General features: G+C 40.1%; 3 protein-coding genes across 3 annotated transcripts; all 3 read right to left on the minus strand.

The window, feature by feature from the left end:
* Positions 1-15,483: 15,483 nt before the first annotated feature.
* LOC311291137 (cilia- and flagella-associated protein 45-like) lies at positions 15,484-26,853 on the minus strand (the record flags this gene model as incomplete). Its single annotated transcript, XM_084410010.1, has 12 exons — positions 15,484-15,535; positions 18,002-18,226; positions 19,203-19,396; positions 19,531-19,644; positions 20,902-21,048; positions 21,144-21,273; positions 21,355-21,533; positions 21,616-21,786; positions 23,363-23,507; positions 24,566-24,699; positions 24,781-24,882; positions 26,701-26,853. The coding sequence occupies 12 exons, from the start codon at positions 26,851-26,853 to the stop codon at positions 15,484-15,486; spliced, it is 1,746 nt and encodes a 581-aa protein (XP_084266136.1).
* A 2,986-nt stretch (positions 26,854-29,839) lies between these two features.
* LOC311290637 (transforming growth factor beta regulator 1-like) lies at positions 29,840-52,566 on the minus strand. Its single transcript, XM_084409241.1, has 9 exons — positions 52,411-52,566; positions 52,142-52,296; positions 50,494-50,750; positions 50,280-50,419; positions 32,844-32,990; positions 32,654-32,751; positions 31,568-31,678; positions 31,259-31,422; positions 29,840-30,671 (listed from the first exon to the last, which is right to left on the minus strand). Exons 2-9 carry the CDS (start codon positions 52,264-52,266, stop codon positions 30,583-30,585), a joined length of 1,131 nt encoding a protein of 376 aa, XP_084265367.1. The 5' UTR covers positions 52,267-52,296; positions 52,411-52,566; the 3' UTR covers positions 29,840-30,582.
* Positions 38,606-45,361, minus strand: LOC311290804 (uncharacterized protein; the record flags this gene model as incomplete). The annotated part of the gene is made up of 3 exons (XM_084409517.1): positions 38,606-40,870; positions 44,288-44,525; positions 45,357-45,361. The coding sequence occupies 3 exons, from the start codon at positions 45,359-45,361 to the stop codon at positions 40,628-40,630; spliced, it is 486 nt and encodes a 161-aa protein (XP_084265643.1). The 3' UTR covers positions 38,606-40,627.
* Positions 52,567-72,089: the final 19,523 nt, after the last annotated feature.

Below are 72,089 nucleotides of genomic sequence, written 5' to 3' on the forward strand. Positions count from 1 at the left end.
TCCCGCAGTGGGAACATGACTCTTTCACGAGCGCTGCCTCAGTGTGCGCGAGGCCCAAACACGAGAGGCAGCGATCGTGACCATCAACCGTTGGCAGATATTGACCACATCCAGAAACACACGGGTGAAACGTCATCCTGAAAAGGACGCAATCTTCACTCGTGTTACTCTTTCAGAGAACGCTCTCTTAGTGTGCTGAAGCACGCAGGGATCAACGCGGCAACACAGCGGGGAAACTGCAAGCCTGAAAGAAACTCTCTGAAAGAAGCAGATTGCGTGAAGTGACAGTTGATATCCGGGAGCTCACGAAGATCACTGCCGCGCCGTAACACCAACACAGAGAGGTCTCGAAACAGCAGACTCATTGAGCTTAGGGAAAACACTATCCAAACGCTCATTCACACCGGTCGGCTCCGAAGCGATTTGTGTATGCTCTCGCTTCCGCCTTTATACCCGCACTGGCAGGCGGGGCGCGGAATGCAAGTCTTGCATGCCAATGTTCATTGGCTCGTTTTAGTTTCACTCGAAGGCAATTGGTCTCCCTAGCGTGATCCCAATTCGTTGGTAACTCCTACCGACGTGATGTAGGAGTGACCGAACGAAAGGGAACTAATGCCATGCTTCCTAATGATATCTCCTAAGGGTAGCATGTACAGAGTGAAAAGCAACGGTCCTAGTACTGAGCCTTGTAGTACGCCATACTGAACTTGTGATCGATAAGACATCTCTTCATTTACTGCTACAAACTGATAACGGTCAGATAAGTATGATTTAAATCATGCTAATGCAATTCCACTAATGCCAACATAATTTTCGAGTCTATTTAAAAGAATGTTGTGGTCAATAGTATCAAATGCAGCACTGAGATCGAGTAACACTAATAGCGAGATACAACCACGATCAGATGATAGGAGCAAATCATTTGTGACTCTAATGAGAGCTGTCTCCATACTATGGTACGGTCTAAATCCTGACTGAAAATCCTTGCAGATACAATTTCTTTCTAAAAAGGAACATAGTTGTGAGGATACTGCCTTTTCTAGTATATTTGACAGAAAAGGTAGATTCGAGATCGGCCTGTAATTGAATAATTCTATAGGATCAAGTTGTGTTTTTTTAACAAGCGGTTTAATCATAGCCAGCTTAAAGTTTTCGGTGCATATCCTAGTGACAAAGATAAATTAATGATATTAAGTAGAGGATCTGTGACCTCTGGAAGCATCTCTTTCAGTAGCTTAGTCGGTATAGGGTCTAACATACATGTTGTCGATTTAGATGATTTAACGAGTTTAGTAAATTCTTCCTCTCCTATAGCAATGAATGAATAAAAATGTTCTTCAAGGAGACTACAATGCACTGCCTGATGTGATACTGTAGTAGACGGTTGCATAGTTTTTAGCATAATTTTCTCCCTGATATTATCAATCTTGTTAGTAAAGAAGTTCATAAAGTCATTACTGCTGTGCTGCTTGGAAACGTCTGGGGTTGAGGATTTATTTTTCGTTAGTTTAGCTACTATTTCAAATAAATACCTAGGGTTTTGTTTATTTTCTTCTAATAGGGTTGAAAAATAAGCAGATCTAGCAGCTTTTAAGGCCTCTCTGTATGCAATCGAGCTCTCTTTCCATGAAAAGCAAATACCTCTAGTTTTGTTTTCTTCCAGTTGCGCTCCATTTTTCTGGCTGCTCTCTTAAGGGCCTGAGTGTGCTCATTGTACCACGGCGTTAGACTATTTTCTTTAACCTTCTTTAAGCGCAAAGGAGCAACTGTGTCTAAAGTGCTGGAAAAGAGAGAGTTAAAAGTTTCTGTCGCAATATCGAGTTCTTCTAAGCTATCTGGGATGCTGAGATGATGAAGCTGATCAGGAAGATTATTAATAAAGCAATCTTTAGTGGCAGAAGTGATAGGTCTAACATATTTGTAACACAGAGTCGACTTTGCAGCCAGGCTAAATTAAGTTTACACGAGACTAGATAATGATCTGAGATGTCATCGCTCTGCTGCAGAATTTCAAAGGCATCAGCATTGATTCCATGTGATAATATTAGTAATATCTTCAGAATTACTGAGAAGTCTTGTTTTAAATATAATTCTTTTGAAGTGTTGTTGCTAAATGTAACGCTATCTAGTGTAAATTATAAATCACGTTTAACATTTGTGCTGGCTACTGTATACAGGCCACCAGGGCACCATAAAGACTTTATCAAAGAATTTGCTGATTTTCTATCAGAGTTAGTACTGGCTGCAGATAAAGTCCTAATTGTTGGTGATTTTAATATACATGTAGATAACGAAAAAGATGCATTAGGATTGGCATTTAAAGATATTCTGAACTCTACTGGAGTTAGACAACACGTGGCAGGACCTACTCATTCTCGTAATCATACTCTAGATCTATAAATTACAGCAACTCCTCCCCCTTTGCCTTTGAGACAAGGTCCATGTTTATAACAATAATCTTGCAGGGTGGACTCATTTAAAGTAATATAATTGTGTGGTTTTAGCCAGGTTTCTGTCAAACACAGCCCATCTAGGTTATAATCTGTAATAATATAATTAACAATGAGTGCTTTTGAAGTAAGGGATCGAATATTCAGCAACCCAAGCTTTATCATTTGTTCTGTTGTTATATCTGTTTTTTATTTATTTATTTTTAGGTACAGCTTAAGGTGTAACTTAAAAATGACGTAGCGTTAAGAAGGTTTCGGGAAACGCAGCCCTGCTCTAGACGTGCTTGCAGAAATTGGTTCTGGTCTATCTGCTTGATTATTTCGGGCTCTAACTGATTCGGTTATACCAATGCCATTATTAACTGTGTGTTTACATTTGCTTTAGAAGCCTTGGAGTTTCCAATTATGGGAAGTGCATTGAGGATTTTGGCCAATCACAATGCACTGGGTCAGCTGGCCAGTCAGAGCAATCTGTGCTTCAGACAGACTGGGAATAGAGGCTATGCAATAATATACAGTATGTAAACAAAATGCTGTGTTTTTTTAACATAAAAGCAAGTTAACCTATTCTATTACACCCAATAAACAAAATAATGAACTTTTAAAATAGAATCATATGACCTCTTTAAAATGTACAAATGTAGATCGGGGGGATGCGTCATGGTTGGGTCCAGGTGCAGGTCAACCATCTAATCTGGATACGGCCGGGGTCCACCTCACTTCAGTAAACGGAAAGACTGGTTGACACTTCAGGTACTGGGTTGTCGTCGCGTCCAGGCGCAGGTCCTTCATCAGATCTGGATACGGCCTGGATCCGGCGGACTGCGGTAAACCTCGGTACAAACAGAGAGACTAATATTAGCGTAGACGCCATTCTTCTTATGATGTAACGAGTACATCAGGATTTATGGGAAGTGTTCCCGGTTCCGGCTGGCCTGATCTATGCAGCCTAATATGGAATTATAGAAGTCTATAATGTGTTATGTGTATGCTAGGTCAAAGAGATGTGTTTTTAGTCTGGCTTTGAACTGACAGAGTGTGTCTGCTTCCCGGACAATGTTAGGAAGACTGTTCCAAAGTTTTGGTGCTAAATAGGAGAAGGATCTACCGCCAGCAGTCGATTTTTATATTCTAGGTATTATCAACTTTGTTATTATACGGAATTTTGAGATCGCAATAGACGTGAAGGACTATAATGCGTTAAGAGCTCGCTCAAGTACTGCGGAGCAAAACCATTTAGTGCTTTGTAAGTAATCAGCAATATTTTAAAATTTATACAATGTTTAATAGGGAGCCAGTGCAGTGTTGACAGAACTGGGCTAATATGGTCATACTTCCTGGTTCTGGTAAGAACTCGAACTGCTGCGTTTTGGACCAGCTGTAATTTGTTTATTAAGCGTGCAGGGCAATCACCCAATAGAGCATTACAATAATCTAGCCTTGATGTCATGAACGCATGAACTAATTGTTCCGCTTTTGTCAATGAGAGCATATGACGTAATTCAGATATATTTTTAAGATGGAAAAATGCGGTTTTACAGATACTATACACATGACTTTCAAATGAAAGATTGGTATCAAAGAGCACACCCAGGTTCCTAGCCGACGACGAAAACTTAACAGAGCAGCCATCAAGTGTTAGACAGTATTCTAGATTATTACGTGAGGAAGTTTTTTGTCCAATAATTATAATCTCTGTTTTTTCAATGTTAAGTATTAGGAAATTACTAGTCAGCCAATTTTTTATATCAGCTATGCATTCTGTTAATTTTGTGAACTAGTGCAAAATGCCCGTGCAAAATCAGTTTTTAAGTGTGTTTTTAGTACAGTAATTGTTGGTTTGGTGTGTTTGAGTGCACATCTATCTATCTATAAATTACAGAAACGTCTGTCTGTCTGTCTGTCTGTGTGTGTGTGTGTATGTCTGTTCTTCGCATATCTCTCGAACCGTTAGTCCGATTGATTTCAAACTCGACAGGTGTCTCGCTACGGGCACGAGTAAGTGCAGTGCCAAGTTTGACGTTGTTTGGATGAGAAATGCTAAAGATATCGTTAAAAATATCAGTAAAAGAAGCACTTAGAAGGTTGTGGTTTAAAAATAAACATTCTGACATTAGAGGGTTGTATCATTCAAAGAAGCTCCAAGAAGGTTGTGGTTTAAAAATAAACATTCTGATATAAACACGATGAAAACCATATTTTCTGTTTCAAACTTTCACATAGCATCTTTAGGTTATAATAACATAAACAATTAAAATCCAGATTTTGATTTTCAAAGATTTTTTATAAAAACTGATTATTTTTTGGGCGTTTGGATAGTGTTTTCCCTAAGCTCAACGAGTCTGCTGTTTCGAGACCTCTCTGTGTTGGTGTTACGGCGCGGCAGTGATCTTCGCGAGCTCCCGGATATCAACTGTCATTGATATGCGATCTGCTTCTTTCAAAGAGCTGTTGTCACAGCTGGTATCTGGTTGAGTGCACACAGTGGGCTTGCAGTTTCCCCGCTGTATTGCCGCGTTGATCCCTGCGTGCTTCAGCACACTAAGAGAGCGTTCTCTGAAAGAGTAACACGAGTGAAGATCGCGTCCTTTTCAGGATGACGTTTTACCTGTGTGTTTCTGGATGTGGTCAATATCTGCCAACGGTTGATGGTCACGATCGCTGCCTCTCGTGTTTGGGCCTCGCGCACACTGAGGCAGCGCTCGTGAAAGAGTCATGTTCCCACTGCGGGAACATGACCATCACGACGTTGAGATTGAGACTGAGAACCCTCAGACGAGGGGGAGTCCCTTTGGAGATTCCCCGATCTAGTTCTTCTTCTGGTTCAGTTCAGAAGAAGGCTACTTCGGCTAATCCCATGGGTGGTCTGAGAATTACAGTGAGGAATAACCCGCCGGGTGAAAGACCCCCACGGGCTCCTCACTCCATGCTGCCATCAGAGTCTTCGATGGAGACAGCCGGGCCATCTTGTGTGGCTCCGGTTGTTTCCTTCGGAGCTCCGCCGGAGGACCAGATGTCGATCGCTGCATCGGAGAGAGAGCGGTCATCTTCTGGGGTTGACAACTTGGCTGCGTTGCCCCCTTCGGGTGTGGTAGCGTTGTCCGAGCCGGACCCGGAAATGGCCGATATGCTTGCCCGGGCGGCCGCGAGTGTTGGGCTCGTGTGGAATCCTCCACCGTGTCCCGTACCCTCGTGGCTTGACGATTGGTATCTCGGGGCGAGCCGTGCTGGTTCTCAGCGCGCCGCCCCAGTGCCATTCTTTCCGGAGGTGCATGACAAGGTGACGAGATCGTGGACGGGCGGCCCGACACAGGTTGACTCCCTCCTCCACCCTCACCACTCTCGATGGCGGGGCAGTGAAGGGATACGAGGGCATCCCCCCAGTGGAACGGTCGGTGGCGATGCAACTGTGTCCCAAGACTGCGTCCACCTGGCGGGGTAACCCCACACTCCCCTCCAGCGCCTGTAGGTTCTCTTCCAGTCTGACTGGAAAGGCTTATAGTGCGTGTGGAGAAGCTGCTTCTGCCCTGCATGCCATGGCGCTTCTCCAGGTCCACCAGGCCAAAGCGCTCAGTGACATGCAGGAGGGTGGTACCTACCCAGGGGTGCTGCAAGAGCTGCGTACGGCGACGGACCTCGCCCTCCGGGCGACGAAAGAGTCACTTACAAGAGTAAGTTCCTGAACTCCCCCATATCCCAGGGTGGACTCTTCGGCGACGCGGTGGGATATGGGGGAGTTCAGGTACTTACTCTTGTCCGACTCCTTCACATCAGCCAGGGTGAGGCACAGGTGTTGCTCCTGGACCACGAGAGTGGACATCGCCCGGCCCAGGGAACGTGCAGTGACTTTCGTCGCCCGGAGGGCGAGGTCCGTCGCCGTACGCAGCTCTTGCAGCACCCCTGGGGCGGTACCACCCTCCTGCATGTCACTGAGCGCTTTGGCCTGGTGGACCTGGAGAAGCGCCATGGCATGCAGGGCAGAAGCAGCTTCTCCACACGCACTATAAGCCTTTCCAGTCAGACTGGAAGAGAACCTACAGGCGCTGGAGGGGAGTGTGGGGTTACCCCGCCAGGTGGACGCAGTCTTGGGACACAGTTGCATCGCCAACAGTTGCAGATACCAATCGTCGAGCCGCGAGGGTTCGGGACACGGTGGAGGATTCCACACGAGCCCAACACTCGCGGCCGCCCGGGCAAGCATACCGGCCATTTCCGGGTCCGGCTCGGACAACGCTACCACACCCGAAGGGGGCAACGCAGCCGAGTTGTCATCCCCAGAAGATGACCGCTCTCTCTCCGATGCAGCGATCGACATCTGGTCCTCCGGCGGAGCTCCGAAGGAAACAACAGGAGCCACACAAGATGGCCCGGCTGTCTCCATCGAAGACTCTGATGGCAGCATGGAGTGAGGAGCCCGTGGGGGTCTTTCACCCGGCGGGTTATTCCTCACTGTAATTCTCAGACCACCCATGGGATTAGCCGAAGTAGCCTTCTTCTGAACTGAACCAGAAGAAGAACTAGATCGGGGAATCTCCAAAGGGACTCCCCCTCGTCTGAGGGTTCTCAGTCTCAATCTCAACGTCGTGATGGTCATGTTCCCGCAGTGGGAACATGACTCTTTCACGAGCGCTGCCTCAGTGTGCGCGAGGCCCAAACACGAGAGGCAGCGATCGTGACCATCAACCGTTGGCAGATATTGACCACATCCAGAAACACACGGGTGAAACGTCATCCTGAAAAGGACGCGATCTTCACTCGTGTTACTCTTTCAGAGAACCCTCTCTTAGTGTGCTGAAGCACGCAGGGATCAACGCGGCAACACAGCGGGGAAACTGCAAGCCCACTGTGTGCACTCAACCAGATACCAGCTGTGACAACAGCTCTCTGAAAGAAGCAGATCGCGTGAAGTGACAGTTGATATCCGGGAGCTCGCGAAGATCACTGCCGCGCCGTAACACCAACACAGAGAGGTCTCGAAACAGCAGACTCATTGAGCTTAGGGAAAACACTATCCAAACGCTCATTCACACCGGTCGGCTCCGAAGCGATTTGTGTATGCTCTCGCTTCCGCCTTTATACCCGCACTGGCAGGCGGGGCGCGGAATGCAAGTCTTGCATGCCAATGTTCATTGGCTCGTTTTAGTTTCACTCGAAGGCAATTGGTCTCCCTAGTGGGATCCCAATTCGTTGGTAACTCCTACTGACGTGATGTAGGAGTGACCGAACGAAAGGGAACTAATGCCATGCTTCCTAATGATATCTCCTAAGGGTAGCATGTACAGAGTGAAAAGCAACGGTCCTAGTACTGAGCCTTGTAGTACGCCATACTGAACTTGTGATCGATAAGACATCTCTTCATTTACTGCTACAAACTGATAACGGTCAGATAAGTATGATTTAAATCATGCTAATGCAATTCCACTAATGCCAACATAATTTTCGAGTCTATTTAAAAGAATGTTGTGGTCAATAGTATCAAATGCAGCACTGAGATCGAGTAACACTAATAGCGAGATACAACCACGATCAGATGATAGGAGCAAATCATTTGTGACTCTAATGAGAGCTGTCTCCATACTATGGTACGGTCTAAATCCTGACTGAAAATCCTTGCAGATATAATTTCTTTCTAAAAAGGAACATAGTTGTGAGGATACTGCCTTTTCTAGTATATTTAACAGAAAAGGTAGATTCGAGATCGGCCTGTAATTGAATAATTCTATAGGATCAAGTTGTGTTTTTTTAACAAGCGGTTTAATCATAGCCAGCTTAAAGTTTTCGGTGCATATCCTAGTGACAAAGATGAATTAATGATATTAAGTAGAGGATCTGTGACCTCTGGAAGCATCTCTTTCAGTAGCTTAGTCGGTATAGGGTCTAACATACATGTTGTCGATTTAGATGATTTAACGAGTTTAGTAAATTCTTCCTCTCCTATAGCAATGAATGAATAAAAATGTTCTTCAAGGAGACTACAATGCACTGCCTGATGCGATACTGTAGTAGACGGTTGCATAGTTTTTAGCATAATTTTCTCCCTGATATTATCAATCTTGTTAGTAAAGAAGTTCATAAAGTCATTACTGCTGTGCTGCTTGGAAACATCTGGGGTTGAGGATTTATTTTTCGTTAGTTTAGCTACTATTTCAAATAAATACCTAGGGTTTTGTTTATTTTCTTCTAATAGGGTTGAAAAATAAGCAGATCTAGCAGCTTTTAAGGCCTCTCTGTATGCAATCGAGCTCTCTTTCCATGAAAAGCAAATACCTCTAGTTTTGTTTTCTTCCAGTTGCGCTCCATTTTTCTGGCTGCTCTCTTAAGGGCCTGAGTGTGCTCATTGTACCACGGCGTTAGACTATTTTCTTTAACCTTCTTTAAGCGCAAAGGAGCAACTGTGTCTAAAGTGCTGGAAAAGAGAGAGTTAAAAGTTTCTGTCGCAATATCGAGTTCTTCTAAGCTATCTGGAATGCTGAGATGATGAAGCTGATCAGGAAGATTATTAATAAAGCAATCTTTAGTGGCAGAAGTGATAGGTCTAACATATTTGTAACACAGAGTCGACTTTGCAGCCAGGCTAAATTAAGTTTACACGAGACTAGATAATGATCTGAGATGTCATCGCTCTGCTGCAGAATTTCAAAGGCATCAACATTGATTCCATGTGATAATATTAGTAATATCTTCAGAATTACTGAGAAGTCTTGTTTTAAATATAATTCTTTTGAAGTGTTGTTGCTAAATGTAACGCTATCTAGTGTAAATGATAAATCACGTTTAACATTTGTGCTGGCTACTGTATACAGGCCACCAGGGCACCATAAAGACTTTATCAAAGAATTTGCTGATTTTCTATCAGAGTTAGTACTGGCTGCAGATAAAGTCCTAATTGTTGGTGATTTTAATATACATGTAGATAACGAAAAAGATGCATTAGGATTGGCATTTGAAGATATTCTGAACTCTACTGGAGTTAGACAACACGTGGCAGGACCTACTCATTCTCGTAATCATACTCTAGATCTATAAATTACAGCAACTCCTCCCCCTTTGCCTTTGAGACAAGGTCCATGTTTATAACAATAATCTTGCGGGGTGGACTCATTTAAAGTAATATAATTGTGTGGTTTGAGCCAGGTTTCTGTCAAACACAGCCCATCTAGGTTATAATCTGAAGTAAGGGATCGAATATTCAGCAACCCGAGCTTTATCATTTGTTCTGTTGTTATATCTGTTTTTTATTAATTTATTTTTAGGTACAGCTTAAGGTGTAACTTAAGGTACAGCTTAAGGTGTAACTTAAAAATGACGTAGCGTTAAGAAGGTTTCGGGAAACGCAGCCCTGCTCTAGACGTGCTTGCAGAAATTGGTTCTGGTCTATCTGCTTGATTATTTCGGGCTCTAACTGATTCGGTTATACCAATGCCATTATTAACTGTGTGTTTACATTTGCTTTAGAAGCCTTGGAGTTTCCAATTATGGGAAGTGCATTGAGGATTTTGGCCAATCACAATGCACTGGGTCAGCTGGCCAGTCAGAGCAATCTGTGCTTCAGACAGACTGGGAATAGAGGCTATGCAATAATATACAGTATGTAAACAAAATGCTGTGTTTTTTTAACATAAAAGCAAGTTAACCTATTCTATTACACCCAATAAACAAAATAATGAACTTTTAAAATAGAATCATATGACCTCTTTAAAATGTACAAATGTAGATCGGGGGGATGCGTCATGGTTGGGTCCAGGTGCAGGTCCACCATCTAATCTGGATACGGCCTGGATCCGGCGGACTGCGGTAAACCTCGGTACAAACAGAGAGACTAATATTAGCGTAGACGCCATTCTTCTTATGATGTAACGAGTACATCAGGATTTATGGGAAGTGTTCCCGGTTCCGGCTGGCCTGATCTATGCAGCCTAATATGGAATTATAGAAGTCTATAATGTGTTATGTGTATGCTAGGTCAAAGAGATGTGTTTTTAGTCTGGCTTTGAACTGACAGAGTGTGTCTGCTTCCCGGACAATGTTAGGAAGACTGTTCCAAAGTTTTGGTGCTAAATAGGAGAAGGATCTACCGCCAGCAGTCTATTTTTATATTCTAGGTATTATCAACTTTGTTATTATATGGAATTTTGAGATCGCAATAGACGTGAAGGACTATAATGCGTTAAGAGCTCGCTCAAGTACTGCGGAGCAAAACCATTTAGTGCTTTGTAAGTAATCAGCAATATTTTAAAATTTATACAATGTTTAATAGGGAGCCAGTGCAGTGTTGACAGAACTGGGCTAATATGGTCATACTTCCTGGTTCTGGTAAGAATTCGAGCTGCTGCGTTTTGGACCAGTTGTAATTTGTTTATTAAGCGTGCAGGGCAATCACCCAATAGAGCATTACAATAATCTAGCCTTGATGTCATGAACGCATGAACTAATTGTTCCGCATTTGTCAATGAAAGCATATGATGTAATTCAGATATATTTTTAAGATGGAAAAATGCGGTTTTACAGATACTATACACGTGACTTTCAAATGAAAGATTGGTATCAAAGAGCACACCCAGGTTCCTAACTGACGACGAAAACTTAACAGAGCAACCATCAAGTGTTAGACAGTATTCTAATTTATTACGTGAGGAAGTTTTTTGTCCAATAATTAGAATCTCTGTTTTTTCAGAGTTAAGTATTAGGAAATTACTAGTCATCCAATTTTTTATATCAGCTATGCATTCCGTTAATTTTGTGAATTGGTAAGTTTCGTCTGGGCGTGAAGAAATATAGAGCTGAGTATCATCAGCATTACAGTGAAAACGTCTCGGTTACGTATGGTAACCCTCGTTCCCTGAGTGAGGGAGCGGAGACGTCACGTCGGTAGGAGTTACCAACGAATTGGGATCACGCTAGGGAGACCAATTGCCTTCGAGTGAAACTAAAACGAGCCAATGAACATTGGCATGCAAGACTTGCATTCCGCGCCCCGCCTGCCAGTGCGGGTATAAAAGGAGGAAGCGAGAGCATATACAAATCGCTTTTTGCTTCGGAGCCGACCAGTTGTGTCCTCTGAGTGAATGAGCGTTTGGATAGTGTTTTAGTTTTAGTTTCACTCGAAGGCAATTGGTCTCCCTAGTGGGATCCCAATTCGTTAGTAACTCCTACCGACGTGATGTAGGAGTGACCGAACGAAAGAGAATTAATGCCATGCTTCCTAATGATATCTCCTAAGGGTAGCATGTACAGAGTGAAAAGCAACATTCCTAGTACTGAGCCTTGTGGTACGCCATACTGAACTTGTGATCGATAAGACATCTCTTCATTTACTGCTACAAACTGATAACGGTCAGATAAGTATGATTTAAATCATGCTAATGCAATTCCACTAATGCCAACATAATTTTCGAGTCTATTTAAAAGAATGTTGTGGTCAATAGTATCAAATGCAGCACTGAGATCGAGTAACACTAATAGCGAGATACAACCACGATCAGATGATAGGAGCAAATCATTTGTGACTCTAATGAGAGCTGTCTCCGTACTATGGTACGGTCTAAATCCTGACTGAAAATCCTCGCAGATATAATTTCTTTCTAAAAAGGAACATAGTTGTGAGGATACTGCCTTTTCTAGTATCTTTGACAGAAAAGGTAGATTCGAGATCGGCCTGTAATTGAATAATTCTGTAGGATCAAGTTGTGTTTTTTTAACAAGCGGTTTAATCATAGCCAGCTTAAAAGTTTTCGGTGCATATCCTAGTGACAAAGATGAATTAATGATATTAAGTAGAGGATCTGTGACCTCTGGAAGCATCTCTTTCAGTAGCTTAGTCGGTATAGGGTCTAACATACATGTTGTCAATTTAGATGATTTAACGAGTTTAGTAAATTCTTCCTCTCCTATAGCAATGAATGAATAAAAATGTTCTTCAAGGAGACTACAATGCACTGCCTGATGCGATACTGTAGTAGACGGTTGCATAATTATAATTTTCTCCCTGATATTATCAATCTTGTTAGTAAAGAAGTTCATAAAGTCATTACTGCTGTGCTGCTTGGAAACGTCTGGGGTTGAGGATTTATTTTTCGTTAGTTTAGCCACTATCGTCTGGGCGTGAAGAAATATAGAGCTGAGTATCATCAGCATTACAGTGAAAACGTCTCGGTTACGTATGGTAACCCTCGTTCCCTGAGTGAGGGAGCGGAGACGTCACGTCGGTAGGAGTTACCAACGAATTGGGATCACGCTAGGGAGACCAATTGCCTTCGAGTGAAACTAAAACGAGCCAATGAACATTGGCATGCAAGACTTGCATTCCGCGCCCCGCCTGCCAGTGCGGGTATAAAAGGAGGAAGCGAGAGCATACACAAATCGCTTTTTGCTTCGGAGCCGACCAGTTGTGTCCTCTGAGTGAATGAGCGTTTGGATAGTGTTTTAGTTTTAGTTTCACTCGAAGGCAATTGGTCTCCCTAGTGGGATCCCAATTCGTTAGTAACTCCTACCGACGTGATGTAGGAGTGACCGAACGAAAGAGAATTAATGCCATGCTTCCTAATGATATCTCCTAAGGGTAGCATGTACAGAGTGAAAAGCAACGTTCCTAGTACTGAGCCTTGTGGTACGCCATACTGAACTTGTGATCGATAAGACATCTCTTCATTTACTGCTACAAACTGATAACGGTCAGATAAGTATGATTTAAATCATGCTAATGCAATTCCACTAATGCCAACATAATTTTCGAGTCTATTTAAAAGAATGTTGTGGTCAATAGTATCAAATGCAGCACTAAGATCGAGTAACACTAATAGCGAGATACAACCACGATCAGATGATAGGAGCAAATCATTTGTGACTCTAATGAGAGCTGTCTCCGTACTATGGTACGGTCTAAATCCTGACTGAAAATCCTCGCAGATATAATTTCTTTCTAAAAAGGAACATAGTTGTGAGGATACTGCCTTTTCTAGTATCTTTGACAGAAAAGGTAGATTCGAGATCGGCCTGTAATTGAATAATTCTGTAGGATCAAGTTGTGTTTTTTTAACAAGCGGTTTAATCATAGCCAGCTTAAAAGTTTTCGGTGCATATCCTAGTGACAAAGATGAATTAATGATATTAAGTAGAGGATCTGTGACCTCTGGAAGCATCTCTTTCAGTAGCTTAGTCGGTATAGGGTCTAACATACATGTTGTCAATTTAGATGATTTAACGAGTTTAGTAAATTCTTCCTCTCCTATAGCAATGAATGAATAAAAATGTTCTTCAAGGAGACTACAATGCACTGCCTGATGCGATACTGTAGTAGACGGTTGCATAATTATAATTTTCTCCCTGATATTATCAATCTTGTTAGTAAAGAAGTTCATAAAGTCATTACTGCTGTGCTGCTTGGAAACGTCTGGGGTTGAGGATTTATTTTTTCATTAGTTTAGCCACTATTTAAAATAAATACCTTGGGTTTTGTTTATTTTCTTCTAATAGGGTTGAAAAATAAACAGATCTAGCAGCTTTTAAGGCCTCTCTGTATGCAATCGAGCTCTCTTTCCATGAAAAGCAAATACCTCTAGTTTTGTTTTCTTCCAGTTGCGCTCCATTTTTCTGGCTGCTCTCTTAAGGGCCTGAGTGTGCTCATTGTACCACGGCGTTAGACTATTTTCTTTAATCTTCTTTAAGCGCAAAGGAGCAACTGTGTCTAAAGTGCTGGAAAAGAGAGAGTTAAAAGATCCTGTTACATGCTCTAATTGCTGTACACGATAAGAAATAATAATTTTTCAGTGACCCTGAAAGATACATTTTTCCTGGAATAAATGAATAATCGAAGAGTTCATTGGAACTGATTAATTGATTGTAATATTAATTTGGCTTACCTCAAAGTTAATCTAATTAACTGACCCAAATATTAATAATTAATCATAATTGGTAATTATGGATTATTATTAATATTACCCCTTTGAGCTAATATTGTTACAACGGCGTTAGACTATTTTCTTTAACCTTCTTTAAGCGCAAAGGAGCAACTGTGTCTAAAGTGCTGGAAAAGAGAGAGTTAAAAGTTTCTGTCGCAATATCGAGTTCTTCTAAGCTATCTGGGATGCTGAGATGATGAAGCTGATCAGGAAGATTATTAATAAAGCAATCTTTAGTGGCAGAAGTGATAGGTCTAACATATTTGTAACACGGAGTCGACTTTGCAGCCAGGCTAAATTAAGTTTACACGAGACTAGATAATGATCTGAGATGTCATCGCTCTGCTGCAGAATTTCAACGGCATCAACATTGATTCCATGTGATAATATTAGTAATATCTTCAGAATTACTGAGAAGTCTTGTTTTAAATATAATTCTTTTGAAGTGTTGTTGCTAAATATAACACTATCTAGTGTAAATGACAAATCACGTTTAACATTTGTGCTGGCTACTGTATACAGGCCACCATAAAGACTTTATCAAAGAATTTGCTGATTTTCTATCAGAGTTAGTACTGGCTGCAGATAAAGTCCTAATTGTTGGTGATTTTAATTACAGCAACTCCTCCCCCTTTGCCTTTGAGACAAGGTCCATGTTTATAACAATAATCTTAAGGGGTGGACTCATTTAAAGTCATATAATTGTTTGGTTTTAGCCAGGTTTCTGTCAAACACAGCCCATCTAGGTTATAATCTGTAATAATATCATTAACAATGAGTGCTTTTGAAGTCAGGGATCGAATATTCAGCAACCCGAGCTTTATCATTTGTTCTGTTGTTATATCTGTGTTTTATTTGTTGAACATCAATTAAATTTTTACCCTTGAATGGGTTTAGGAGTTTTTTCTATGTCCTAATTCGGGGAACAGACACAGTCTCTATATGATGATATCTAGGTGAAAGAGGCTCTATGTGATGGGATTTATCTGACCTTGGTGACGTGAGACAGCTGGCAGACGGTCAGTTTAGCCAGTCTGGGAGGGATGAATACTATCTCTTTTCAACAGGTCAGGTCTGCCCCATTTTGACGTAGCCTCCATTTCTCTTGCTCCTCGGTTTGAAAAAGATGGAAGAGCTTAAACTTTGCGCTCCACTTCCTTGCAGTACTTTTCTGAGAGCCCAGCTGCCCTGTGGTCAGAAGAGGAAATATGTGATTGTCTGTCTAAATCATTGCAAGATGTGTGTGACCATGACATATAGAGCCCAACATATAATCTCTGCAAAGTAAGAAGATTGGAACTCTCTTTTTCTTTCCCACAACCTCTATATCTGGACACTTACGCTACACTTAAATGAATGTCATGGCATTACATCATAAACCTAAATGGCAGAAATACAGTGCAAACACGCTTCTCAAGAAAGGTGGCGGGGATACAAAAATGTGGAAGTAGAATCTGCAGTTTTCACAAAAGTCTCGGAGAGTTTTGTGTCATCTGGCAGACTTTTGCTGACAAATGGAAGCAATTTCTAACACTGGAAATATTGTAGAAATTAAGAATTTCATGTTTTTTCCCTAGCTCTCCTAGTGCCTTTTTCTTTTGTTTTGATTAACTGAAGTTCAGTTTACACAAAGATCCTCAACTCTCCTCCTTCCTAACCTAACTGTGAAATATAGTCAATAACACAGCAGCTCTTTCACATTTTAGATTTTTGTCATTCACTGCGGTTTCACCCACTGAGTGGCTGCGTTAGTGTTAGCTTAATACTAATGCAGCCACTCAGTGGGTGAACCCGCAATGTCTTACTTTGACGTCATGTGCATACTCTCTATAATGCTTTTCCCTTTCATTCTTGTATAGCAAGCAGATTTCTCTCTATCTTCCTTTTTTTTTGGAGTGGTAGAAATGATTAAAATACTAAAATTACTTGCTTCATACAAAGTTATGTTTCAAATATTTTTTTACACATTTTTTACATAAAAAAACACTGAATTTATGACAATCTTTTGGGCCTTAGACTTGTTCCCAATAAAAACCCTGAATGCCACTATGGGCCCTATTTTAACGATCTGAAACGCAAGTATCAAACGCGAAATGCAAGTAACTTTGTGGGCGGATCTAAGGCGCTGTTGCTATTATACCGACGGGATAAATGACTCTTGCGCCCGACGCAAATTTAAAATGGGTTGGTCTGAAGTAGCTTCATTACTCATAGGTGTGGTTTGGGCGTAACGTGCCATAAACCAATCAGAGCGTCATCTCACATTCCCTTTAAGAGCAGGCGCGCTTGCTCCATGGCGGATTGCTATTATAATGGCGGATTTGCCAGGAGCAGTTCACAGCCAAAGAGACCGACGTTCTCGTCAGGGCCATAAAAGACAGAGAAGTGACATTGTTCGGTTAAACAGGCGTATAATAATTTTGGTAAATGTGTAAGCTAGATTTATGCCTATTTTGGCACATCTTCATGGACACCACAATGATTTCCCTGATGTGGAATATTTTTCCTTGTAATTATGTATGGTTTGCAAAAATGGCAACTGCTGTGTGCAGATGAGAGAAGCAAAGTGTATGTGCGTTGTGCACACGCTACATTACGTTTGGGAACCAGGGACCAGCACCAGGGAACGTTTGCGCCGGAACACGCCTCCTCTTTTCGCTGAACCACCCCGAGAGCGCAAGTTCATTCCCTAATTTACCGACGTGCGTCTGTGGAGGGAAAAGTCCGCTGTGTGTCGGGTACAAAATAGGAATGATACATGCGTCGGTGTACAAAGTCAATTGCGCTGGGTGCAAGATAGGGCCCTTGGTGTGATATTTTGTAGTTAATGCAATTAGTGCAAAATGCCCGTGCAAAATCAGTTTTTGTGTGTGTTTTTAGTAATTGTTGGTTTGGTGCCCGTGAAAGAGACTGTGAACGCATTGAATTCAGGGAGCAGGCTAGGTTACTACAAATGATGGCCATGAATAAAATAATTCAGAAGTAAACAGTGTAGCTGACAGAGTGTTTATGTCAGAATGTTTATTTTTAAACCACATCCTTCTTGGGGCTTCTTTGACCGATACAACCCCTCTAATGTCAGAATGTTTATTTTTAAACCACAACCTTCTAAAAATGATCTTTAGCATTTATCATCCAAACAACGTCAAACTTGGCACTGCACTTACTCATGCCCGTAGCAAGACACCTGTCGAGTTTGAAAGCCATCGGACTAACGGTTTGAGAGATATGTGGTTAACAGACATACACACACACACACACACACAGACAGACAGACGTTTCTGTAATTTATAGATAGATGAAATTCATAAATTTTTAATTGTGCCGTAAGTGTCCAAACACTTTTTGAGGCCACTGTGTCTTCTTTCCTGTATGCAATCCATCATTCCTTATTTCATTGCTCATTCATAACTCATATTTTCATTACAGTCTTATGTAATTTTTAGAACTGCCCTGACTAAAGATTTTTTCTGGTTGACTAGTAGTTGTTCATTTAAGCCATTAGTCGACTAGTCGCACGTTTATGACATTAATTGAATTACTTTTAATCATTTATTGATAAACTAGTGTTTATGAGTCAATGTCGGTGGCAAAGAGAATAGTGTATATATAGAGAAAATGCATTTTGCTGTCTACTTTACTCTAAGGACATACCTGAGTTCCCTTAGTTTCTTATCTTTAATCTCGTCCAGTCGGGCTCTGCGACTGCGCGCCTCCTCCTCCAGTCGTTCCCCCTCTCGACACAGCTCTCGGCGCTGGCTGACGGCCTGCACTTCTCTCTCCCGTATCTGCTGCCTCACAGCCTCAGCATGCCTCTGGATCTGTTGATGCCGCTGCTCCTCTTTATCTTGTTCTTTCTCAATTAAATCCTGCTGTGCCCTGGAAAAGGAGTATACAGCATACAATCTTCAATGTTATCTTTGTCCATTCTCCCCTCTAAATTGCATTTATTAGGACTCATGGGATAATATAAAAAATAATCCAAACTATAATAGCCTATAATAGCCTAGCCTACATATTTTAAAATTGTATCATATATTGCTGCCATGATAACCATTTCACATTTTTAAGTGCTTTCTTCTCTTTCCCATTTTTTGTTCGCTGAGGCAGATCTGCGATGAAATATTGTTCTTGTAAATACTTTCCAGCATTTCAGTAATAAAAGTGTACATCTTACGTACGGTGCTCTGCAGTGATCAAAAAGGATTTAAACAGTGAATTTTGAATCTCTTCTTGTAAACTCAGAGATGTGGATGATTCAGACGGCAATTAAATTAACACACGACCTGTTTGCCAAAAAACAGTACGTACTAATTTGGCCAGGGATTTTTACGCAGGTTGGGTGAGAAAAAACACTGATATTATGGATTCGGACGGCACTAAAATCGCCGACTTACTCCTGTAAATGTTTAAAATACGAGCCCATGAGAATAGGCCTAGGACTTAACTGACAGTAGCCTATGCTTTCACTGGCCTTTAAAAGCGCTCTTTAATTTAATTAATAATATAATATATATAATAATATAATAAAAATCTAACAACAATCAGTATAATGACAATTTTATTCTTTGTATGAAAACACCTCAATTAGCCTAATTGAACACTGTCTGGGTGTATTAAAACTTCAGAGTTATATTCGTATAGACCTGCAACAGTGATAAGGTAAAGCTAAGAGTGGTCCAGACCAACCTTCCGATGACTTACAGAAGGTATACTTAACTAAGAACATTTCGGGAAACACGTATTATCGATAAGTCGATAAATGTTAGCAAGCTTAGTTTTTGTACCTCTATATTTCTAAAACCTTGTGTACGGCCATGCTAATAGTACTTGATACATGTGATGGTGTTTGTACCTCAGGACCCTCTCAAACTCTGCTCTCTCTCGTCTGGCTTCAATGGAAAGCAAGTGATTCTTATGAGTCATTTGCTCTAAACGAGCAGCCTTTAGCTTCTCTTCCTCTTCCTGCTTTTTCATAGTCTGCTCTTTCTCTTTTCTTCTCCATTCCCTCGCAGCCGCTTCCTGGTTCCTCCGTGCCCTGATCTCATCCTCACAGTTCAGAGAAAAACTAATTTATTTGAAATCCAGAATCCAGCATGCAAAATGTATTACGCCATCATGGGTATACATCTCATACAAAGGAATTTAGTACTTTTTTATAAAGACATACTGTAACATTTTACCTGCTCGGCTTTATGGTCTCTGTCCCGTTCTTGAAGAGCTCTCATTCGCGCCACTTCCTTCTCTTTTTCTTTTTTTATTTGTACCTGCTCAGCTTCATACTCTGCCTCTCGTTCCTAGAGTTAATTAAACACATCTGGGATTGATGTGGCTATTCAATGTGGCTTGGTGGGAAAGCCAACTGCAGCTGCTGATGTCGCCAGGCCCTTTAAGTTTTTTGTTTAGCTTGTCTCAACATTTTCCTATGATTAATCTACCATTATATGATCCTTCCTTTGATCACAGTACAGTAGGTCAGACTTAAAAAGATGTTTTTTCACTTGTGGTCCACTTCTAATATTGTGCAAAATCAATGGACAGACAAATGACAGACTGGAAATAATTAATTTCCAATGAAGAATATTACGGTCCAGTTGCATGGAGGTCTGACTTGTATGCATAAATGTTCTGATTCAATTTGAACTTTTGCAACTAGACCATAATATGGTCCATATATATTATGTGACCACACGGCCAGATCTTAATGAAAACAATGAGCACAAGAATAACCAGCATTTTTGCAAAAAATGGGTGGTTATAATTATGTATGTATATATGTATGTATTTGAGGAGCGGAGAAGAGCGTCTTCGTCTAGCATGTGTTGTCGAGTCATAGCCAATCCTGTACAAGCCCAATTGCCTGTGCAAACCACTTCACAGTTTATTACTTGAGATTTTGGCCAAATGACAGAAAAACTGACCAATCGAGTCTCTTCAGAAAATTTGGACTAAACCACTCAGTTCCTTTTACGAACTCTTTATGAGAAAGTGGTCAAAGTGTTAGTTGCGAAGACTGTCGATGGAGGGACAGAAAGCTTTCAGATTTCAGCAAAAAGATCTTCATTTCTGTTTTGAAGATGAACAAACGTTTTACGGATTTGGAACGACATGAGGGTGAGTAAATGAGGACAGAATTTTCATTTTTGGGTGAGCTATCCCTTTAAAGTAATCTGTAGTACTTAATACAAAAAGGGATCAGGGAAAATTTTATCTCACATTATAAGGCCAATTCACACTGCGCAGACAGACAGCAACAAGACAGTTCGTCTGGTGTTTGCATGGGCTTATAGGGCTTTTTATGCTGAATCATGTTTGTCGGCTTGTGGAATGTCTGAGAAGTGACATACTGTAATCTGGTGTTTGTCCACGTTGGTCGCTGTCTGTCGATGCAGTGTGAATTGGCCTATATGAATGCTTAATTGATCTTATTTATTGTATTTGATTAACAAGTTAAGAACTGCAAAAACAGTCTGCCCCTGATTTTAAAGTTTAAGATTACAGTGGTGGTGGATGTCAAGAGAGGCGATTAAACCCATTAAAAAGACTTTTCTTACCAACTTCTTGGTTGTATACTCTACAGCACGCAAATCTGCTAATCTCTCTTCTTCCTTTTTCTGCTTTTTAGCAAGCAGGTTCTCCTCATTTATCCTGTAAATATCCTGAAGCAATTTCCTCTGCTCCTCCTTCTTCCTTTCAATGACCTGAGATAACATTACACAAAGAGTGAGTTTGAAAACTACCGGTACTTTTGATTCAAATTAATCTGGAGATAAAATTTTCTGGATATTGCATGTACTTTGAGCTCCTCCATCTGCATCTTTTCCATGTTTTCCAGCAACTGCTGACCCTCCTGGTCCTTCATCTCATCCTGAAGCATTTTCTCCTCCAGACGCATCTGGATCTGGTCGAGGATGCACAGCTTCCCCCTTTAATAACACCCACCCATTAACCAGGGAGCAATACATTGTATGTAGAGTATATGGAATACAGAGTGTAAACATCCTTACTGAATCATCTGCTCTTTGCGTAGTTGTTCGATTTTTTCCTGAGTTTCTACGGCTCGGCAACGCTCCGCCTCCATGATGGCATCCAGCCTTTTCTCCTCCTCCAGCCACTTTGCGCGGTTCTGTTTCTTCTCCTTAATCTGCGCATCCCAGACAACATGGCACTGCGCTTTCCGAATCAACTGCAGGAGTACAAAGACAACATTTGCATGTAGGAAATAACCAGTGCGTCATGGTTTTGCTTGTTAGTGTGGTCCTATCTACCTCATTGAGCTTCTTGACTTCATCTTCTTGTTCCATTCTCATGGCGTTGGCTCGTTCCAACAGGTACTGAGCGCGGTCCCTCGCCTCTATCTCGAGCTCACTGAGTTTCTGGTTCTTCTGCCGAGAGAGGTCCGCCTGACGCATCTGTGCTTTTCTCTGCTCTGCAGAATCCTGACATGACAACAACCAGATCAGGGGCGTTTCCTCAGAGGAGGCAAGGGAGGCAGTGCCGCCTCAAAAAATTGGATCAAATATTCCAAAATGTTAACAGACCCCCTAAAGTGTGCGGTGGGTTTAGTGGGGGGTAATTAAGAATGAATGGGGGAAAGTCATGTGAGAGGAGGTACTGCCTCCTTCTATCGCGCTATGATTGGTTCGTGTGATAAATCCCGCCGAATTAAAAAGTCATTAAACAGCTCTGCAACTTGGATAACACCGCTTTATGTCACTTCAAAATTCAAACTTGAAATGGCCTGAAAACATGATGACACTGGTTTAGTGAGCAATCTGCTCAGTGAAATTAAAGGTACATCTTCATGTCTGTGACCAGTGTTTACCGAGCTTGATGACTGATGACCCGAAAATAAGTTGACTATTAAAAAGAACAGCTGAACATCAGGTCACAAAAAATATATTGTTTAAATAGTTTACAGCCTTTAGTTATTATTTTGAAATAAATGTAAAAATTCTTAACCTATGAGATTTATATTTGGTTGTAATAAATAGAACAACAATTACATTGTTAAAATACTAAATGGATTTGTATTTGGTTTCTTTTTTGATGTAATGTAGAGTAATGTGACAACATTAAGTGTAACTGGGACATGAATTTACAATTGATTTATTAAAAGAAATAAACTGTAAGGACTTTGCCTCCTTATTTCAGAGCACTGAACTAGATTTACAATTCCTGAAGCATACAGCAGTGCTTGGAAGACAACCAAAGAATATTGTGGAGGCCATTCATACAGAACACATTTTTGCACTGAAAAATGCGAGATGTGGGCAGGGGAATGGGAATGGGGGGAATGGTCACACACACACACACACACACACACACACACACACACACACACACACACACACACAAACAAGAATCTTGCCAAACAAGAATAAGTTCAGGAATCAAAGTCTTTACACAAATTAAATATTATGAAAATGATTGAGCTGCCGATGCTTACTCTATAAAGCACGAACATTTCATGAAGACCCAGCAGCATATTACATTTTTGAGTCAGCTTCTGGCTGTCACAAATGCTAGTTCATTTATTTCTAAATGATGGCACTTATAATTAAGTCGTGCATTAATTAATTAAGCTGATGTGGTTTCATTATTTTATTCTATTGATATTAGATTAGCATTGTTGTTTCATTGAGTTTAATACATTCTTAAATTCCATTCATACAGAATTGTTTGTTTAATTCATTCTTGTAAAAATGTGCATTCATGAACAAAGAATAAACGTTGTTGTGGTCTTTTTAAAATAATTTCTCACGATGTAGCGATTCAAAGGAAATGACTGAATGAGTAAATATTTTGTTATTGACACTGGAGCACTGCTAGTAAAAAGCAATACAGGAAACATTTATATTTTATACTGGGATAATTCTGGGTGGCTTATGTTCTGGGAATGCTTTTTCTTAGGGTGGCCCACCCCATGCAACCCCAGTAGATCCGCTCCTGCATGTGTGTGATCAAAAAGTATTTAAGACAAATTGCAGATTGAGTTTGATATGGTTGACTCACCAGGGCTTCCTTGCGGGCTTGGCGTTGGGCCTCCAGCACAGCTGCCTTCTCCTCTTCACTAGGAACATGAGACTCCACCATGATCTGCCTGAACTGATCCGAGGACAGGATTAAAGACTGTTCAGGTGGGTCCTCTCTTCGGATTCTGGTTAAAAAAAAAACAAGAGCAAAGAGCAGGCTTAAAGGGGTTATGAACGCAGACTGCTATAATTGGCTTACATATTAGATAAGTATTATACGTGGAACTCTCTCGAAAACTTTAACTACATTTTTACTATTACAGCTGTCGAGATAAACTAATTGTGAAAAGTGTTGATTATAGCATTATATTTAGATCTACTCCCGTCGCATGAAAGGTTGCAGCGATGAGCTTGTAGCCGATGACACACATGAATGCGGTGATCTTGTCAATGCAACTCGATTTCTGCACTCTCACGAATGCTTTCATCATAACTAACAGTGCAAACACAATGTGAATAAGAGATTCATTGTGCAGTGAAGACAGCGTCATTGATTATAATGGACTCTGATAAACTTGCGCTGTTTGATTGGCAGCTCCAGCGATTATAAAGGGAGCATTCTTTGATCGCTGTCAGTATATAATTTAATCACAGTTTAAATAACAGATTGCTACTAAGAGAAACGATGTGAAGTTGACTGTTTAGTCACTGTTTATTGCCGTTTATGCATCAGTAAATCAATCCAATGAACGTCTTACATGAATCATTACATATCAGAAATCACTGATCACAGATTAAGCATTAAAATGAACACGGTTACTTGCATGTTGTTGCATTACTGTCGGGTTCATATCTTGCAGTAAAAGTCTGTTTGCAAAGCCTGTGCCGAAATTGCGACTGATTTACCAAAGAATTCACAGTGAAATTTCCCGAACAAACAAATAATGCACTTTCCTAGCATGGAAGGTAATGTTACTTTTAGTCCAGTGATTCTGTATCTCTCTTTTCTTATAATCTCACTAACATGCCAGTGGGCAGGGCCAAAGATGCAACGATGTAGAAGACGGTCTTTCGTCGCACTATTGCGTCATAATATGACAAAATCCGAAACTAGATGTCTTCAGAGCTTGGTTTCAATAAAAGCTGTTTTTGGACTAACAAGGAGGTTTTGAGTTCTGAAACTTACAGGATGTTTTTATAGTGCAATGACTCCACAGTGTAAAAACCTTTTGCTTCTACTTGCCTGAGGTCTCTGATGAGGTCTTTAGTGATGATGCGGATTGTCTCTGGCTTTTTGGTTGCAGGAGCAGTGCGTGACAGTGTCCTTGACCTCACGCTTCTGCCTTCAGCATCATCTTTCATATCAGCAGCAGAATGCTGAGAAAGATTCAATAGACTGTTGGATCTTCCTTTACTTTTCATTTAATGTCCAAGACTATAAAGTAAGCTTTTTTCTACCTGTTTGCGGGTCCCAAAAAGGGTCTCGTCCACATGAGAGGTGAGGGCCCGTGTGCGATAGCGGCCCGACAGTTTCCCAGATGATGGCCCAGAGCATTGAGGCTGAAAAGCATGTCAAATTACCAACTAGTGAGTCGCTATGTGATTTAAGAATCAGGAGTCTTTAATACAACAACAAATCAGTCAGTTTCTGGTTCTTTTTTTATTCATTATAAAGTACCGACTCATAACATTCATTCCTTCTAGAATTGGACTACACTTCCTGCTGAATATACACGGGTGGTTAAAAGTTTGGAATAATTGTATTTATTTATTAATTTTCATGTTTTTGAAAGTATCTTCTGCTCACCAAGGCTGCATGTATTTGATCAAGTATACAGTAAAAATGGTAAAAAATTATTAAAATGTAATACAAGTGTTTCCAGTGTGAATATATTTTAAAATGTAATTTATTCCTGTGATCAAAGCTGAAATTTCAGCATCATTACTCCAGTCTTCAGTGTCACATAAGTCCTTCAGAAATCATTCTAATATGCTGATTTAGTGCTCAATTTATCACTTATAATTGGTGCTCATTTATTAATAATGGTTTATATTGCTGTCAATGTAAAAAAATTAAATAATAATACTGATATTTTTGTGGAAAATGTGATTCTTTTTTTCAGGGTTCTTTATTATAAAGTATAAAGTTAAAAAGAACAGCATTTAAATATAAATATTGAATCAATTTAAACTGGTTCTATCTCGTTTCCAAAAATAAATAAATAGCCTAAAAGTTAAGCAGCAAAACAGTTTTCAACGTTGATAATAATAATTTTAAAAAAAAAGTTTCTTGAGCAGCAAATCAGCATATTAGAATGATTTCTGGAGGATGTATTGTATTTTTCATCAAATAAATGCATCCTTGGTGAGCATAAGACACTTAACGTTAAACATTTTAAAATCTTACTCATTACAAACTTTTGCCAGCCAGAAAACATAACATTTTGTAATTTTAATGCCCATAATATAGTGTATATGGTGTGTAAAAGTAACGTTACTTACCATTTCTATCGAGTGGGGTTTTTTTGGGTTTTTTTGGGGGTTTTTTGCTGTTTTTTTGGGGTTTTTTTTTTTTTTTTTTTTTTAGTTAAGCTAAAGTTCAACCTAAGTGAGCCTTCCGGAAGTTTGTTATTGTCTTTCCAGTTTCCATGGAGACGCAGTTACTGCGGTTACGTACAGAGCGTATTTAGGCCACGCCCACACCGGGTGGGAAAACAATCCAACCGCCTCTATTGACTTTGCATTGCGAGAAACTGCCTCCTTGTCATTTATGACTTATAACAAAAGACAAAAAAATGTCTAAAAGCTGCTATGTGACAAGGTGTACAGCAAACAAGCTAAATAACCCAAGAATACATTTTTATAAGCTGTCGACCCCCAAAAACGGTTGTTTCAGGCAGTAGCGGTTTTAGGCACGGGCGAACCGGGCAATCGCCCGGGGCGGCATTTTTGGGGGGCGGCGCCGCCGGCACGAGCAGAAAAAAAAAATAAAAAAAATCTGCGCCGCGAAACAGTTTTCTATTATCTATCATTTCACGGTGTGGGGAATTAGCAAATTTGCGCCCCCTGAAGCTGCAGGCGCCCTTTGCTTACTAAGAAGATGCCGTGCACAGAAGCTGTTTGTTTGAGAAGGGGAAAAGGGAGGGGGCGCGGCGGAGGCGCGGGCGCGGATGACAGTTTCCCTGGGTCTCTCCCAAATTGAACGGACAAGGAGGGGGAGCCATATAGTTATCTAAGTCAGTCACACCTCGACTTTCTTCCAAATAACGCACATTTCATTCATAATATTATAAATACAGGCCTCTATATTTCCTGCACATTTTTGTTTTTCTGAATGGTCTGAATGGCTAATAAAAATAGGTCATACAAAACGATTACTTGGTCACCACCACCAAGGTGAATTGGTTTAGTCTTGACTTCTGGTCGTGACTCGTGAGTGTCGTCAGTTGTTATGGGGGGATCAGGGGAAATCTGTTGATCGTCGATGTCAAGCGCCAAAATAAGAGATGGACAAGAAAGGTCGACAGCCATCAGGTGCCCAATTTAGAAACGAGCGAAAGATAAAGGTATGCAACTATGTTTTCTTTGTATGATTACGGTGTCCATGTCATGAAGGGGCAATTGGTGGGTATAACTCTTATTTGTTAGCCTTTTTGCTATGATTCTTGCTATGCTTATTAACAATAATTCGGTTTTAACTCAAACACGAGATCTAATTTCACCATAATATTTTTCTTTGCAATAAAACCGTTACAAGTTCAGTTATTACAATTACACTGCAAAAAATGCTAATCTTACTTAGCATTTTTGTCTTGTTTCCAGTCCAAATATCAAACATTTCTTAAAGATGCATAACGTTATTTTAAAGGAGTCATAATGTAGAAATTTCACTTTTCCACGAGAATCAATGTATGTTATGATTGCATAATGATTGTACACTGGCCGGGAAGCCGATATTTAAAAGTGAAGCGTTTGTTTACCTCAGGGTTTGTAAAATAGGCCACGTGCACGCGCACGAAAAAATGAGATTTTTATTTCTTCCCCTTCTTGACGTCAAGACGGGGGAGGATATCCCAAATATGGACACCGCAAACCTATGCCGCGGGAAGCCCGCCCCTCTCCCCCTCTCCCCCTCAGATTCAGTTTAGTCGACTCGAGAAGGATGGAGAAACCGAGTGTAGCCTACACCTGAGATGCTCTGTGGGATACTGCCACAAACAACATGCAAATGTGTTTTATCTACCAAAAACGGACGAAACTATCAGGGAACAGTGGAGGAAATTCATTTTTAATGACGCTGTCCCAACAACTCTTTCAAGTGGCGTATCGTTAGGTGTGTGTGCTAAACATTTTACACCGGAATCATTTACAAATTTGGGGCAAAATCAGGCGAACTTGGCCTCGAAGCTCCGTTTGGGAAAAGGTGCCATCCCAACCATTAGGGACTTGCCAGAAATTGAAAAGGTAAGACTGTGTTTGTATTGCTCTACTGTGGTTAACAAATAGCAGCTAACTGCTAATGCGGCTATTGTATGTAACGTTACCTGCGAGATAAACACGGGGAATGGACTCTACAATGCTAGCCACATCTTTCCACTTTGTTTTACACTAGCATCTACAGTATTGACGGTACAGGAGTCCATGCTCAGTGGCTAAAACTGTTTAAATGCAAGTATAACATCACGTTGCATGTCTAAAGAAGAAAAATATTGAATGTCTATAACCATAACGTGAAACAAGGCAAAAACACCACATGATAGTAAAAATCTCAAAACCACTGTAAGCTAAAAAAAAAAAAAAAAAAAACTACATCTCCGTTAATGTAATCTACATTAAATAAAAGGTAAATTTATGTGGGAGAAAATAGCAACACACGTTTTTGCTCATTACTGATGTTAATGTGTCTCAGTCAAAATGATTGTCTTTACCATTCAGAGACATCTTGATGTAGAACGTCCTTCCATCGTTCCATCTTCACTTTCCAGCTCTGGTTCAGAGTCCGGCTCAAACATGTACGGTTGAATCCCATATGTCGCGGCCGGGTTCATTCATTGACACTTTGCGCCATGTCAGTTTGTAATGATATGCTAAAGAGTTACCTGCGGTGTCAACCCCCCTCCTTCCTGCAACCAATCAACGCGCCCCTCATTTGCATTATTATAATGACCGTCCACGACAGCCAAAACATCGCATCAGATCTCGCGAGACAATAATGCCTTTAGAAATAAGGGTCTGAGGGGCTCTGTGTTGATTTTTTTTCCACTTTTCTTTTTTAGAAGTGCCTGAAAGACTATAATAGAGCATTGGGTACCAAAGTTAAAACAACATTATGACTCCTTTAACAAAGTGATAAAATGACATAAGCTATTAAGTCTTGTTTTCAGGGGATTTTTTTTAATCTCCCCAGAAAACAAGACTTAATATCTTAAAATTGAGAGAAAGACTTAAAATTGAGTTTTTGCTTAAAACAAGCAAAACATGATCTGTCAATGGGGTAAGAAAAATTATGTCCAAATGGGGGGTTGGGGGGGCGCTCGAAGGGGGTCTCGCCCTGGGTGTAATTCAATGTAGAACCGCCACTGGTTTCAGGACATAGAAGTGGATCAATTGAGACAGAGCGCAACTAGTTCTCGAACTACTCTGAGAACTACGCTATTATTGTCAATCTACTGTGGCAAATAAAGCTTGTCTATCACCCTCTCTGCCTCGCCCACACAGAGAAAGGGACATTTTATTGGAATGATGTATTCTTTGTACAATCTTTTTCCAAAATGCTCTAGTGTAGACGAAAATGCCAATTTATAAATGTATTACTTTTGTAAAGTAACTAAAGTAATGTATTAGTTGCAAAGTTACCTTTTCAAATAAGTAACGCAAGTTACGTTGTTTTGTGTTGACTGCTGTCCCGATGTAGAGAAATCAGGAGTGAGAGCAGAGGTGTGTGTGTGAACATCATGATTGTGATTATGGATCTACACTAATTTACTCATCTCACTTACACAAACACAGATTCAATATTCCTCAAAATGAATAAAAACATTGAAATGCATAAGAATATTACAATAATATCATGCAAATGTATTCTAAATCTATTCTTATATAGTATAATAGTATAATGGGGTAATATAATATACTTTCTCATTATACTGTGACATGGTTTTAAGTAAAGCCATCCATCGATAACTGATTGAATCGTTTAAAGTTAAAATCAGTGAGGAAAAGAGGAGGTTGATGTCAACTGAAAAGGAAACTGTCCTCAGAGGCTTAACACGTTTTTCTGTTGAATAATTGACAGTAAGACCAGGAAAACGAATTAAAAACATTAAGAGGATCAATTCTGATGATTTCATGACTGTCGTTCAAAGCAAGATGCGATGCAACAGCCAAACCCGTGAAGGTGTAACGTTAGTTTCTGTTAGCGAGTCTGTATTTATTTCAGTCACACAGCGACATCTGGTGGTTGTCTGAGGCATTTCATCCTCCACACACTATAACATCATCAGATAACCACGTTTGTCACGGCATGAAACTTCAAGTTTAATATGTTCTGAAGACTCACATTTACCACATAATCACATAGCATTACACATGATGAGTTGGGTATAATATCAAAAGATTTCTTAATGAATTTCTCATCAAACACATGGAATGACCTACATAATGAAAGATAAAGCCTGAAGGGTGTCGTGTGGCTTCTGAAGGAGCCGTCGAGCTCTTCACACCATAACTATAATGATAATTGCTCAGAGGAACTGTATTGTTGGAACCACTTTCAAGGAATCTTTTTTTTTTTAAACATGAATGGTAAAAACAGAGCTTGAGCATTTAAAGCGGCAGATGATAAAAAAAAGAAAACTGCAGTGCACGTTTATAATAACCAGAACAATATCATGCTTTGGTGTTTCATAGTAATATATGTTATAGTCATTGTTCCTGTTGTGAACAGGCCTTAACAATAAAAGCTTAATGTTTGATTTAGTCCTGTTTTATCTTAAACATCTCACAGTTAAGGACAATGATCATCACACTTTAAGAGTACAACAGATAAAGCAGACATGACAAGGACTTTGCTTTTGCTTTTTATCACGTAAAAAAAAAAAAAAAGTCTGACTAATATAACTCAATACTGTGGCATACAGAGATGCATCCAGTCATTATTTTTCCATCTGAGTGCCAAATGACGAATCCATGATTTAGTTGTACGTCTGTACACAGGACCCATCTGGATGTATGAAGTGATCCTCAATATGAAAGTGAAGCTCAAGTGTTGGAGAGAGCGGTGACGGATGTGTTCTGCAGCGCTGCCGAGCTCAGCAGGAGAGACGAGGAGATGGCCTGAAGGGGTTGACCTGTCGAAGAAACACACCATTTATTTCCTTCATAAACTCAATCATTTTCATTTATTATGTCTACAACCTGGGGTTTATAAGACAAGTATCATTAATTTAAATGAGTCATCAATCCTTCCAAAACAATGTCTTTTTTTAGTTATGAGAAATTCGAAGTATAACCAAAAAATAATAATAATTCTTCCGCAAAATCAATGCAGTTTTGTTTTTTAACCACTAGAGGGCCAAAAGTTACATCATGTACCTTTAACTGCACTGACACTATTGGATGAGAACAAGATGAAGTGTGAATGAATTGAGCTGGAGAAATGTCTGAATGAACTTTGCAATATTAACACGTTTATTGAACTGAATTAAAACTAACATTGAATTGACTTGAGCTGAATAATGCTATTGTCGTCTGTAGAGATGGCTAAAATTGGGTTTCATAATTGATCAATTTTACAACATTGTTTTTTTTCCCTGTTATTTACAACTTTTATTTTCCTTTTTTATTCATGTGAAGCTGCTTTGAAATGATCTTATATTGTATAGATGTGACTTGACCTGCATAGATGATTTGCTGTGGTTTGTAGGAACTGTCTGACCTGAGCTGCTGTGTTCTGCCGTGAGGTTCTGATTGGTCAGGCTCTCCTCACTGCTTTGCACTCGCTGAAACGACTCAAAGTTCACAGACGCATCATCTTCTGAAAGGCCATGTGCCACCTGTCCGTCACCAGGCCGACAAACCTCGAAACGCACCCACTGATAACTGAAGCATTGAGACAAGCAGATATGAGGCCACTAGTATGCCATTAATAAATACATTTTTATGTTTTATTGTGGCTTCTTAGACATTTTTAAAGCTTGCAATAAAATTAATTTTGCTGTGTAGAATAAAACCGAATGTGACTCACTTGCTGCACTTGCGGGCCCCAGGACAGCTCTGGATCAGGTTCTGAATGGTGGGGTGAGAGAAACCAAAAAAATCTGCTCCAGACGGTACAACGTTGATCAAGGGTTTGGCACTAGATCAAAGAAGAAGAAGAAGAGAAAAAAAAAATCATGATCATTTTAGCCTCATAGCATAATTGCCTAAGTCATATTTCAATGTCTTTGGAAAACAAGAAAAAACAAAAAATGACTTAGGCAATTATGCTATGAGGCTAACGATATTCTGTGTAGTACAAAGAGTAAACCGGTTATAGGGTGAATCAAACATTTCTGGGTCACACAAGCAAGATCATTAAGATTATATTTTTAAATGTTTTTATTCATTTTATAAAAAAATTATACACACATTACCGTTGAATAGTTTGGGGTTGGTACGATATTTTAAATATTTTTGAAAGAAGTCTCTTCTGCTCAACAAGGCTGCATTTATTTGATAAAAAAAGTCATTTACAATTACTGTTATAACTATTTAAAATAACTGTTCTCTATTGTAATATTTTAAAATGTCATTTATTCCTGTGATCAAAGCTGAATTTTCAGCATCATTACTCCAGTCTTCAGTGTCACATGATCCTTCAGAAATCATTCTAATATGATGATTTGATGCTCAAGAAACATTTCTGATTATTATCAATGTTGAAAACAATATTTTTTTGGAAATATTTTTCAGGATTCGTAGATGAATAGAAAGCTTAAAAGAAAAGCATTTAGTTGAAATAGAAATCTTTTGTAACATTATAAATGTCTTTACTGTCCCTTTTGATTAATTCAATGCACCCTTGCTGAATAAATGTATTAAATTCTTTTTAAAAAAAAACTAAAAAAACAACAGTATATAACAATGATATATAAATATATTTTACAATTTAATAATCTTTTTTTTTTGCATTACAGTTCTGAGAATGTTGGGGGACAAAGTGCTTTAACGTGATGAAAATATGTACGATTTACACTGATAAATGCTGGTTTGCAATATGTAGACTACTTTAATTCCATTCAGTAACGAGTACGAGCTCCAGATGAAACTGATCACATGTTCCAGACCTCACCTGCGGCCAGCGATGGCTTTGAGCAGGTTTGTGTGGCAGGTGAGCGCAGATGAAGCAACGATTGCATTCTGTGGGTCATCCTCTGGTGCGATCTCAAACTAAATATCACAAGAATAAATTAAAGAATGTTCAGTGAGATCATCAACGACAGGTCGGCTACACAGAAGCACGCGTCTGCACAAGTGAGCACCTGTGGTCCTTGGCCTCCATCTTTGATTTGGCAGGTGTAGAGACACTTCTGATCAGAATTCTTCATGCTGGCGAAAACTCTGGTGCTGCAGAAGCCCACAGGATAGATCGCAGTGTCGTCATGAAACAGAGCCCTGTCTGTGATGATCTACCATGAACACACAAACATAGGAGCTCAGGAAGGAAAGATACAATACAATATTTATTTATAAAGCACATTTAGAAACAACCAAGGCTGACCAAATAAAAATGAAACAACCAATAAAGGAACACACAACAATAGATAAACAATAATCGTACCTAAATCAAGGAGTATTAAAAGCCAAAGAGAATAAATAGGTCTTTAAAGAAGATTTGAAGGTGGAAACAGAGGGAGCTAATCTGATCACTTCGTTCTTTAAGTCTGGATCTAGGCACAATGAGTCGACAGTGATCACTGGATCTCAGAGTTCTAGGAGTGTACAGACAGAGCAGATTTTTTTATTTTTTTACTATACATTCAGGGTGAAAGAAAAAAAAGTAAATAAATACATAAACAGGCATAAGTAATAACAGTATCAATAACAACATAAATAAAAGAGAGTAAAAATGAAGGTGGTAAAATAAATATATAAATACAAATCCATTCTCATCAGCAGATAATGGAAAACTGAAAAATACTAAGACAGACAGACAGATGAAGTAATAAGTGCACTTAAAACTTAATTCTAAATATTAATGTAAAATGATGTAAAATGAAAACTATTAGCTGTAATGAAAAGGGTTAATCAGACAAATTAAGAAAATGCAGAGTTTGTACATATGAAAAGTATGTACTGGGCCGGCGAAGAGAAAATCCACCCAGCGTGTGATGGAGGATGGGAGTTCTTCCAGTTAAGCAACATCTGTCGTCTGGCCAACAATGTGAGAAAAGCAACAAAATAGCGGGGTACCATATAGTCAGCAGGCAGGACACCAAACTGGCCAAGGAGAGGCTTGAATATTGAGAGGTAATGAGTGAAAGGGAATTAAAAACAGACAACCAGAATGAGGATTGACCAAAACATGTGTGTTAGAGTGGCAGGACTAGAGTGGCATCTCTCGCATTCGGGGTCAATCGCAGGATTTATACGGGCCAGTCTAGTCTTAGACCAATGCGCTCTGTGGACAACTTTACATTGCATCACTCCATGACGAGCTCAGATAGAAGAGGAATGAACCCGATTGAGAGCTTCTGCCCAAGTTTCTTCATCTATTTCTATACCAATGTCTTGGGACCAAGTGATACGAAAGTGAGTCAGTACGCTTTAATGCGCTGGAGTCTATTGCTTCAACCGTTTAACCTCCAAATTGTGCATGTCCGGGGAAAAGACAATATTATCGCAGATGCGTTGTCTAGGGTGGATGCTTAATAGTATTAATTTTTTTTTTTTAAACACGTTTTGTTTATTATGAAAATGAACTTGCATGTGTCCTTATTGATTGGAAATGGCCTATACATCTAGGTTATAGTTAATAATAATAGAAAAACTCACTCTCTCTCTCGTATATGGATGTACACACACAGACACAGACAGTATATACACAGACAGTGTATATATATAGACACACACAGACACACACATACACAGTCGTGGTCAAAATTGATGGCACCCCTGATAAATATGATAAAAAAATGGCTGTAAAAAATAAATCTGCATTGTTTATCCTTTTGATCTTTCATTCCAAAAATGCACAAAAATCGAACCTTTCATTGAAGTAAAAGAATTGAACTTGGGGGGTAAATCACATTATGAAATAAATGTTTTTCTCCAAAACACGCTGGCCATAATTGTTGGCACCCCTACAATTTTTTATTAGAAAAATATCTCTGAAGTATATTCCCATTAATATTTACCTTTTTTATCACACCAGGGTGACTAGGAACATGAAATTGTCCACCTATGACTTCTTGTTTCACAGGAGTTTAAATATGAGGAAGCACAAAGGCCAAATTCCCTTAATCATCCATCACAATGTGTAAAACCAAAGAATATAGTTCTGATGTGCAGCAAAAGATTATTGAGCGTCACAAAATAGAAAGTGGCTGTAAGAAAATATCTAAAGAATTGAAAATCCCCATTTTGACCATCAGGGCAATAATTAAGAAGTTATAATCAACTAAAGATGTTACAAATCTGCCTGGAAGAGGATGCGTGTCTATATTATCTTAATGGACGGTGAGGAGGATGGTTTGAGTGGCCAAAGACTCTCCAAGGATCACAGATGGAGAATTGTAGAGATTAGTTGAGTCTTGGGGATCAGAAAGCCTAAAAATTTTTTATCAAACAACCACTACATCCCCACATGTTGTTTGGGAGGGTTTCAAGAAAAATCCTCCTCGCTCCTCCAAGAACAAACTCCAGCATATTCAGTTGTCAGACACAACTGGATCTTCAAAAGGGACCGGATTCTGTGGTCACATGAAACAAAAAAAGGGGCTTTTTGGCAGCAAACCCAGCAGATGTGTTTGGTGCACACAGGGATGAAGAGTACCCCATGCCTACGGTTAAATACACTGCTGGATCTTATATGCTGTGGGCCTATTTATTTGCTGGAGGTCCTGGACATCTTGTTCAGATACATGGTATTATGGATTCTAGCAAATACACACAGATAAAAAATCAAAACCTGACAGCCTCTGCTAGAAATCTTATAATGGGCCATGGTTGGATCTTCCATCAGGACAACGGTCCAAAACAAACATCAAAATCAACACAAAAATGGGTAACTGAGCACAAAATGAAGCTTCTGCCATGAGCGTCCCAGTTCCCTGACCTGATGAGTGGAGTGAACTTAACAGAAGAAGCACCAACATGGATCTGGGAATCTGAAGGATCTGGAGAGATACTGTATGAAGGTACTGTTCTCCAAACTCATCAGGCATTATAGGAGAAGACTCAGAGCTGTTATCTTGGCAAAAGGAGGTTGCAAAAAGTATTTAATAACAGGGTGCCAAAAATTATGGCCAGCGTGTTTTGGAGAAAAACATTTATTTTATAATGTGATTTACCCCCACTTTCAATTATTTTACTTCAATGAAAGGTTAGATTTTTGTGAATTTTTTTAATGAAAGATCAAAAGGATAAACAATGCAGATTTATTTTTTACAGCCATTTTTTATCATATTTATCAGGGGTGCCATCAATTTTGACCATGACTGTATATATATATATCAGTGTTTCCCCTACCATTATATAAGGGGGCGCCCCGCCCCCCTGAAAGGTCAAGTACATTTGATTTGATTTTCTTTATAGCACCAGATTACAATTTGTTATTTTATTAAACAAACTAAATAGCCCTCTCATGTTAAGTTGCTAGCTTCAAAAAGTTAACATCCATTGTTAGTTTGGTTTTATATCATACATGTTGCGTTATTGAAGTGTTACAGTAATACATTAATACAGTATTTTAAGTTATGTTATAAAAAAATAGCTTTAAATCTCATTTTTATTTATATTGATTCTCATGTGATTTTTTTGGGCCTGATTGCTGTTTTCATTACAGTTGGGCAAAATGTTAATATTTAAGGTTGTTCCTATCCCTTAGTTTTCACCATTGTTTATTGCTTTTCCAGTGTTGTACCGGTGGTATGTTTTCTATTTTTTCCATGTCCTGTACCTGTCGTTTTGTAGTGTCTCGTATGTTTGTCCCGTGTTATATGTTCTCACTCATGGCCTGCACCTTGTCGTGGTGAGTGGGCTTTTAACCAAGACAGGCCAATGTAGGGATGAGGAAGAGCAGGGGCCTGTACCATGAAGGTAGCTGAACAAACTCGGGGTTACAGGATTAGTTTTGAGTTGACAAAACCAAACCGATGCAATCAGGCTTTATTGGTACCATGATGCAGCTCATCAACTTTCTTTGTCAACTCAGGCTTTGATCCTTAAGCTATGATTACTCCACGTGCGCGTGCACATAAAAGAGTGACGTCGACACTGAACAGCCAATCGCGGGTAGAGCGAGAGCGATATATTTTTCCGCGGAGGAGCAAGAGATAATCATTCATAATTACGATTAATTTAAATATGTATGTCAAGCTCGAAACAATACGGTCTCTGCTGCCAAAGCAAGAGAAGACTGTTGGAGAAAGATTGCTGATTGTTAATGTTTAAGTTAAACAAATACGTTCTATATTTATGTAAAATTATGTATGTATATATGTATGTGTAGCCTATATGTGTAATATAGCCAATAGCCTATTTTTATAATATATAAAAAAATGTGCATGTATGTCCTAAGAAAGATAAATATTCATTGATTTTTAGATGCAACCCCAACTCCAAATGTTCTTGGCAGCAGATAAAGACAAAATATAAAAATATAATTCAAAGGTTATTTCAAGGAGTTAATTCAAAGAGTATTTACCACAACCTTTTATTACTTTTGTGAACATTTTATCACACTTGTTTGCAGCAAACAGAAATAAAGAATTAAATTCAGAAAATCAGAATACACTGGCGGAGGAGTTGGCTCTGAGTAGGCAATAAGGGACGGCCGATTATGGATGGGATTACAGGTGCTGTACAGTCTGACCCTGGTGCTGGCTCCTCTAAGCAAGTAACACTGGGTACGTGTGCAATACATTACTACTTTTTTTTAAGTTTTAAATATGGCTGACTGTATGTTCTGCATGGAAATACAGTGTCCCTGTTGAAGCTAGCACACACACACACACACACACACACACACACACACACACACACACACACACACACACACACACACGTCTGGTGCACTATCTTTGTGAGGACTCTCCATAGACGTAATGGTTTTTATACTGTACAAACTGTATATTCTATCCCCTTACACTGCCCCTATCCCTAAACCTACCCATCACAGGAGACATTCTGCATTTTTACATTTTCAAAAAAACTAATTCTGTATGATTTGTAAGCTTTTGTACCCACGGTGACCTCAATTTAGGTCCCCACGGTGACACGAGTCCCCATGAGTCTGTGTGCATTCAGGTTTAAGTCCCCACCGGTGTAGAAAAACATGTCCACATACACACACACACACACAGTCTCCCACACAGAGGTCAGTATGCAGCAGACAGAACACCAAACATAACCTGCTTTACAACAGTTATGCTTTACATTGGCCTATTTTTATTTATTAGGGTGAAGCAAATGATGAAGACACTCTGTCTGTGTGTTCAGTTGCTGATGTGAATGCACTGGGCTTTTTATTATGGCAAACATTTGAATGTGTGGCATAAAAAAGGGACTGGCCCTTACACATCTCTTTTGTAGGATTTTTCACAACCTGCCCCAGAAACTGAGGCCTCTACTCAATGGGCTTCAGAAGAAATGTGTAAGGATTTAAAACCCTTGACAAAAATTACAGTCAGTCCTGTGTTTGTAGGAAGTCAAGGAACTTTTTGTGATTTTGATGAGCCTCCAGAAAACTTGTAATGATCATGTTTGTGGTGGAATTATGTTTCAGGTGGAAACAGACTCAGTCAGGGCCCTGTACAAAAGGAGTCTTGAACTAGACTGCACACTAAAGGAGACTTGAACTAGACTGCACACTAAAGGAGCAGACTGTGAGCTGAGGAGGCTCCAAACAAAATCAAACAGCTGGATTAAACTGATCTCAGTATGTATATAGTTATATATATGTATAACTTATTTAACCACGTAACACTTTAGTACGAATATTTATTAATGCAACTTTCTCTTGCTCTCTTTCTCCCTCCCATCCCACAAAACCAATAAAACAGTTTGAGACATATCTGCAGTTTCAATGTGCTTTTATTAAGTGTAATATTGTATGGTGATTGCATCTACATCTGCACCAGCTGGGTGGTCAAGTGTGATCGGGTCAGTTTCATCAGGGAGAAGCTGGTTTTGTGGTGTTTCTCGCTCCTTTCTACTGGTGGCTATATTGTGCAGAATGGCACATACACAGCCACTATCTGTGATGCCCGCTCTGGTGACTCTGAAGCGCCGAACACAGTTGAAATGTGCCTTTAGGATGCCAAAGGTCATCTCTATCTTCACTCTGGTTTTACTGAGGGCCACATTGAAGCGGTGCTGTGGCCCTGTCTGAGGGTCATGATAGGGGGTTATTGTGTAGGTTTTTCTATCTCAGTTTAAATGAACAGTGTTTTGTACTGTACCAAATTTAACTTGCTTTCCTCAAAGCGCTGACACAACACAGACTCATGGAAAATTTGTAAGACAAGTACTGGAGCCAGGCCATTTGGCATCCAAACTTGATCATATGTTCATGACCACAAGTCGTCTGCAGATGAAATGTTTAGTAGATCATTGTTATATCTGTTAAAGTTACTATTAATTTAAAGATTCATCTCACAGAAAATAATCGTCTCACATATTCACATCATCTCTGCCTGAACATTAAGGCTGTGATAGGACTTCCTATTAACATAATCTGCCTCATGTTCCCCTAGAGCAGTGGAGATTGGAGCAATAGACTGCATACATGTTGCAATGACTCTTGGGAATCCTATCATAAGATTATCAGAAGAATAATAAAAAAGATTCAAAATAATTCTTAATATGTATTACATTGTATAGTACATTTTGTGAAATTTGCTTTTTGAGAAAAAAAAAAGTGTTCATGTGATGTCACCCTATCAATATATCTTACCGGTAATTTTATAAAAGCCCTCTTTTATGGACATGGTCGATAAATGTCCGGGGAACATTATTAATTAAACTTTTCATGTACTCCTGCAGAGCGAGGACCACCTTGCGAATGGTTCGACAAACATATGTTTTCCCCTAGCTTCTGTGCGTCACCCACCGTGCAAGAATGTACCACTTGCAAAAAAAAAAAAAATACAATTTGCGGTACAGTAAGTGCATGAATTCGACGTGTTAAATTCTTTATGCGCGGCTCAAGAAGTTCGCAAAGATAAGACATTCCTTCCGCGGAAAATCTGTATCTTTCATACAAGTAACTATCAGTTAAGGCAAGGGGATTTTGTCTGGCTAAAAACTCTTTCTCTACGAAGTGCTCGTCAAACAATTTGCGCTGAGATGTCCACCGGATTTGGAAGAAAAGGTGAAGTCATTGCAACAGACACTTGGAATAAGTTACGTCACCTGTATGTTTCTTTGCTCTCAGCTGATTGGTCAAACTTCGGTCTGAGATCTTGAATCCAGAACATAACCTGCCCCGGAGCAGGTTAGCCGTGCAGCGTAAGATACCATGGCAACGAACACCGATTAAAGCCAAGCTACTTTCATAGTACCTAAAACCCAGGGTTGGCGGAAACTAAGCTGAAACATAGCTGGCTAGCCACCTAATCCGGCTTCATGGTACAGGCCCCCGAGGTAACAGTGTTATGGCTACAGGTGTTTCTAAATTAACATAAAAAACTCAACATTAGCCATGATGGTCAGGGCTATATTTAGGCCTAACAAAATGGCCCTAAAGGCAAAATTCAAAAGCAGTAACACTGCCCACTGTAAGCAGTTCACTGCATTTGGATGTGGCCTTTAAGGCAGTTAGCTATTGTATTTAAAAACATATCATTTCCCCTAGGTGTGAAATGAACTCCATCTTTCAAAAATAGACCAGGACTGTCATGTTTAATGTGAGGGTGCTCAATCATGGCACCATTTAAGCTACGAACAAATGTAGCCATAACACTGTTAACAAAATTTTTTGCCTTGTTAATTTTCACCGGATTGGCACCAGCCTTCCACCGGCACCTCTGTGTCACGGCTGAAAACATAATCTTCATGCCCGGGTGCCGGAGTTTAAGCTGGTGCAGGTCCTCCTTCATGGCGTTCACGAGCTGGACGCTGCTGACCTCGCCCAGGTCGTTGCCGCCACAGTGGATGAGGAGGACATCCGGTGCTGCTCTTCCTCGCAGGGAGTGGGAGAAGAAGGGGAGGAGTCCTTTCCACCGCAGTCCACCACAACCAAACCAACACATCCAGACTCCTGGCAGACTGAGGTTGCTTCCCATGGTCTCTGCAGCTCTCTGGGCACCACGTCTGACATAACTGTCACCAATGATCCACACTGTGTCTATGGAAGGAAAATAAATGAGTTTAATAAATGCTTGAGGTAATGAAAATTAAGAATTAAACTATGAAAGGTAGCTCAGGTTTTTTATGTTAACAATACATGTGGGAGAACATAGATCAAGGGAGCAACACCTCAAAATATAGATGACAATTTAATTTGTTGTTGTCCTTTTAAGACAGACATAATATATCAGTTTTTATGTGCAGATGATGGTGCAGACAGCATCACGGGTGCAGTATAACGGGTGGCCATCTCAAAATCGATCACTAAAAAAAATACACAGCTTGTAAAAAATAAACTAACTAATGTAAATGGGTAATAACATATGGTAATAACATTTTTATGTTGGCTAATACGAATCTAAACGTTACGAATCTTATAACGTTATATTCAGTTGACATCCAAATAGACGCTCATAAATTCAGGTTAATTGATTTGCTTCAAATAGTTTATTTGAGATGTAAGTTTTTAAGTTAATAACGTTAACGTTAATTCTTATTCATGAATCATGACAACTGTTAATGTTTTCTGCAAGTCATCTAACGTTAGTGTTGAAAATAAACGTTACCACATGTATTAAAAGTGCTGCAGCGTTTTCAACCTTGTGTAGTCTAATATCAATTACATACATTTATTTCAAGTTTTGTTGTGTAGGTTCAGGTCAATTTACCTCAATGGTAGTAAGCTTGGAGTTCAAAATTCAAAATGAACCGCCGACGCCAATATCTTGTAGTATCCAAGACAACAACTTGATCGCGTGATTCGCGTCGAGGTAGGTGGGCGTGGTTTCAGCACCAGGCTCCTCAGCTCCACCCACGTACCGCTTCTTTGCCCATTTTCGTTTATCCGGGAGGCGATATTTTTTTTCCCAGGATGGTAGGGGAAGACTCATGAATATTCATTGGGGAAGTCATCCCTGATTGGTCTGATGACCTACCCCTAACCCCACCCCTAAACCTACCCGCCACTGGGGTTAAGACCAATCAGGGATGACTTCCCTAATGAATATTCATGAGTCTTCCCCTACCATCCTGGGGAAAAAAACATCGCATCCGGGAGTGACGCGCTGCCAAGATGGCGACGGTCGGCTACGCCCACTTTAGGCTTCAAAAACGGTCTTCAGAACTCTACGGGTGACGTCACAGACACTACGTCCATATTTTTTTTTACAGTCTATGGTCATTATACGTCGTCGCTAGCGCCTACGTCACAGGAGATGCACCGATGTTTATTACAAACTTCCAAGATGCCGTCAACAGCTGCAATCATCTCAGTTGCCTGGGTTGCATCTATTTTTTTGCATTTGTCTTGTGAGCTTCATAGAAAACAACGAAGACGACGTTATCTTCGACGCCTAAGTTTGCTGGTGGATCAGTTTATGGTATGTATGATGGCTGCAAAGACGTTTAACGTTAGTTGCAATTTTAACGAAACGTTAGCTAACCACAACTCTGTAACGTTAGAAGCTCTACTTGTAAAATGTCCGTGGACTTGTATTCTGTGTTGTATAAACATGTTGGAGGTACAGACCTATGTTTGTATCCATTTATTTATTTACTGTGTGAAATGTTTACAGGGTTTATACGACTTGAAGTTACTCAATCGTACGTGATAGCCTACTGCTGTATTATAAGTTGTGTTTACGACCGCAGGTGTGTTCAAATCACTTTCGTCTGAGTTTAATTTAATTTTAATTACCGTAATACACACAAACACAGCAAGGGTTTTAAACTGTAGTTTCTAGCTTCCCACTTGTATTTACGACATTGTGTGGCATTCATGGGGTCTATTAAGTCTCGGAGTGTTTTGTGTCATCTGGCACACTTTTGCTGACAAATGGAAACAATTTCTAACACTGGAAATACTGTAGAAATTAGGAATTATGTTTTTTCCCTAGCTCTACTAGTGCCTTTTTCTTTTGTTCTGATTAACTGAAGTTCAGTTTACACATAGATCCTCAACTCTCCTCCTTCCTAACCTAACTGTGAAATATAGTCAATAACACAGCAGCTCTTTCACATTTTAGATTTTTGTCATTCACTGCGGTTTCACCCACTTTGACGTCATGTGCATACTCTCTATAATGCTTTTCCCTTTCATTCTTGTATAGCAAGCAGATTTCTCTCTATGTTCCTTTTTTTTGGAGTGGTAGAAATGATTGAAATACTGAAATTACTTGCTTCATACAAAGTTACGTTTCAAATATTTTTTACACGTTTTTTTTTACATAAAAAAACACTGAATTTATGACAGTCTTTTGGGCCTTAGACTTGTTCCCAATAAAAACCCTGAATGCCACTATGGGCCCTATTTTAACGATCTGAAACGCAAGTATCAAACGCGAAACGCAAGTAACTTTGTGGGCGGATCTAAGGCGCTGTTGCTATTATACCGACGGGATAAATGACTCTTGCGCCCGACGCAAATCTAAAATGGGTTGGTCTGAAGTAGCTTCATTACTCATAGGTGTGGTTTGGGCGTAACGTGCCATAAACCAATCAGAGCGTCATCTCACATTCCCTTTAAGAGCAGGCGCGCTTGCTCCATGGCGGATTGCTATTATAACGGTGGATTTGCCAGGAGTGGTTCACAGCCGAGGAGACCGACGTTCTCGTCAGGGCCGTAAAACACAGAGAAGTGACATTGTATGGCTTCACTGTATTAGCTTCGGTTAAACATGCATATAATAATTTTGGTAAATGTGCAAGCTAGATTTATGCCTATTTTTTCACATCTTCATGGACACCACAATGATTTCCCTGATTTTTCCTTTCCTTAAATATGTATGGTTTGCAAAAATGGCAACTGCTGTGTGTAGATGAGAGAAGCAAAGTGTATGCGCGTTGTGCACACGCTACATTATGGCCAAGCATGCGCCCTTAAAATAGCATCTGAATAATGCACCACTGACTTTAGACTAGGTTTTTCCTGGTCTGTGGCGGAATTGTTTTCTGAAACTGCAAAATAGCACCAGGGAACGTTTGCGCCAGAACACGCCGCCTCTTTTCGCTGAACCACCCCGAGAGTGCAAGTTCATTCCCTAATTTACCGACGTGCGTCTGTGGAGGGAAAAGTCCGCTGTGTGTCGGGTACAAACTAGGAATGATACATGCGTCGGTACAAAGTCAATTGCGCTGGGTGCAAGATAGGGCCCTTGGTGTGATATTTTGTAGTTAATGCAATGAAATTCATACATTTGTAATTGTGCCATAAGTGTCCAAACACTTTTTGAGGCCACTGTGTCTTCTTTGACTGGTAGTTGTTCATTTAAGCCATTAGTCGACTAGTCGCACATGTTTATGACATTAATTGAATTACTTTTAATCATTTATTGATAAACTAGTGTTTATGAGTCAATGTCGGTGGCAAAGAGAATAGTGTATATATAGAGAAAATGCATTTTGCTGTCTACTTTACTCTAAGGACATGCCCGAGTTCCCTTAGCTTCTTTTCTTTAATCTCGTCCAGTCGGGCTCTGCGACTGCGCGCCTCCTCCTCCAGTCGTTCCCCCTCTCGAAACAGCTCTCGGCGCTGGCTGACGGCCTGCACTTCTCTCTCCCGTATCTGCTGCCTCACAGCCTCAGCATGCCTTTGGATCTGTTGATGCCGCTGCTCCTCTTTTTCTCGTTCTTTCTCAATGAAATCCTGCTGTGCCCTGGAAAAGGAGTATACAGCATACAATCTTCAATGTTATCTTTGTCCATTCCCCCCTCCTCCACTTTCATAGGATAAAATGTTCTGTCAGTAAGTGCAGTGAATTTTTTGACGTGTGTGGATTATAGAGGTAGTTGCTTAATTTTCAGGTTGACTCACTGGGTTTTGTAATGCTTAATATGCTGCATTATAATAAACAAATAAAAGCTTACCGCTGTGAAACATTCTGGGCTGCGTTTCCCGATAACGTTGTCTCTTAGCGCGCTATGAAGCCTCTTAAGGTATAACTTAACTAAAGGTATACCATTACTAGGCGTGTTCCCCGAACCATACCTTAGGAAGCTGCTTAAGATATACCTTCTTACGTGCGACGTTACCCGGTGCTGTTCGTGGCGATGCTGCTGAATTGGTTGATATCAATGGCTCGAGAATCAATTATTCCCTCGTGCAGGGGCTGCTTTATGCTGCATTATGTGAGAAAGTGGTGTTCTTTATAAAAGAAGCACTTCAGAAATAGTTGAAATTGCATTTATTAGGACTCATGGGATAATATAAAAAATAATCCAAACTATAATAGCCTAGCCTACATATTTTAAAATGGTATCATATATTGCTGCCATGATAACCATTTCAAATTTTTACGAGTTTTCTTCTCTTTCCCATTTTTGTTCGCTGAGGTGGATCTGCGATGAAATATTGTTCTTGTAAATACTTTCCAGCATTTCAGTAATAAAAGTGTACATCTTACGTACGGTGCTCGGCAGTGATCAAAAAGGATTTAAACAGTGAATTTTGAATCTCTTCTTGTAAACTCAGAGATGTGGATTCTGACGTCATGCGGAATTTTAACGCTTGACGCAGAAAAGGCTTTTGACAGACTTGAATGGGATTACCTCTGGGCTTTATTAGATCACATGGGGCTTAAGTTAAGATCCCAATTGTAAATCAATTTAAATATTTAGGAATTGCCATTTTTCCAACTCTAAAATCTACAGTTAGTAAGAACTATATAAAAGTTTTGGAAAAAATCAAAAAAGATTTGGGGAATTGGATGCCAAGGCCTATATCTTTTGATGCTAGGATTTCTGTTATAAAAATGATGGTGTTACCGCAAGTAAATTGTGTTCTATGTTGCCTTTGAGTCCACAGATTGAGTACTGGGATAGTTTACATAGTTTAATCACTGGTTTTATCTGGAATAACAAAAGACCAAAGATTAAACTTACAACTCTTCAGAGAGAAAAATTAGCCGGAGGTTGGGGAGTCCCAAATTTCAAAGTCTATCATTGGTGTTTCGTATTGCGCACTATAAAATCTTGGCTAGACCCCACAAAATCTGTTTGTTGGCGCTCTCTGGAATAGAAATTAGTTTATCCGTATAGATTACAAGATCTAGTTTATGCAGAAGTTCCTTTAAAACAAGCCAAAATGCGTTTCGGGCCTATTATTTTTAATCTTTTACTAATCTGGAAGCTTGCGACTAACAATACTGATTATAAAAAAAGTGGCATTACCATACTCCAATATTTCATAATCATAATTTATTGCTAGGTGGTCGGACAGTGGCCTACCCAATATGGGCGAACAATGGAATTTATCTACTTGGATTCATCACTAATGGTCTTCGTACATTTCAAGATTTGAAGTAAAGCTATAATTTACCTGGATTTTCTTCTTTTTTTTATATATATATTTGCAGCTTCGTTCTGCCTTAAAGGCATATGGAGTCCCATGGGAATCTAAACTTCCAAAACATGATTTTACAAATCAACTGTACAACGTAAACACTAAGGGAATTGTTTCCACAATGTACTCTCAAATAATGCAAAGTTCTTATAAATTAATTACAATTCAAACAACTTGGCAAAATGATTATGGTTTCATTTCCCCTACAATAGCTTGGAAAACTATTTGGAATAATATTAACCAATCATCAAAAAATTCTGTTTGTATTGTTTTGTTTATGTATGTGTGTGGGTGGGTGTGTGTACGTAGTTTTTGGTTTGAGCGAGTGAGGGAATGTGGGGGTGTATAATGTATTTTCTGTACATGTATATGCCCTGTTTATTCTATTTTCTGTTTGTTTGTATGAAACTAAATAAATAAAAATTGTTCACAAAAAAAAAAATAGATGTGGATTCAGATTCAGGGATTTTTACGCAGGTTGGGTGAGAAAAAACACTGATATTATGGATTCGGAAGGCACTAAAATTGCCGACTTGCTCCTGTAAATGTTTAAAATACGAGCCCATGAGAAACAATTAGCGTCCGAATAGGCCTAGGACTTACAGTAGCTAACTTACTAACAGTAGCCTATGCTTTCACTGGCCTTTAAAAGCGCTCTTTAATTAAATGAATAATATAATATAATATATATAATAATATAATAAAAAATCTAACAACAATCAGTGAAATGACAGTTTTATTCTTTGCATGAAAACACTTGAATGAGCCTAATTGAACACTGTCTGGGTGTATTAAAACTTCAGAGTTATATTCGTATAGACCTGCAACAGTGATAAGGTAAAGCTAAGAGTGGTCCAGACCAACCTTCCGAACATATGACTTACAGAAGGTATACTTAGGGGTAACAGGGGCTCTTGATAGAGAAGGCAAGTACAGAATATCAAGGAGACGCCTGATGTTGTCAAAGCAGAGTCTATTCTTAATGAATCCAGTTTGATGTGGTGAAATAATGAATGATAAAATGGGCTCTAAACGTTTGGCGAGGATTTTGGCTAATATTTTCACATTAACCCCGATCAGGGAGATGGAGGGGCCAATTTGTTGAGAGCTTTATAGACAAATAATTAGTGCTGCACGATTAATCGTATCGCAATCGCGACGTCAAGCCTACGCGATTATATGAGCAAAATGCTGCGATTATATATTAAATAAACAAATTAGCACTGTTAACGCAATTAACGGAGCATCTGTTAATTTTTGGCATCCTTTGGCTAGTGTTACATGATCCTGCTCTTATTCATGCAAATGCTTTTAAACCATTCCTGCACGATGCGAAGACAAAAAAGAACGCGCTGCCTGTGAATGTTCTCCTGACACACACACACACACGACCCACAGATAGACGCGCGCAGGTATCAAGTTCTCTTTCGCGGTAGAACGAACACCACATTATTATAACACATAACATGTAGAGTTCTCAACGGAACCCGACGGGACCCGCGGGTTCGGGCCGGGTTCGGGTCGAAAATATAATCAAATGACTCGGGTCGGGTCGGACCTCGGGCTTAATCTTTTCCGCTCAGTGAAAAAAAACACATTTATTAATCATCGCTGCTGTTCACCGTAAAGAAAGTCTGGCTGCTGCGTGCAACGTGCATTATGGAGAGGGGCGGGGGCAGACCTGACGCCGCTGCGTGCACGCCTTTAGCCTGGAGAGAAGAAGATGGAGTTGGTGAAAAGTAAACTTGCCGCAGGTGAATTCACCGTCGCTACTACAGCCTATTTAGATATTTTAAAGTCCCCGTGAACCGGAAGTTGCAAACGACTTTTCTCCAGTGTTATGACGTATTTCCCAGTGAAAAGGAATATTGAACAGAGGGCAGGGTTTTACTCTAGCACTCCTCCTCTCCATCTCTGCTCATAGCAGACTAACGGTTTGAGGGGAGTGGTTAAGCGTTGCCCAAACCAATTCCTCAAACCTACGTCATCAGAGAAGGTCCTCCAATGCAGAGGGGAGGGGCATTTTCAGATTTTGATTAAAGATTACCATGGAAAATTTTTTTTTTTTTAAATATTTTCTTGCACGGATTAATTGTTCACCACAAGACTAGTAATATGCGCTAACAAAGTAAATAGGGTCAATTTTGATTTCATGGGGACTTTAAAGTTTATTGTTTCAGTTGTTTGTATTGTTTGTATTATTAAAAGGCGTGAACATTAAAGGTTGGTTTGAATTTCCGTCTGCTGGTCATGATAATACGTGTATGAGAAAGAAAAAAAATCTGACGCGCGTCAGGCCGCGGGCCGGGTTCGGGCAGATAATTATGTTGATGTGTCGGGTTAGATCGGGTCCGGGCTTTAGAAGCCACGGGCCGGGTCGGGTCGGGTTGTAATTTTCAGGCCCGTTGAGAACTCTAATAACATGTATGCCAAAATGAACGCGCTGCCTGTGAATGTCCTGACTGTGACACACAGAAAGACTCGCGCTAATATTGTGCGTGCGCACAAAACAGCATGCCAGAATACAGTTCTCTTTCGAGCTTGAACGAACAATAACACACACAATTATGCCAAAATGTCTTTTTGTCGAGTATCTTAATAACATAAGAGTAGTCTTATGATAAACGTGAAGAGTTGTGACTCGTGAGAGAATGAGGCGCGTGTGAGCGTGTCTCTGACAGCAGCGGCTGGTCTTAAAGGGAGTAGTCCCACAGTAGCCACTAATTATATCTGTCGCTAAAGTTAATCAAAGAACAAAGGGAACAGAGAAAAACACTCACTGCTCTTGACTAAAGAACTTTTTTCTTTAGGCTGATTATCACTAATCTGTGTGTGCATTTATTTTCCTTGAGAACCAAGCAATTTGACTCATGAAACCATTTGTTTATTATATTGTATATCGCAATCGCAATATTGACCTCAATTACCGCAATATGACATTTTCCCCAAATCGTGCAGCCCTACAAATAATAATAACATTTTAAAATCAATTCTAAATTTCACAGGCAGCCAGTGCAGTGCAGTGTGGATAAAATAGGGGTGACTAGAAATCTAGACGCAAAATTTATTTTGCAGCCAGTGTAATCTAGCAAGTCTCCGTTGACTTTCGAGCTGGAAAAACCAAACTCTAGTCATGCCAATCAAATCGTGTACAGCCGTTTATCCCGCCCCTCGGATTGAGCCCAGACAATGCTGAGTTGCCAGACCTAACATCTTGATGTAGGTCTGACTTGCCAGGCTAGGTGACTCATCGACTCATACTCGCGTATTCCAGTGCAGAGTCTGCATTTCGCACTAGCTGTAGATGGAAGAGGGAAGACTGCGAGACACCAATATAAAGTGAATTATAATAGTCTAGACGAGTTGTTACGAAAGCGTGAATCGCTAATAAAAAGTTACTCTGGAATAAAAAGGGTTTGACTTTAGAGGTTTTTAAGTAGGAAAGTTCTTCACTTGAACGTTGAGCGTGCCAGCGATGGACTCCTGAGGATACGGCCAGTGAGAGGGAGAGTAAAGAGTACGGGCCCGTGGTCAGAGAAGCACGCACTACTGATTTCTATGTTTGAAATAGAGAAACCATGGGTTAAAATTATTTCACTCAAAGATTTCACTCTTAAAAACTGCTGCTTTTTTACTGCCAAGAAAACAATATTGATGACCTTATTATATCACAAGCTGGTTTATGTGTGTTTTATTAGGGTTGGAGACGTATTCTGCAGAAATCGCCCTTCAAGGTTTGCATTCTCGAGCCACCAAACATTGCTGTCATGCAAATGAACGTCCAGAACAACAAGTTTTCTGTTTTCAGTTAGTGTCGTGTAAGCGGCCCCTAAGTTAATAACTAATGATCTTTGCAATGGAAGTGAATCAATCAAAAACTAACTTTAGCTGGACAATAACTTTATTGTAGAGCTGCTGTAAAGCCAAAACCATCTCTGTTACGTTAATTTCCTATTATCACTGTAAAGCTGCTTTGAATCAGTCTATATTGGTAAAAGCGCTATATAAATGAAGGTGACTTGACTAAAAGAACTGAGTTTGACACATTAGGACTGGATGATTGTCTGACCTCTCCTAGGCTGTACACGGTCAGTCCACCGAGGACGATGGGAAAGAGCGGTCTCCCGGACGAGTCCAGCGAGATGGGCTGAACAAGCTTACGCACTCCTCCCTCGGCAACCTTCCTCCTCTTACAAATCCTCTTCATGACTGAAAGTTGAGCAAACAAATGCTAAGTAACTATTAAATCAAAATACAGACGCATATAAGAGAGAAACACTCACAGTCTTCCCTGCCGTTCTCTCTTCCTCTCTCTTTCTGTTCTTTTTTGGGTTTCTTCAAAAGGCTGTCTTCAGATGCAGAGAATCTGGGGGTCTGGCTGTGGCTCGCAGGTAGAGCAGCGCCCCCTGGTGTGCTGGAGCTCAGTGCCGGGTGTGTGTGTGTGTGTGTGTGTGTGTGTGTGTGTGTGCTGCAGCTGGGAGTCGGGACGGCCTCTCCTTCAGACAGAGACTGAAACTGCAACAAAGACTTCAGCAGGAATCTGGAGATACAGGATGAGATTAAGTGGACTGTATCTCACTTTTTGGTGTGTGTGTGTGTGTGTGTATACATATATTATACACTACAGTTAACTCTTTCCCTGCCAACGTTTTTTTTTTTTTTAATTGCCAGCCACCACCAGCATTTTTGATTATTTTCACAACTTTTTGGCCCCCAGAAGATTTTGTTGTATGAATATCCGAACATCCAATATGTCAAAAGAAAGAACAGAGCCTCTGCTTTTAAACAAAAAAACTGTTTTATTCTATCTTCATGTATTCTTTTTTTATCACCACTTGAATATGGGTAGTTTGCCAAGTTTCATTAAAAAAAGCTAAATTAAGCAAAAAGCAAATCCACACCCTCAAAGCTTCACAGTCCTGCAGCTCGTCCTGGGTCGACATTTCATTCAGTAACATTAGGAAGTTTTGATTTATGCTGTTTAATGTTGATGATCATGTTATTTTACATGTATATCAGGCAATGCTTCTATCGCTTGTTTCTGCTTCTTCTCCTGTGTTTTGATCAGGAGATTCTCTACTCTTTCAGTAAATGTGTAACAGCGCCCCCTACCGTATAACAGTGAAAACACGGAAAGCCAGAAATTTCCGTCATAGGCCTATGTCACGAAAAAATTGAAGACCGGAAGTACGTCTTTTAGTAGGGATACGACTCTTCTGGTTAGCTTTTTACAATGGCTTAGTCCGATAGATACCGCTGGATCAAATCTCTCCGCAACCTGCTTGAAGTCACATATGACGATGTGGTTCGGATGGTAAATTGAAAACTCTCAAGTGGAAACGTCAAAACTGAGGAAAGAGTACAAGTTCTTATGGGAGAAATTCATTTTCAATTACAGAGGTAAGTGTTTGAATTCCGCCGCCAGTAAGGTAAACGTTTCTATGGTAACAGCGAGTTGGACCAATCAGCAGACGTTGCTGCTACGCTTAGGATTGTGGGTAGTGTAGTTTTTTTTCCATAAGATCGCGGATAAAACATGTTTTTCTTACAACAAGGTTGATTGCATACAAACTTATAGCTTCTACAGGAGCAAAAACCTTCGTTTCACAACCTCATAGCTCGTGGTCAGTCTACCTCGGATGGTTTAGACATTATGGCTGATAATCTAAATCCTTATCGAGGAATACTGTTGACCGGAAGTTCTGAATCCCTACTCCGCGTTCCGGAAGCAGGAAGTGTGACATAGGCCTATTGGCGGGGAAAGAGTTAAAAAAAAAATTAAACAGTAATATTTGATATTACTATCTTATATTTTTAAATATTTGTCATATACTGCTTAATATTTTTGAGGGAATACATTTTTTTATAAAAATAAAATAAGTGAAGGGAATATTTGATAATGAACACATTAACACATCCGCCTAAACTCACGCGTCGAGACTCTCGGCGGCTCCAGTCGGGCTAGTCAGGCTGTTCATGCTGTCCAGCGCTGGAAACAGAGAATAACTGCCCTGCCCATCAGCCTCCATCTCTGACTCAAAGTTCAGCGAATCCATCCTTGCCCGATCTGTGCTTTACATCCACGCCTGGGGCGAAATAACACACATCATTAGCTGTGCTAGTAGTGCTAACTAGGCTAAAAACAAAATAACACGATCCAGCCGTGCAGAAATTCAAAATACATGTCGATGCAAGTTCACCTGTAATCTCACTCGATATTTATTACAGTACCCATGCTGTGCAGGAAAGAATAAAAATGCTTCTGATCTTCATTTTGCTGACATGTTTGATTTAGCATTTGTGTTCAGTGCTCATGGGAACCACTGATCGATTGAGTGAAGCATTCGTGTTTCCGAGGGGCATGTTTAAGGAGCACACATCACATCCGCCCTGTGATTAGACATTCTCTGGTGCCATCTACTGTATTTTTTTGGATTTACATAAAAAAAAATTAAATCAAAGAGAGGGAGGGGGGAGTGGTGTTTAAAAAAACACAAATACATAAAACATGCATAATAAGAAGTATATTGTGACTGTCAAAACATTTGGTAACTGAACGGAATTTCATTAGGTTTACATTTAGGTGTAATGCGGTTACCATCGTTTTTTTCTTCTTTCACTTTTCTAACATTGCAAGCCTTGTTGGAAATATGTGCTGTAGTTTTGACAGTATTTGATTTATTATTTACTCATTATTCATTAAGAATGAACAATACTTCTAGAACATTTATTAATCTTAGTTAATCTCAATTTTTTGATATTTACTAATACATTATTAAAATCAAAAGTTGTATTTGTTAACATTAGTTGTGAACTAACATGAACAAAGATTAATAAGTATTGTATTGCTCACTGTTAGATCATGTTAGTTAATACATTAACTAATGTTAACAAATGAGACCTTATTGTAAAGTTTTACCCATTTTATTAGTTATATTTATATTATTGCTTAAATGTTTATTTTATTATTGATATATTTCTTTTTTTTATTATTATTATTTTTTGTTGGTTCTTGTGATGGTGCTCGGCGCTTAATTACAATACATTTTGTGTATGCTCCCAATAAGTTTAGTTCAGGTGAATAAGTTTAACCACTTGGCCTAAAAGTAGGGCTGATGTGGTTAAGTGGGGGCAAGTTTCATGGATATGACACTTTCATAGTGAGAAATATGAGGGGGGTGTATTTCCTGGAAGATTGGCTTGCTGTGAAAAGCACCTACACACTACATACTACATCTTTACTATACTAATATACTACATCTAATGCAAAACTTAGTATTAAGTTCAAGTTTAAGTTCAAGTTCTTTATTCGGTCATGATGTTATTACAGACACAATAATAATCACATCAACAACAAAATAATAACATTCAATGCTGAATAGGAGCATGAGGAAGACAGTCTTATAATTTCATGCCCCTTTTGTCAATAATCTGAGCTGGCACAGAACAGATGGCTGGCGTTTTTTTGTCTCACCCTATGTCGAGATACAATATTACTTCATAACTAAATAATTGACAGTTTCAAATTTGTCAAACATTGGTTCTTATGCTTCACTCACTGCCTTCATATTTTACAAGTACATTTTTTTTATACATTTTATTGAATTGAACAATCGTGTTACATGATTTTTGAACAATGTCCAAAGAGTTCCATAAACTGATCCCAATTACAAGAAACCCTTTTTGTTTTTGTGAGGTGTGTGAATATGGTACACAAAAATTGCCTTTTCTTCTGGTGTTACTGTCTGTGATTAGCATGAATTTGTTTTGGATATGTATTGGCACCAAATTATTTTTCACTCTCCACATAATTTGTAGTATTTTAAATTTGACCAACTCTTTAAATTTCAAGGTCTGCAATTTTATAAACAGTTTGTTTGTGTGGTCTCGTAAACCTTTGTAAGTCACAATTCTTATCGCTTTCTTCTGAAGTAAGAACAGCCTTTCTGTATAACTGGTGCATGCATTACCCCACACTTCGGTACAGTATGTTAAATATGGAACAATTAAGATTAAGTATAGAAGCTGTAAAGAAGCTTCATCCAATGTGTGTTTAACGTTATAAAGAATACCAATATTTTTACTAACTTTACCTTTGATATGATCGATATGAGGCTTCCAGCTAAGTTTGCTGTCTAGGATAACCCCTAAAAATTTGAGTTCTGAAACACATTCAATATTTACATCCTCAATAACTAATTTTGTACATTCATGTTTTCCCTTATTTCCAAAAACCATATAAATTGTCTTATCCCAATTTAAAAACAATTTATTACAATCAAACCATTTCTTTAATTCTGTCATTTCCCTTTCAATAATGGCCATTAATTCATTTAAATCTGTCCCGGTCTTGAACACAGTTGTGTCATCAGCAAACAACAAAAAATTAATGTACTCAAATATATCATTAATAAATTATATAAAAAGTTTAGGGCCAATATTGGAGAATTTTCCCTTGATTCATGTCTAAATATGATGCAATGAAAATGACAAGCATGAAAAAATAGTTCTGAAAAGGATGAGAGAATGGAGAAATACCCAGTATGCATGGTGTCAAAATACTGTATGAAACAAAGCACCATTATGTGAGGTTTTGACCAATAGAGAGGACATGTCTAACTGTGTCAAGGTCACCAGGCGTGACAGAGGGGAAGAGATAGATTTGAGAGTATCCATTGGCGACTTGATGATATGAAAAAAGTATAAGACATGAACACTGGCCAATGTAACCTCAGATGTCCGGATGGCCGGCCGGCGTCTCACTTTGTTGCTTGTCAATAAAGTTAATTCTTCTGACCTGGAACCTCGACTCTGAGAAACTTCTTTGAGACCTGAACCAAAAAGAACTTTGAATTTGCCACAACATAACTGCCGAGCCGAGCCAGGAGGGACAAGGGGTCGAGGAGTGACCACGGTGGGCGTGCTGGCAGAGGCCTCACAAAACAAAGGTGCACCAAAAAATAAGGTAAGCAAATTTTTGCTTATATTTGTTTTGTGCTGCCCCTGGTAAGCTAACGCCCGGTTGGTGACTGCCTTAAACAATAGACTCCACCAAAAAGAACCTAAAAGTGATAAAAGATAAGGAGGTAAAAGGAGGGTAGGTTCCAGGTTTTGAGAAACAGTGCATGCAGTAAGTGTTTGTCTGTCCATACGCGGGTGCGTATTCCATTCGCATGAGGTGCGTTGTACACGTGTGCGACACGGTACTTTACGTGAAAAGTGCGTTTGCAAAATTATATGTTGTATTGTCCTCAAACGCAGAAGGTGCGTTATAATGTGAGAAGCACGTTATTTGTGTATGCGAGAAGTGCGTTCCCACGCGTGCCCCAACGCAGAAGACGCATTGTACAGTAGGGGTAAAATCTCTGCGTGGCAGGGGTAGCTGCCAATAGACCTGTCACTCAACCCGTCACCGCTAGGGGCAGCTGCCACTCGACCAGTCACCGTAATATGCGCCTGCCACTCGACCAGTCACGGATATAACCAGTCTTGTCACCTGAGAGTCGCACCTGCCACAAGATCTCTCACTGTTTCTATCTACCAGACACTCCAATTGATACACGAGAGCACATAGACAGTGCAATCATGCTCTTATTTACCTTTTTCAGGGTTTTCATTGGCCGGAAAAAAAATGAAATGTCCGACAAAATTAAATCTCTCCGGTCAAATTGTCCGATGTTAATGTTAAAATTGCCTTATAATCCCGCCCCCCTAACACAATCTGAATTTGAGAATAAGCCTAAAATGTATAAAGCAAAAATACACCGACCTTTGGCTATGTTATAAAGGAACAGGCTCTACCGTTTGAAAGTTATTAAACATTATTACATGGCTTGGTTGAATTCCAATGTGGAATGGTGAAGATATCAAGAAATATCAGACCGCTGCGAAGCACTAGCGGCACCAGGATTTTGATTGTAGGTGGGCCTCCAGAAAACTGGATGGGCCAGTTAAAATAAGCCAAAAAAAAAAAAAAAACCGGGTTCCCCTTCATCTCCGTTTCAGCGCTTTTCTGCGGCACTGAGGACAGTGACTCAGTAGCCTACCTGAATTTAATGCGTAAAAAAAAAAAAAAAAAAAAAAACTTAAACAGGATTTTTTTTTGTTGCTTTTTTAATACAATTACAATTACAATTTCATTTAATTTATTGTTTAATACAATTATAGGCCTATTATTTTTAGTTTATTAACAGCAACAACAGCTGTAAAGATGAAGTTGACGATCGCCATCTCCTTATGAACGCGCCTATAGAGAGAAATGCACATCATGGATTACACTCTACTCACTCTTTACATCTACCAGACACTCCGATTGATTCACGAGAGCAAACAGACAGTGCAATCATGGTCTTATTTACCTATTTCTCATCTTATCTTATATTTTAGGGCAACCCACATAGGGCAAGATGGCGGCGCGCACAGACGCTGCGGCTTTGTGCTCCCCACATAGGTGTTGTTTTATGCTAATAATGTTTTTAATATTGAGTATTATTTCACTAACAAGAGCGAACACTTACTACAGTCGTCAGGAACTACTACAGATCGGATCGGACTATACAGACTACTATTATAATACGGAAGCAATACCACAGGAGATTTTCAGATCACCAGGACCATCCTTGATTCCTATTCACGAACGACGGCGCAGGGAGAGGAAGCAAAAGAGGGGTAAACGAGCAGGACTACTAGCAAAACTAAAAGCAGCTCCCCATAAAACCCCCATCCCGAGTGTCTTTCTTGCAAACACCAGATCACTTACCAACAAAATGGACGAGCTTCGACTGGACATTGTTACACATAAAACCACAAAGGATTGCTGCCTTCTGATTTTCTCAGAGACATGGCTGAACGCCACCATACCGGACGCCGCAGTCGAGTTAGCAGGCCGTACGCTACATCGCGCAGACAGAACGGCTGAATCCGGTAAGAAATCGGGAGGAGGACTTTGTGTTTATGTAAATGATTCCTGGTGTACAAATTCAACTATAATCAATACGTTTTGCTCTCCAAATTTAGAATATTTATTTTTAAGATGCCGACCATTTTACTTGCCCAGGGAACACACAGTTGTGTTTGTTATTGCTGTATATATACCACCTCAAGCTAATGTTAAGTTAGCATTGGAGCAGCTATATGACATCATCAGTAAACAACAGAATAATCACCCCGATGGAGTGTTTATTATCGCTGGGGATTTTAATCAAGCACATCTTAAGACTGTACTGCCCAGTTTTTACCAACATGTAAAATGCAAAACTAGAGGTGAAAAAATCCTAGATCATGTTTACACAAACATAAAGGATGCTTATAAGGTCATACAACGACCCCACCTCGGACAATCAGACCATATCTCCTTGTATCTCTTACCCGCATACAAAGCACTTGTCAACAGTGCTAAACCAACTAGCAGGATTATTAAAACTTGGCCTGCAGTTGCCATGAACCAACTCCAGGACTGTTTTGAAAATACAGAGTGGAACATATTTTCCCATCAGTCCGATTTAGAGACATTTACTTCATCTGTACTATCATATATTAGTTATTGCGCAGATAACGTCACGGTAAATAAAAAGATTAGAGTATACCCAAACGAGAAACCATGGATGGACAATGTAGTAAAACAGTTGCTCAGAGCAAGGGATATAGCTTTCAAATCAGGAGATATCTCTGCTTACAGAGTTGCCAGAGCTAATCTCAAGAGAGGCATCAGGTCTGCAAAATTAAAATACAAACAGAGGATTGAAGAGGATTTTAGTAATAATTCTAATCCACGGAGAATGTGGCAAGGCATTCGATCAATTACAAACTATAAAAAGAAAAATGACACACAACAGATGTCATTCAACAATAATGCTAACCTAGCAGAAGAACTAAATAGTTTCTTTGCTCGGTTTGATAACCAAAATAATGAACTGCCTGTTTACCTGCCAGAAGACTCACAGCACCTGGTTCTAAATACTGTTGAAGTACGGCGGGCACTAAAAAACATCAACACAAGGAAAGCAGCCGGCCCAGATGGTGTGCATGGACGTGTGCTACAAGCCTGCGCTGACCAATTGGCAGAGGTGTTTACAAACATTTTCAACCTCTCCCTCTCCTTGTGTGTGGTCCCCACGTGTTTGAAATCTACAACTATTGTGCCTGTTCCAAAAAGAACTATGATAACATGCCCCAATGATTATCGACCGATTGCTCTCACTCCTGTTATTGCAAAATGTTTTGAACGATTAGTAATCACACACATTAAAGACTCAGTACCAGCTGACCTAGACCAATATCAGTTTGCCTATCGGGCAAATAGATCGACAGAGGATGCTATCTGCGTAGCTTTGCATACTGCCCTGACACATCTGGAAAAGCCCAACACATACATCAGGATGCTTTTCGTCGACTATAGCTAGGCTTTTAACACTGTTGTACCGAGCCAGCTGACCAACAAACTACATGCATTAGGACTAACTCCCTCTATATGTCGCTGGTTATTGAACTTCCTTACCAATCGCCCCCAGTCAGTGCGGTTGGATAAGTATACATCATCTACTCTAACCGTGAGTACTGGTGTGCCACAAGGATGTGTGTTAAGCCCCCTCCTCTATGTACTTTTCACCCACGATTGTAAAACTATCCATGAGTCGAACGTTCTGGTCAAATTCGCAGATGATACAACTGTTATTGGACTTATATCAAATAACAACGAAGATGCCTACAGGGACGAGATTCGGAATCTGGAAGCATGGTGTGACATTAACAACTTAGTCCTGAACATCAAAAAGACTAAAGAAATTATTGTGGATTTTAGGGCCGCCAAAAAAATCATCCACAACCCAATAACCATCAAAGATGATGTTGTGGAGAGAGTCCCTAGCCACAAGTTTCTAGGAGTTACCATCACTGAGAATTTCACATGGGGTGAGAACACTGCAGGCATAATAAGGAAAGCCCAACAACGCCTCTTTTTTCTGAGGAGGCTAAGGAGAGCTAACCTTCCGCAGAAGCTGTTGGTCAATTTCTATAGATGTACTATAGAGAGCATACTAACAAATTGTATGACAGCCTGGTATAGCAGCTGTACTAAAGCTGACAAAAAAAACCCTGCAGCAGGTTGTTAAAACAGCACAGAAGATTGTAGGCATTGATCTGCCATCACTGGATCACCTTCACAACACTCGGTGTTTGAGAAGGGCTAACACCATTATTAAGGACATCACACACCCTTGTCATAGCCTGTTCCAGCTTCTTCCATCGGGCAGGCGTTTTCGGTCAACCCGCCTCCGTACAAACAGATTAAAAAACAGTTTTTTTCCGACAGCAATAATATTGCTGAACTGTGATACTTCCATGTTGGACAATATTTAGCAACTGTTGATAATATGACATTTCTGAGTGCAATAACAATTCTTGCTGCTATATAGGTATGCAATAATATTAGTATTAGTACCATTGTATTTATTATGGACATGCCAATTAACAAATATCATGAATACATTTGAAATGTTTATTATGAGACAGTTTCTTAGCTTTTATATTGTATTTATTATTGTTAAGCTTACTAATATATTTATAAACTATTCTATTTTATCATGCATTTATTTATCAATTGCATTGTTAACTACTTGTGTTGTTTTTTTTATTTTTAAATGAAAATTTACTTTTTCCTTTTAAATGCGCTGTGGGGATGTCGCAAATGTAATTTCATTGTTTCATACAATGACAATAAAGTACTTCACTTCACTTCACTTTATTCGCTCTTTTTTTGCCCGTAATTGAGCGCGTCTCGTGGCTCTCACTAAGCGCCGCGCCAGCCACTAGCGTCGCACCTGCCACAAGATCTCTCACTGTTTACATCTACCAGACACTACGATTGATACACGAGAGCACATAGACAGTGCAATCCTGCTCTTATTTACCTTTTTGTCATCTTATCTTATATTTTATTCGCTCTTTTTGCCCGAACTGGAGCGCGTCTCGTGGCTCTTACTAACGTCGCGCCAGCCACTATAGCGTCGCACCTGCCACAAGATCTCTCACTGTTTATATCTACCAGACACTCCGATTGATTCACGAGAGCAAACAGACAGTGCAATCCTGCTCTTATTTACCTATTTCTCATCTTATCTTATATTTTATTCGCTCTTTTTTGCCCAATTGAGCGCGTCTCGTGGCTCTTACCAAGCGTCGCTCCAGCCACTATAGCATCGCACCTGCCACAAGATCTCTCACTGTTTATATCTACCATACACTCCGACACGAGAGCACACAGACAGTGCAATCCTGCTCTTATTTACCCATTTCTCATCTTATCTTATATTGTATTCGGCCTTTTTGTCCATAATGGAACGCGCGTCACGTCACCTTATGTCGTCATAAGGGGAAAGGTTACCTCCCCTTTCTCTTCTATGCCTTGGCCCGCCCATGAGAAAATGAGCTGCGCGAGCGTGATATTGTTTTTTCCTCGAGAGACATCATGGCTTGCAAACGAGCGAAGCATGGCAGTTGCTCAGTGTTTGGATGTACAAATGAACACAAAAGTATTTTTTTAGTTCCTTCATCCGAGCCTGTGAAGAACGAGTGGGTTATGTGAATTTCTGATGTGTAATTGTTCAAGTTCAGACAGATAATCTTTCTCTCAAAGTCGTTCAATACTGTTTATGCATCAGTAAATCAAGCCAGTGACTAAACGATCAACTTCACGTCGTTTCTCTTACTTGCTTAAACTGTGATTAATATACTGTATATACAGACAGTGATCAAAGAACAATCCCTTTCCAATCGCCCAAGCTGTCAATCATACAGCGCGAGTTTATCTGGACACTTGCCAAAACTCGTTATGAAATCAATGACGCTGTTACGCTGCACAACGAAGCTCTTACTGTACTTACCTCATGTTTGCATTGGTGAAAGCATTAGTGAGAGTGCAGAAACTGCGTTGCAATGATAAGATCTTCATTCACGCGATCAACAGACTGTCATCTGCTCAATGCTCATCACTGCAACCTTTTATGTGATGGGAATAGATCTAAATACTTAAAAAACTTCTCACGATTCGTTAATCTCGATAGCTGTAATAGTAAAAGCGTATAATAGCTGTAATAGTAAAAGTATTCGAGAGAGTTCCACATGTAATGCTAGATATTTCATATGCAAGCATGTCAGCCAATCACAGCAGTGGGCGTTTACACTGAAGTCTCACAGCAGCCAATCACACCAGTGGGCGTTTACACTGAAGTCTTACAGCCAATCACAGCAGTGGGCGTTTACACTGAAGTCACACAGCCAATCACAGCAGTGGACGTTTACACTGAAGTCTCACAGGCAATCACAGCAGTGGACGATTACACTGAAGTCTCACAGGCAATCACAGCAGTGGACGTTTACACTGAAGTCTCACAGCCAATCACAGCAGTGGGCGTTTACACTGAAGTCGCACAGCCAATCACAGCAGTGGACGTTTACACTGAAGTCTCACAGGCAATCACAGCAGTGGACGTTTACACTGAAGTCTCACAGGCAATCACAGCAGCGGACGATTACACTGAAGTCTCACAGGCAATCACAGCAGTGGACGATTACACTGAAGTCTCACCGGCAATCACAGCAGTGGGCGTTTACACTGAAGTCTCACAGCAGACACGCCCCTTCAAACAGAGTGTTCAAATCAGAGGCTAAAATCAGGCTAGGAAATATGCCTTTTATTTCTAAATTATAACAACTTTTGATCTTAAAAACATACTAACATTATAAGGGCACCCCAGGAAACATTCTAAAATAATAAAATAATCCATGCAATGGGACGTTTAAGATCTTTTAGGACATGGTACTGTTACGGGAAAATTCAGTATTTCTTATAATCATTTGTTTTCAAACTGTTATTCCATTTTAATCATATGTTTCTGTGAGGTTTTCCAGCAGCTGAGGGGGGACAGGAAAGAGCAGGCCAATAAGACGGATGGGCAGGAAGGTAGTGAAATACCTGAGCACGAGAAAGAGTTTGGTTAGAAGAATACAGGGTTATTTAACTAATAAAAGAAGCACCAGGCCCTCTCCTTAGGGAAGCGGGAGGCAATTTAGGTCATAGATGAAGGCCTTTGGGTGTCTCAGGGACGAAGAACAGTGTGACCTGCACCAAGGGGTAGAAACCAGTCCGAACTAGCTGAAGATAGGGGGTATCTTTCTGGAAATTTACAAGAAACCTGGAAGGAGGAGTTTTTTGCCAAGAAACTGTATAAAATGTCTATGCTTTATTGAGTCTGTGGGTATTCTATTTCAAAGCTGGGTGGCTGCGGCTTTTGTGAAAAGAATCCTCATTGAAATAAACCTTTTCTCTTTATTACAGTTTTGCCTCTTGAAAGTTTCTTACACCTCTGATGCTGTTTGATATTACTTTTGAAAATTGCCATTACAACTTGGTGTCAGAACGTGGGGTCCTGTGCGGATCTTCTTCTCCTGGTCCTGAAGAACGGAATTGGACGGAACTGCAAACCCGGCGGCATAAGGCGGCCGTCTCATACCCCGACGGTTTGAGATAGTTAACTCAACAGGTTAAGGGAGAGAGAGCCAATTCCGGCATTCAGGACCGGTGGAGGAACTCCCACCAGGATCAGAAAGAATCCGCGGCAATTACAGAAAAGAGAAAGCATCTCTGGGTAAGAAACGGCAGAATTGTTTTATTGATGTTAAGTGCAATTTGATAATTGTGAGTGAACATGAACCATATTGGCTGAGTTTGCTTTGGGTACGAGCGAGAGGTGATTCGTTAATCACAATTTTTGAGGGAGAAATTGATCTGACGGAAATCAGACCGGTTTCTGCCACACTTAGCTCGTTAGTGGACAGGAGTACCACTGGTGATTCAGGTAATCACAGGTGCTGATTAATTAGTTTTGCTCAAAATCTCTGTAACCCGAAGAAATCTTGCAAAGGTGGACGGAAGAGCCACGCCAGATTAATTAGGTGAATCAGAATCAATCGAGCGCTGGAAGGTGCTCATGAGAAGATTTTGAGTAAAACATAATTACAAAAGCACGGCATATTTGCTGAAACCCGACCAGTTTTGGGTGAAATAAAATCGGGTCTGTTGAAGACGTTTGACAGATACTAAGACACGTGTCGAAAGAGTAAAATCCAGAAGGGAAATTCAGCCAAAAATTTTCAGTCAAATGAGAAATAATTATGGTAGTAAATGTATGGTTGACATACAGAAACTGATCAAATATCACGATTTCCCCGAGGCGGGAACCTTGAGTAGGATAAGACTTAATGTCGTAAAAGAGTCAGTAGAAAAGAACGAGGGAAAACAGAATGGATGTGTGTGTGTTAAACATGTGTGTAAGAACTGTGAACCGACTATAATGTGTTGGGTGGAAGAGGCTGACAGACGAGAGCGAAAGCAGATACAAAAAACAGTTACTGGGTGATAGTGAGAAAAATGTGAAGGATGTTGTACGTGTGAAAACAGTTCCACTGGAACAGAATGCTACTAATGAACCGAATGTATGTGTTTTTCCACATGTGACCGAGACGGCAACGGCTCAGCCGCCGGCCTACAACACAAATCACTATCCCGTAGCTGAGACTTGGGCTCTCAGGCTGGATCTTGATCTGGACCGCTCTCCACCAGCCCCGAGAACAGCCCAAGAAGCACGACTTGCAGAAGCACGAGCACAAATTGAACTGGCAGAGGCAGCCCAAAGAGCAGCGCAGGCAGAGGCAGATGCAAGAGCAGCGCGAGTGGGGGCAGAGGCCGCAGAGCGAGTGGCACAAAGACTAACAGCGCAGTTTCAGGCACTGTTACACGGGCGTTTGAGTGCAACGCTGAGGCACGCTACTCACGCTGAAGAGGACAGAAAGGAGAAGAAAAAACCCCTCACAATGGTGGTTATGCAACAACGACAACCTAAACAACCCAACAAACCTGCATCTTCCCGTTCAAACCCTGCTGGTCGAAACGGACAGAAAGGAAGAGCTGCTGGAGGAAAATGGAGCTGTTATGTCTGTGCCACAAATGCCCACTCGCTCCGAGACTGTACAAAATGCAGAGTGTGCAAGAAGGACGGACACTGGAGCAGCGCGTGTCCCACCATGAAGTCGGATTGAACCGAGGGGGCTGGAGAGCGGGACGGAGGGGGTCCGGCTTTGGGAAGCCAATCTCTGGCTACAGCAAAGGGAAGTGAAAATATTTTTACTAACACACACACACGACGCACACACAAACACATACACTGATTTTCTTTCTGCTACCTGCAATGAAAAAACTGCTTGCAAATCTTTTTGTGTGTCTGATGAAACTTTGAGCAAAGCTGTGACTGATGATTTGAGCAGTGCTGTGTGTGATGAGCGTGTGAAACTATACAAAAGCACAGGGTTTTCTGAAATGCCTATTTATCCTTTACGAGTTAAAGGGGTAGTTATTGACTTTTTGGTCGATTCTGGTATCAGTCTATCCACATTACGACCATGTGATTCACCATGTGTTCCAAATTTAACCGGGAAAGTGTTTGAGAGCACTTCGGCCTCTGGCCATTTGATTTCTGACCGGTTAACAGAGCCGTTAGAGTGCGAAACAGAGGGGGGACGCTTTTTCAAACATGAGTTTGTGTGGTCTCCCGGTTGTCCCGCACCTCTGATAGCTCGTGATTTAATGTGTAAATTAAATTTGTCCCTCTGTGCTGATTCCTATGGAATCAGCATCGAGGAAACGCCACAAATTACTTGTTCCAAATTTGAGCCGAGATGGGCTTATGAGTGGCAGGTGACAGATGTTGATTGGGCAGAGAAAATTTTGAAATTGGCAAAAGATCGAACAAACCCAGTCAACACAGAGTTTATGACAAATGATAAAATGCATTGTACATCACATGTCGTAACAGAGCGAGGTTCAGATTTTGAAAAGATGTGGTTTAATTCTGTGAAGAATGAAAGTGTGAAATTTGACCAGATTTGCTGGAAAGAAAATGTGTGTGTGTTGTCTGTGTTGAATGAGAGTCAGAAAAGTTGTTATCTTATAACAGAGAACACTGTGTGTCACTTATCTGTCTCGAAGGCCATAAGCCAGCAGTGGAGAGATGTGGGCCTTTTTGTGAAAGAATGTTTATCAGCCACAGACTGGGTGAAAGTTGATTCATACACACAGCAGAGAGCAAAGGTGTGGGGGTAAGGCACAATATCGACTGAAACGTGAAGCAAAAGAGGGCATAGAACCAGTGTTTGATGCTCTATTGAAAGAGGGTGTAATTAGACCTTGTGATGATTCACCAGTTAGAACCCAATTAACCGCACTCCTATCTTATGTTGATGACCTTTTGATCTGTTCAGAAAGTGAGTCTATTTGCAGGGCTGACACTGTGACTCTCCTGAAGCATCTTGAAAGGGGGGGGGGGGGGGGGGCACAGGGTCAGCCTTTCAAAGCTGCAGTTTGTGAAACAGGAAGTGACCTTCCTGGGCCATGTTATCAAACAAAACAGCAAAACATTGTCACAAAAGAGGGTGCAGGGCATAAAAGACCTGCCAAAGCCAGTAACAAAAAAGCAGTTGTTGTCATTTTTGGGGATGTGTGCTTACTGTCGTACATTCGTTCCGAATTATGCCATTTTAGAACAGCCTTTACGAGCCGTGACAACAGGGAAAGGGCTGAGGTCATGTGACAAACTTGTTTGGACAAGTGAAGCTGAAGCAGCATTTGATAACATGAAAGTACAGTTGTGCATGGCTCCTTCGTTAGGGCCTTCCGGTTATAGATCGTCCGTTCACACAGATGGTTGAGGTATCATACGATTCTGTTAGATATGCCAAATATCACTGTTAAAAGGTGTGCACACCACGTCCAGATTTGATGGACGTTCCGCTTGATAATTGTGACAACATCCTGTTTGTGGATGGATCTGCGTCGAAAGATCCACAAACAGGACAAAATAACGTGGGCTATGCCGTGACGACTGAATTTGAAACTGTAAAATCTGGCAAATTACCATGTTACTCTGCACAGGCAGCTGAATTAGTCGCTTTGACTGAAGCATGTAAACTGATGACTGACAAGTGTGTAACGATTTACACAGACTCGCGTTATGCTTTTGGGGTCACGCATGACTTTGGTGCTCTGAAGCACAGAAAATCAGACGGACGACCAATACTGAACGCTACATTAGTATCTGACCTTTTGGAGGCCATTATGCTGCCAGACAAGATTGGAATTTGTAAATGCGCAGCGCATACTAATGATAAAAGTTTCGTATCAACAGGCAACGCCAGAGCTGATATGGCTGCGAAGGCAGCGGCAACAAAGCAGACTGAAGCTGATAGCAGTGGCGCCACTTGCGCACAAGTTGACAATAACCTTAACAATGACATTTCTCCTTGTTTACAGAGCATGCAGTCTTTTTCCACAGGAGCTGAGAAAAACAAATGGAAGACGGCAGGCTGCAGCCTTGTTGATGGTGTATGGACATCTGTTGATGGAAAGCCTTGTCTGCCCAGCCATTTTTTCCTACATTATGCTAAATTGATGCATGGGTTAGACCACGCCTCCAAGGGGGGGATGATTATGCAAATGAAAGAATTGTGGTTTACCAAAGGTTTCACAATATATGCTGAAAATTTTTGCAAAAGATGTGTGATTTGCACCACATATAATGTTGCACGGGGCATTAAAACACCACTGGCAAGTCATTTGAATATTTAATGATTGATTTCATTGAACTAACCCCGTGCGGAAATAAGAAATATTGTTTGGTTATGGTGGATATGTTTTCAAAATGGGTTGAGGCGTTTCCCACCTCAAAACAAGATGCGGCAGCAGTTGCAAAGGCACTGCTGACCGAGGTTGTACCCCGTTGGGGGGGGTCCCAAGAAAGATCAGCTCTGATAACGGAAGACATTTTGTCAATGAGGCAATCAAACAGGTGGGCAAGTTCTTAGGAATTGATATGAGAACACACTGTGCCTATCACGCTGCCAGCGGGGGCGCTGTTGAGCGTGAAAACCAGACGGTAAAGAACAAATTGGCAAAATGCTGTGAAGAAACAGGGCTCTCGTGGGTGAAAGCACTCCCCACTGTATTAATGTACATGAGAATGAGAAAGAGAGTCAAAACAAATTTGGGCCCATTTGAAATTCTCTTTGGTAGACCACCATTCATGGGTATAACAGGGGAAAGAAGGGGGCTTCCATCGACAGATGTGTGTGAGAATGAAATGTTGAATTACTGCAAATAGATGTCGTGTTTGTGATCTAACAGTTCTGTGCAGGTGAAAGAAATGCCAGGGGCAAAGTAGCAGAGACGTTCCTGCACAAAACCAGACCGGGTGATTACGTGGTGATCCGCGACTTCAGGGGGAAGAGCTGGAGGGCGAAACGGTGGCTAGGACCGTTCCAAGTCTTGCTGATCACGCATACGGCGATGAAGATCGGAGAACGAGCCACGTGGGTGAATGCCAATCACTGCAGGAGAGTTCCACCCATATCAGGAGAGCAACAGGAGGAGGAACCCCAACGACAAACAACAACAACGGCGAAACCTCTCGTGCTGCCAGGGCCACCCGAGATCGAACGGGCCTCTGGAGAGGAGCTGGCCTGAATGAGAGACGAGGGGACAAGCAAAGGTCAGACCGAGACAATTGAAAACTGGGTGGTCAGACTGCAGCAAACATCAACGACAAAGAAATTAACTTTAAGTGCCCATTCAACAAGCCAAGCGAAAGCTCACCAGGCGCAGTGTGGGTTTGTGGTGATAGAGCATATCACAGTTTGCCAAAAAAATGACTGGTCAGGGTGCTGTTACCCAGCTTTAATGAATGTGGGAACTTCTGTGTATCTGCCAAACAAAGTGGGTGAAGTTAAAAAAAAGAAAATGGTTAGTGAAAACCCTTTAGAATATGTTGAATGATTTTCTTTACAACTTATGGAAATTAATGTGCCGCCAGTAATAATGATGAAGAATATGATTTGGCTATTGTGATTGAATCCACACTGGTGGACTGTAAAAGAATACAGAGAACTGCTTATCAGTGGCTCTGTTTACATTCCTGATGGGGACACACTGCTTCAAGGGTGTGCAGTAAGTTGGAGCCGTTTGGAAGCTCAATGATCAAACTATAGGCAAAGAGAGTGTTTTAATTATGGTCAGCGGGGCCATTTAGCCTGTAATTGTAAATGGACACTCAGAAAAGAAAGGGATAACGTGCAAATAAGAGGATCCTTTTGAAGGAAAGAGCTAGTGAATTGATGAATGCAGGTTGATGTAAAAGTACAGAAAATGACTAAAAATATGAGTTGCAAAATACATAAAAGTAACGAAAGGGATGATTGTGTTTTGATGGAACACTTTAAAAGGGTTTAGATGATATAGAGACAAATCTAACGAGTTTTATCACAACTTGTAATAAAATGTATCACAAGCAGAGAGGGCAGCCTCAAAATTTAGTGTGAATACTAAAATTAAGATTGATAAACTGCAAGAGAAAAACACTGAAGTCAGGTGTTAAAGTATGGTAATTGAGAACCTGACAACTAAAATTAAGATGAAATGCGAAATGTTATTAAGAATTAGAATAATTATTATTCTTTCTTTAAGATAAAATAAGCAGAAGCAGTATTACTGGATTAACAATTGCTAAATGTAAAATGTGTAGAAAGGCATCTGATTAAACAAACAGTTTGTTAGTGTTTTGAACGTGGAGGAATAGTGTTGACCATGAAAGAACGAGGAGCTGATGTTTTGCCTTTCAAAGATAAGTTTGTGATGGGCTGAAACAGTTTGCTTGTCTGAATCTGGTGTGTGCTGTGGCTGAAACAGCCAGTGCGACAGAGACAAGATCTGAGAGGAAATTTGTAATGTAATGTCTAAATTCCCTGATGTGGGCAAAAGACAAATATAAAATTATGTTTATTTGAAAATAGATGTAAATTCTGGCAAAGATGCCTTACTGCTGGGCTAGAGTTAAAAGTTTAAGTGGTAGATAAAGTTTGATTTTAGAAGTTTATGAGAGTACAGTGTGCCAGTCCTAAATGCTTCAGAGTCTCTCTAATTCAATGTCAGCTAAAAGCTGTTAACTGAGCCTGTGCGATTTAGGGATTGAGAGATGAGTAATATGATATTTTGGCTTTTGAGAAACAGCAGAGATAAGTGGGACTGAGAAAATATTGATAACATTAAGTTGAATCTGCAGACTAACAACTTGATAGAGGAATACTGTTTCAACACAGTTTTAATGAAATTGATGGCATATAGTACAAATTTGTATACTTTGTGAAGAGTCCTGAAACAGTGAGTGGGTGGGGTGGCTGATGTCTGCATGGTCAGGGTGGTTTTTCAGAATAATTCAAACTGTCTTGCCAATTGTAGGTATGGGATTACTGATTCTGTTTTGTTTACCATGCATTATGAAGTGTGTTTCCAGCTCAGTGCAGAGATTGATCAGGGCAGGGACAGTTAGCAAAGTGACGTCAGTTCAAGCGGTAAAACTGACTCTGTACCCAATAACTGATGGAGAGCAATGTGATGATTATGACAGCGATGACGTGTATGCAGACATGAGTTAAATGTGTTTTCTTTTGCCTTTCTGGGACGATGAAAGGGGTTTTCTAAACTTTGATTGTTTAGGTTTTGATATCATTGATTGACTGTTCTATTTACTGTGGTTTTTTATTATTATTATTTCTTGTTTTTATTTCCTTTTTCCATTGTAAGAATGATGATATGTTCAGAAGGTCAAAAGCAGCGGTCATCCGTGTTACGAGGTGGCGTAAAAGTGGAAGGGTTTGAAATGAGGGATTTTTATGTATACTATTTCTTTGCATCTTTTTAAGAGTCAAATCAACCAGTGTTTTATGAATTGATATGTTTTTTCCATACTTATGTGATCTATGCTATTTCTTGTTTATACTGAGGTGACTGAGGGTCCGGTCTATAGTATTGGGGATGCAATAACAGTGTTTATTCATCTAGCCCGGTTTCAGAATAAACCTTTACTTGCTTGCTATAAAATTAAGGGCCTATCCTTACAAAAACAGCCTAAGCTTTTTCATTCTAAATTTTAATGAAGGTTCAAGTAAAATGATCAGGTATATAGAAGTCAGACATGAAGAGTATAACTGTGATGTGAAGACTTGAATCAATTCTGTTCTTGAAATGTAATGATGTAATGATTTTGATCAAGAAATTAGAAGACAAGGGTGAATTTTCTTTTAATACGTTTATCAGAGAATGATAAAGAGGAGGAATTGTTACGGGAAAATTCAGTATTTCTTATCATCATTTGTTTTCAAACTGTTATTCCATTTTAATCATATGTTTCTGTGAGGTTTTCCAGCAGCTGAGGGGGGACAGGAAAGAGCAGGCCAATAAGACGGATGGGCAGGAAGGTAGTGAAATACCTGAGCACGAGAAAGAGTTTGGTTAGAAGAATACAGGGTTATTTAACTAATAAAAGAAGCACCAGGCCCTCTCCTTAGGGAAGCGGGAGGCAATTTAGGTCATAGATGAAGGCCTTTGGGTGTCTCAGGGACGAAGAACAGTGTGACCTGCACCAAGGGGTAGAAACCAGTCCGAACTAGCTGAAGATAGGGGGTATCTTTCTGGAAATTTACAAGAAACCTGGAAGGAGGAGTTTTTTGCCAAGAAACTGTATAAAATGTCTATGCTTTATTGAGTCTGTGGGTATTCTATTTCAAAGCTGGGTGGCTGCGGCTTTTGTGAAAAGAATCCTCATTGAAATAAACCTTTTCTCTTTATTACAGTTTTGCCTCTTGAAAGTTTCTTACACCTCTGATGCTGTTTGATATTAACTTTTGAAAATTGCCATTACAGTACCAAATAGAAAGGTTTGCTGTAAAAGGAAAAGGTAAATATCAAAATGTAAAACGGTAAATAGTTTCTGTTATTATCAGCACTGTGTAATCGTGATGTTCTATCAAAACATCTACAATAAAGTCTAAAATGTATTTGAGCATGTGCTGTCTTCTCTTTTAATTGTATATTTTGTAATAACTGGATAATTTGTTTTTATCCAGCAACCACCCCCTTAGTGCCCCTTTTTGGTTTAGGCCACTGCCCCTCAAAATGTCTGTGCACGGCCCTGACAGAAGGTATACTTAACTAAGAACGTTTCGGGAAACAGGTATTATCGATAAGGTACAGCTTAAGGTGTAACTTGAGAAGGTTTCGGGAAACGCAGCCCTGCTCTAGACGTGCTTGCAGAAATTGGTTCTGGTCTATCTGCTTGATTATTTCGGGCTCTAACTGATTTGGTTATACCAATGCCATTATTAACTGTGTGTTTACATTTGCTTTAGAAGCCTTGGAGTTTCCAATTATGGAAAGTGCATTGAGGATTTTGGCCAATCACAATGCACTGGGTCAGCTGGCCAATCAGAGCAATCTGTGCTTCAGACAGACTGGGAATAGAGGCTATGCAATAATATACAGTATGTAAACAAATGCAGTTTTTTTGTTTTTTTTTACATAAATGCAAGTTAACCTATTCTATTACACCCAATAAACTAAATAATGAACTTTTAAAATAGCATCATGTGACCCCTTTAAAATGCACAAATGTAGATCGGGGGGGGGGGACCCGAAAATGTTAGCAAGCTTAGTTTTTGTACCTCTGTATTTCTAAAACCTTGTGAAAACGGCCATGCTAATAGTACTTGATACATGTGATGGTGTTTGTACCTCAGGACCCTCTCAAACTCTGCTCTCTCTCGTCTGGCTTCAATGGACACCAAGTGATTCTTATGAGTCATTTGCTCTAAACGAGCAGCCTTTAGCTTCTCTTCCTCTTCCTGCTTTTTCAAAGTCTTCTCTTTCTCTTTTCTTCTCCATTCCCTCGCAGCCGCTTCCTGGTTCCTCCGTGCCCTGATCTCATCCTTACGGAAGCCCTGAACC

The sequence above is a fragment of the Rutilus rutilus genome (assembly GCF_951802725.1).
Source record: "Rutilus rutilus genome assembly, chromosome: 5".
NCBI lineage: Eukaryota > Metazoa > Chordata > Actinopteri > Cypriniformes > Leuciscidae > Rutilus > Rutilus rutilus.

Bases quoted from the DNA above. Each gene is read 5' to 3' on its own strand.
- LOC311290637 (XM_084409241.1), bottom strand. From the start codon at position 52,266: ATGGATTCGCTGAACTTTGAGTCAGAGATGGAGGCTGATGGGCAGGGC. The intron at 50,751-52,141 runs GTGAGTTTAGGC...CTGTATCTCCAG, and splicing joins GCCGCCGAGAGTCTCGACGC to ATTCCTGCTGAAGTCTTTGT. The intron at 50,420-50,493 runs GTGAGTGTTTCT...CTCAACTTTCAG, and splicing joins AGAGAACGGCAGGGAAGACT to TCATGAAGAGGATTTGTAAG.